Genomic DNA, 69,687 nt, shown 5'->3' with positions numbered 1-69,687 from the left:
ATGCCTGTAATCCCAGCTACTCCGGAGGCTGAGGCAGGAGGGTCCTTTGAACCCGGGAGGTGGAGGTTGCAATGAGCTGAGATTGCACTATTGCACTCCAGCCTGGGCAACAAGAGTGAAACAGTGTTTTGGGAGTTCAGAGGAGGGGGGCTAAAGATTGTGAGACTGGGCTGGGCATGGTTTCTCACTCCTGTAATCTCAGCACTTTGGGAGGCCGAGGCGGGAGGATCACTTGAGTCCAGGAGTTTGAGACCAGCCTCAGCAACATAGCGAAACCCTGCTTCTACAAAAAATACAAAAATTAGCTAGGCATGGTGGCGAGGGCCTGTGGTCCCAGCTACTCGGGAGGCTGAGGTGGGAGGATCACTTGAGCCCTGGAGGCAGAGGTTACAGTGAACTGAGATCACACCACTACACTGCAGCCTGGGCAACAGAGTGAGACTCTGTCTCAAAAACAAAGCAAAACAAACAACAAAAAAAGTGTTGGACTGAGAACAGGCTTTCAGCTCTGGGGTGGAGGAGGTGAAGTGCGTGTGCCGGGCCTTGGGAGACTAGGAGAAAGTGGAGATGGGGTCAAATGATGACATATTTGACTGGGGCTAGGAGGTGAGGAGGACAGGGTTAATCCAGGCCAGCCAGGTCTGGGCAGCGGCAGTGCTAGGGGAGGGCGGGAGGGGAGAAGCTTTGCTCAGCACCCAGCAGAAGTGAGGAGAAGAACTAACGGGCTTTATTTGGAACCAGGGAAGTCATGCAAATATATGCAAAAGATCATGCAAATGAGCCTGGCTGGGTGGCCGGTGGGAAGAGGACCCAGCTGGCGATTTTGTTCCTAAGTGTGGTCCAAGGCCACCTGTGACAGAATCACCCAGGAGCTCATCCTGGCCCCTGCCACCCACAGCCCCACTGCTTCCTCCCTTTGGGGCCGCAGCCCAGGCGTCCACATGCCCAGGGAGCTCCCGGGTGATGACTGACTTCCGCATTCATTGATGGACCTGTGCGTGGCGATGCATTATAATGATACCACATTAGAATATATAACACAGACATTTAAGCAGAAAAGTACGTCTCCCTCCCACCCCCATTCCCAGATGCAGCCCCCGGTGCCAATTCCTGTGTGTCCTTTTTTTTTTTTTTTTTGAGACAGTCTCACTCTGTTGCCCAGGCTGGAGTGCAGTGGCGTGATCTTGGCTCACTGCAGCCTCCGCCTCCCAGGTTCAAACAATTCTCCTGCCTCAGCCTCCTGAGTTAGCTGGGATTACAGGCACGCACCACCAAGCCCGGCTAATTTTTATATTTTTAGTGGAGACGGGTTTCACCATGTTGGCCAGGCTGGTCTCCAACTCCTGACCTCAGGTGATCTGCCTGCCTTGGCCTCCCAAAGTGCTGGGATTACAGGCGTGAGCCACCGTGCCTGGCCCTTTTATACATTCCCAGGTGATTCAGCCTCTGACTGTTCAGATCCACCGTGTCTTTTCATCTTAGGGAGATGCCTCTGGGTCACTCTGAAACTGAACTGTCAGCCATACAAGTCTTTATTCACTCACTCAAAATTCCTGAGGGGACTGCTGAATGCAGGGCCCACGCCAGGCACAGGGGAGACTCCGCTCTGCCTTCAGGAGCTCACAGGAGAGGGGAGCCATTCATTTACAAAAGGCAGTAGCCCAGTGGTTAGAGCCCCAGCTCTGCATTCGAGATGCTGGATTCAGCAAGACCTCTCCTTCCCTCAGGGTAGTAATGGTACTTGCATCTCAGGGCAGCAACATCACGGTCAAGAGGCTCATGCAAGCGTGAGAGCAGAGCAGTGTCTTCAATAAATGCTGGTTTCCTTCCAGAAAATAAGACTTTGTCTAGAGCAGACGCAATGGGGTCAGGGAGGCTTTTTGAACACTCGCTGGCCAGGATTGGGACCAATCGGTATGAGTTGCTGGTGGCAATCAGGGCTTGTTTTCTTTTCTTTCTTTTTTCTTTTTATTTTTTTTGTCGCCCAGGCTGGAGTGCAGTGGCCTGATCTCGGCTCACTGCAACCTCTGCCTCCCAGGTTCAAGCGATTCTCCTGCCTCAGCCTCCCAAGTAGCTGGGACTACAGGCATGCCCCACCACGCCCAGTTAATTTTTGTATTTTTAGTAGAGACAAGGTTTCACCATGTTGGCCAGGATGGTCTCGATCTCTTGATCTCGTGATCCGCCCGCCTTGGCCTCCCAAAGTGCTGGGATTACAGGCACAAGCCACCGCACCCGGCCAGGCTTGTTTTCTTGTCCCGCTCTCAGGCAGAGCTCTCTCAGGCTGTGGTTCCAGTGTTCTGGGGCCTGGATGGGCAGCTGTGACAACAGCAGAAGGTCCACAGCCCTTGGCCTGTGTTCGGGGCCCCAAGGGGTGAGGGAGCTCGGCAGTCTCTCCTGTGCTCACTCTGAGTCTCTCTGAATCAGCCCTTACCTTTAAGGCCTGCCTCCTCCAGGCAGCCTTCCTAACTGCTTCAACCAGAAGGGGAAGGAGAGGACACGCCCTGGGCTTACTAAGTACCTGCTGCTGGATCCAGCGCTATGACATTAAAAAAAAACAAAATCTAATTTAATCCTTCCAACCCTTATGGAAGGAGGCATTTCACACCCACAGGTGCGGCAGCTGAGCCTCAGAGAGGTGAACAGACTTGCCCAAGGCCGTCCAAAGCATCAGCCTCCATGCGGGCTCTGAGCCTGCCCTGTGCCTGTCTTTGGGACTCCTGCCCAGAGAGCCTGAGCCTCTCAGCAGCAAAGTCCCAGGGACTGTGGAGGGACCGGGATAGTTGGACTCCTGTCGGCAGGGATGCTTATCACTGGGTGACCTTAGTGATATAGCCTGCTCTCCTTCCTCCCTGGAACTCGATGATCTCATCTATCAAATAGTGCCTGACCTACAACCCAGGGAAGCTGGGAGCATGTCTTGTCTATACCTCCAGTCCCTCTAGGCCCCTCCCCCGGCCTCCACACACTTCTCCAGCTCATAGGGTGCCAAACAAGCTCAGTACTCCCCGCTCTGCCCCACCAGGCCCCTTCCAGTCCCACAGCCCCCATCTCCTGGGCCAGAGTCCTGAGCATGCCCTTGCAGTCTTCCTTTTCTTGCCCCCACATCCAGTCACCAGGTCCTTTAGCTTCTCCCAACAAAGGGCCCCAGCTGGCATCTGTCCCCACCAAGCTTTGGGCTCCCCACAGTCGGGCTCAGGTTGGCTGAGCTCAGAGAAAGTCAGCTGCAGGACAGGCGCACAGCTCAGCAGCAGGTGCTGGGGGAAGGTGCTGACCCTCCTAGTCGGCTCCGCCTGAGACACAGTGGGAGTCTTAGATCATTTTCAAATCCACACCAAGTGGAGATGCTGTGCTGGATGCACGGAGCGCAGGCTGGCTCCAGGCCTTCCTGTTCCTGGCCCTGCCACCACCGGGCACGCTCAATTTCTTCCCCTCACATTCACCCAGAATGGATCTATATCCAGCCTGGTGGGGACCCTGCCTGGGCTGGGGGCTTGTCTCCCCACCAAAGAGGAGACACAGCAGGTACAGGCTCCAGCACATGGCGGGGCTCAGAATATCCCGGCTGGATTGAGTATGTGACTTAAGTGCATAGAATGAGAGGCTCCTGGACAGGCGCGGTGGCTCACACCTGTAATCCCAGCACTTTGGGAGGCTGACGTGGGCAGATCATGAGATCAAGAGATCGAGACCATCCTGGCCAACATGGTGAAACCCTGTCTCTACTAAAAATACAAAAGTTAGCTGGGCGTGGTGGCACGTGCCTGTAGTCCCAGCTACTCGGGGGACTGAGGCAGGAGAATCACTTGAACCCAGGAGGCAGAGGTTGCAGTGACCCAAGATGGTGCCACTGCACTCCAGCCTGGGCGGCCTCACCTGCTGATTAGCGGGATGTAGAGGCTTTCTAGTGCTGGCTTCAGATCTTGTCACTCCACTGTCACCTTTGTTGTCTCCATTGTGAGCCTCTAAACTGTTTTATTAAAATTACAGAATAACAGGTTTAAAATCAACTTGCTTTTTAAAATTTGAACAATTTTATTATTTTATTTTTGAAACTGAGTCTCACTCTGTCACCCAGGCTGGAGTGCAGTGGCACAATCTCAGCTCATTGCAACCTCTGCCTCCCAGGTTCAAGCAATTCTCGTGCCTCCGCCTCCTAAGCAGCTGGGATTACAGGTGTGCGCCACTACGCCTATCTAATTTTTGTATTTTTAGTAGAGATGGGGTTTCACTGTGTTGGCCAGGCTGGTCTCAAAATCTTGACCTCAAGTGATCCGCCCGCCTCGGCCTCCCAAAGTGCTGGGATTACAGGCATGAGCCACTGTACCTGGCCTGAAAAATTCTATTTTAAAAGGAAACTTCCTATCCCTACATAAGTGGAAACCAGTATTATTAACTTGCCACATATGGAAGGTAAAAGTGAAAAGAAACACAGTGAAGTTAAACAAGGAGCTTCTATTCTAGCCAGGTGCTCCTGCTGGTCAGTGCTGGGCCCAAGGCCCAGAACCTGCCTCTCTGGCTTTTGTTTTGGTTGTGTGTGTGTGTTTTCTTTTTTTTTGAGGCGGAGTCTCGCTGTCTCCCAGGCTGGAGTGCAGTGACCGGATCTCGGCTCACTGCAAGCTCCGCCTCCCGGGTTTACGCCATTCTCCTGCCTCAGCCTCCCGAGTAGCTGGGACTACAGGTGCCCGCCACCTCGCCCGGCTAGTTTTTTGTATTTTTTAGTAGAGACGGGGTTTCACCGTGTTAGCCAGGATGGTCTCGATCTCCTGACCTCGTGATCCGCCCGTCTCGGCCTCCCAAAGTGCTGGGATTACAGGCTTGAGCCACCGCGCCCGGCCGGTTGTGTTTGTTTTTTTAGGAGGACAGGGTCTCACTCTGTTGCCCAGGCTGGAGTGCAGTGGTGCGATCTTGGCTCACTGAAACCTCAAACTCCCAGCTCAAGCAATCCTCCCACTTCAGCCTCCCAAGTAGCTGGGACCACAGGCACGCACCATCACTCCTGGCTAATTTTTGTATTTTTTGTAGAAAGGGTTTCACCATGTTGCCCAAGCTGGTCTGTAACTCCTGGGCTCTAGTGATCCGCCGCCTCAGCTTCCTGAAGTGCTGGGATTACAGGATCACAGCCCACCTCTGCCTCTCTGTTGAGGAGGTTGATGAGAAGTTGCTGTAGACCGCTAGCACTCGATGGAGACCTCCTGACCCCATCAAAGGGAAGGGGAGAACACAGGAAGCTCTCCCACTGTGTGGTCAGAGCTAGTTCCAACTCTGTTCCTGGGCCTTGGCAGGGCCTGGAGACACCTTTGGGAGGAGGAGTTCCAGCTCAAACTCCTGCAGTGGGGGGGATGGAGAGAGGGGAGGCTGAGCACATCCCACCTGCAACCCGAGGCTGGGCCCAATGCTTTGAATACCAACTTAATTAATCTTCACAACAGTCTGTGAAGGGTGTATGTGTGTGTGTGTGCACGTGTGTGTATACGTATACTCCAATTTCTTGCAGAGAAAAAGGAGGCTCAGAGAGATTAAGGCACTCGCTGGAGTCCACGGCAACCAAGCCCCTGGAACTTCTCTGCCAGGTTCCCAGGCCCTCGCTGTTCTCAGGCCAGCGCAGAATTCATCCCTGGGCTGAACTCCAGGTAGGGCGCCCAGAGCACTCCCGACCACCTGTTCCAAGGACACCGCCTCCCAGAAGGGTCCCTGGTTTCCCTTTGGAGGTGAACTCGTTCAGGGCACTTCTCGGGGTGGCAGGCTCAGGTGGCCAGGGCAAGACTTCTCCCTGTGGGTGCTCCCCACGTCCGCCCTGGGCTTGGCAACGAGAAGCAGCCCCGCCCCTCGTGACCAGGACCCGCCTGCAGCGCCCGTGGCGGCCACAAGGGGGCAGCAGGCAAGCGCCGCCCGAGTTCCCGGGTACCAGCCTGGGATGGACCGGAGGGCGCTGGCGGGTCGCCTAGCCTCAAGAGCCTCAGTTTCTCTGTCTGTATAATGGACTAGGCTGTCTGCCAGGGTCTTTTTGGTCCTAGCAATCTGACCCCAAGCGAGCTTTATTAACAAATAGAAAAAAGAAGACCTGAAAACAAACAGCCGGGCGCGGTGACTCACGCCTGTAATCCCAACATTTTGGGAGGCCAAGGCGGGTGGATCACCTGAGGTCGTGAGTTCGAGACCAGCCTGACTAACGTGGAGAAACCCCGTCTCCACTAAAAATACAAAATTAGCCGGGCGTGGTGGCACATGCCTGCAATCCCAGCTACTCGGGAGGCTGAGGCGGGAGAATCGTTTGAACCCAGGAGGTGAAGGTTGCAGTGAGCTGAGATCGTGCCATTGCACTCCAGCCCGGGCAACAAGAGCAAAACTCTGTCTCAAAAATAAATAAATAAATAAATAAATAAAACAAATTTAAAGGGCGTTTGCTGGGTGTCCCTGATGGCAGAGTGGGGTCCTACCTGGGTCCCACAGAAGAGTCCAGGCCCAGATGGAGACTAAGAGCCAGGAGTGGACCATGAGTCCCCTGAGGTCACACCTGACTCCCAGCCCAACTCTGGGCCAGTGGAAATCCCCATGTATAGATGGGGAAACTGAGGCCCAAATGGTACGGGGACTTGTCCAAGCCCTCACATGGAGGATAGGGCAGAGCCGAGCCTGGGACTGTGACCCACGTGGTCTCCGGGGGCCTCCCTCTAGGTCTAAGGACTTAGCAACCCCTTCGCTCATGTTTTTTGGATTTTTTATTTATTTACTTATTTTTATTTATTTATTTTTTGAGGCAGAGTCTCCCTGTCACCCAGGCTGTAGTGCGGTGGCACGATCTTGGCTCACTGCAATCTCCGCCTCCCAGGTTCAAGCGATTCTTCTGCCTCAGCCTCCCGAGTAGCTGGGACTACAGGCACCCACCACCATACCTGGCTAGTTTTTGAATTTTACTAGAGACGGGGTTTCACCATGTTGGTCAGGCTGGTCTCGAACTCCTGACCTCGTGATCTGCCTGCCTCGGCATCCCGAAGTGCTGGGATTACAGGCATGAATCACTGCCCCTGGCCTGTTTTTTGAATGTTTGGTGGAACCAGAACTGGCAGTCCATTCTGTTTATGGACCCATGCACACAGCAGGAGGGAGAGGCTCCAGTGGCCCTGGACTTGGGAACAACCCTCGCTTCGTCACTTCCTGAGGGTCCACCGCGGCCAGCCCTGGGCCTTCTGTCCCTTTCACTCCAAGATCTCTGGGCTGACCTTCACCACCCCCTTCCATCCCCCTCAGGAGGTAGGGACAAGGCTGGGGGTAGCCTTTGCAGCCCCTGAGAATGAATGCTGTCCTGCATACACAGCCCAGTGGCCACGAGAGGCAGACGAAGATACTGAAGGTCAAAGAGGGCCAGAGGCGGGGCCCGGACTTGAGCCTCCCTCTCTCCAGGCCTGTCTATACCATTGGGCTGCCCCCTTCAGACCTCCAGGCAGGAAAAGAAGAAAGAGGGGATATTCGCTGAGCTCCTGCCTTGAGCCTGGTCCTGACCTGGGGTGTTTGCCTTACTGGCCGTTCCAGCCAGTGTGAGAGGCTGCGCTATCATGCACGCCACTGACGGGTGAGGAAGGTGCTGTGGCCACCAGAGGAGTGAGCAGACTGGAATTTGAGCCAAGGTCTGCTCAGTTCCCACACCCGGCACTGAACTTCGGGTCTGACCTGGCTCTTGGGCAGGGGACCTGCAGGCCGCCTCTCTATGTGGCCCCAGAGTCCAGAGAGCAGCAAGGAGAGTGGCCTTCTAGGGTGACCTGGGCAAATGAAGACACTACCCGTGCCTCAGTTTCCCCAGCCCTCCCCACTCACAGCACAAAAAGAAACACTGAAGAGGGCCCTTCAGCCCACCTGAGTCCCATGTTCGTTCCAGTGCCATGTAGGAGACAGCCTGGGGCCCGGCCTCGGGCAGGCTGTGTGAACAGCTTTCCCAGCTGTGAAATGAGAACAAGACTGGGACGGCCATTCAGCCACTGGATCTGGGCCCCTGTTGGGGGCCAGTGAAGGAGGCACCCCAGGCTAGTCTTCCAGGAGCTCCCTGGTTGGGGGGACAAGGAAGGACATAGGCAGGGACAACCAGGGCCACATTCAGGGCCATTGTGAGGGACAGGGATGGGACTGTTGCCATCACAGTGACAGAGATGTGGTACACTCCTGCCACCCTACATTCCAACCCAGGCCGGTCCCACCTTTGGCAGAGGGTGGGAAAAGACATGATCCTGGCTTCCAGAGACTGCCCTGGTCAGAGAAGGACATCAGCAGGAGAGCCAGAGATTCCTCCTTCTCTCCATCATCACCATTACCATCATCCTCATCATCATCATCGCCATCATCACCATCATCACCACTGTCACCATCATCAGCATCATCACCATCATCATATCATCACCACCATCATCATCACCACCATCGTCACCACTGTCACCATCATCATCATCGTCACCATCATGGACTTCAAAGAAGTTCAAAGAATTTCCTCCTCTGGCCAGAGTGAATCCCATTCTGTGGAAGCAGGAGGCTGGGTGGGAAGCCCTGTGGAGGCTCCGCCCATGTTTGGGTTCTGGGCAGGGATCTGGGGACAGGCGAGGCCTAAGGCTTATTGCAGAAATTCTCTGCCTGGGAAGACAGGACCACTCCTTGGAGGAGGCAGCCTGTCCTCTGAGCTTTCAGGAAGGAGCTGGTTGTGTGGTTCCCTGTAAATTCTGGAGATGGGGCGGGCAGTGGGGGGAGTAGAACAGCAGCGTAGATGTATTAACACTTAGCGCCGGCCGGGTGCGGTGGCTCACTCCTGTAATTCCAGCACTTTAGGAGGCCGAGGCAGGCAGATCACCTGAGGTCAGGAGTTCGAGACCAGCTGAGGCAGGAGAATCGCTTGAACCCAGGAAGCAGAGGTTGCAGTGAGCCGAGATCGCGACATTGCACTCCAGTCCAGGCAGCAAGAGTGAAATTCTGTCCCACTCCCCGACAAAAGAATACTTAGTGCCACAGAACCTACACTTAAAACCAGTTAAAATGACAAATCTTTTTTTTTTTTTTTTTTTTTTTTGAGACGGAGTCTTGCTCTGTCGCCCAGGCTGGAGTGCAGTGGCCGGATCTCAGCTCACTGCAAGATCCGCCTCCCGGGTTCACGCCATTCTCCCGCCTCAGCCTCCGGAGTAGCTGGGACTACAGGCGCCCGCCACCTCGCCCGGCTAGTTTTTTTTTTTTTTTTTGTATTTTTAGTAGAGACGGGGTTTCACCGTGTTCGCCAGGATGGTCTCGATCTCCTGACCTCGTGATCCACCCGTCTCGGCCTCCCAAAGTGCTGGGATTACAGGCTTGAGCCACCGCGCCCGGCCGACAAATCTTATATGATAGGTATTTTACCGCAATTTTAAAAATTAATTATTTCCTGGCCAGGCACGGTGGCTCACATCTACAATCCCAGCACTTTGGAGGCCATGGCGGGAGGATCCCCTGAGGCTAGGAGTTTGAGACCAGACTGGGGAACATAGTGAGACTCCATCTCAACAAAAAATATTTTAAAAATTAGACAGGTGTAGTAACGTGCGCCTGTAGTCCCAGCTACACAGGAGGAGGTTGAGGCTGTAGTGAGCTGTGATTGCACCACCGCACTCCAGTCTGGGTGACAGAACAAGACCCTGTCTCCAGAGTAAATAAATAAATATTTTTTATTTAAAAAATTAAAAAGAGGCCAGGTGCAGTGGTTCATGCCTTCAATCCGAGCCCTTTGGGAGACTGAGATGGGTGAATTACTTGAGCCCAGGAGTGTGACACCAGCCTGGACAACAGAGTAAGACCCTGTCTCTACAAAAAATAAAAATATTAGCTGGGTGTGATGGTATGTGCCTGTGGTCCCAGCCACTTGGGAGCCTGATGTAAGAGGATTGCTTGAACCTGGGAGGATGAGGCTGCAGTGAGCTGTGACCGCACCACTGCACAGCCTGGGTGACAGAGCAAGACCCTGTCTTGAATACAACAACAACAACAACAACAACAAAAATGAGGTCTTTCTGCCCAGGGGTCCATTATCCTGCTATCTCCCAGTCTTCCCCACACAGAGTCATGCTGGACAAGATGCTACATGCTCACAAGGCCTCTTGGTCACTGTAACTCAGGGAGCCTTAGAGTCTTACCGTCCTCCCCACCCCTACCCCGGCTGTCACGCACATCCCTCCCATCTGGGAAGACCCTGAGCTCTGTCCTCTGCTAAAAACCTCCTAGGACCCCTATGGTCTACAAGACACAATCCAGAGGCTTTGGTCTAGCATTTAAGGCTCCTGGCACTCGACCCGCTGACCTCTCCCATCACTCCTTGCGCAGGTCGTGCCCTAGCCCTGTGGGCACCCGTACCCAGCTGAAGGAGCAGCTTCAGAGCAGCCTCCCAGCAGCCTCTGCTTCCATCTAGACCATGCCTTGCCCATCCCTGCTACCCCTTGGCCTTTGCCCTCCCTTCCTCTAGGAATGCCCTTTCCCAGCCTGGCAGGCTGACCCTGGTCTCTCCTCTGCCTCCTGGATGGCTCACAGGGGCATCCTCTGAAGGCCCTGTCTTGACAAATTCCAAGCCCTTCCTGGCGCCAACACAAAGTAGGGGCTCAGCTGGAATTGGTCAAGGGATTGGTTGATTGCAGCCTTTCTGTACAACCTCTGAACTCCATGGAGGAGGTGGGACTGGTAGGGACAACCCGACAGAGGTAGGAGTTCTGGGTTCCTGTCCTGCTCTAGCTTTGCTGTGTGACCTGAGGGAGGTGTCTCCCCTCTCTGGGCTTTGGGTACAACTTTCTAGGGAATGGGCCTTCTGGGCAGCCAATCCCACAGGATGTGCTCCATCAGAGAGCAAAGGCGGGGACAGGGAATTATCAAGACCATGACCTGAGGGTGGGGCATGGTCAGGTGCATCATCCCCATAGCAGAGTTAGCTGGGTGCTCACACTCACTCAGCGCCTCCCGCCCCCCAGAGCTATGCTCAGCACTTAGCCAAGCCTGTCCTGGCCTGCCTGAATGTCAGGGAGTGACCAGAACTTAGTCACCAGAATTACCCTCTTCATCACTGCCTTCATACTCATCCCCATTCTCCTCATCACCGCCGTCACCCCCATGCCGTCAGCATCTGGAGGTTCAAAGAATTTCCTTCTCTGGAGGGTGCCTCTGGCCAGTGATAAGCCTGCTGTCTGTATACAAGGTGGCCTGGACTAAGAGACCTTTCCAGACTGTGTCCCTGATCTCCCCAGGGGTGTGAGGGGGGACAGGAACCCACTTTCCTGAGCACCTGGTGTACACCAGGCATTGGGTTTTGTCTTCATAAGCTTCAAGGTGGGATAGCCCCATCTTACAGACTGGAAGACTGAGGCTTGGAGAGGTGGAGTTGCACAGTCAGAAGCTCCATGGTGGGGATTCAGCTGAGTCTGCTCACCTCCAGCTTGCTCCTCCCTCCGCTTCTAGGCAAAAAGCAAAAATGAGCAAAAAACCTGTCCTCCGAAAGCTGCCCGTTCCCAGCTCCATGGACTTGCCCTTGCTGTCCCCTGCCTGGGGGTCCTCTGTGCCCCGAGGCAGCTGGGGTCAAGAGCCGGGCCCTGGAGCCCCCCTGCCAGGGTTCAAGGCTAGCTATGTGACCTTGAGTGAGTCACTGACCTCTGCCATCAGGGTTCTCCAGCCATTGTTAAGTGGGGATGCTAATAGCGCCAGCCTCCCAGGGGCAGAGTGTGAAAAGCATTTAGGACAGAGAGGGGCACGGGTTGGCCAGGAGAATGATCATTTCCCCGCCAGGTCAACGCCACCTCCTCTGCGCAGCTTTCCTGGCCATCATCCCAGATAGAGCTGCCCTCCTCCTTCTCTGCAGCCTTTCTCATCCTGCAAAGCAAGGGTCAGTGGCCTCCCTGCCTCCTCCTCAATCCTGGCCCTGCGTCTCTTGAGGGCAGCAGTCTGGGGGGGCCGGCCGGGCTCCTGCTCATGCCCCTGGCAGGCCCTCGGATCTGCTGATGCTTGAGTGAGCAAGTCAGTCGCCTTCCATTTCCCCTCCCACTCCTGTGGCCACCTCTCACCTCCTAGGAGTGCCAGGCATCCTCTCTGACCTTTTACCGACCCCAGCTCAACTGAACCTCATGCTCCAAGAGCTGAGACCCTCCAGCCCTCATCCCTCCTTGCTTCTAGCACAGGATGAGTCCCCACTATGATCTCTGCACACCTCCTGGGCTCAGCCTGGAGTCCTGACATTCCCTGCCCACTGGCCATGTGACCTTAGGCAAGGCCTTGCCCCTCTGGGAGCCCTGGGCCGTTCAGCTGTAAAAGAGAGAAGCGACCCCCTTGCCCTCATGGGCTGCTCTGAGGATTACAGAGAGAAGGTGGGAGCTCTTTGTAAACTGTAAAGCCTGGTGCACTTTGGAGATCTGGCCTTGTGGGTGCTCAGTGCTGGCCGGAATGGGGTGGGGTGGTGGATGACTGGAGTCAACTGGGAAGCACCTGCCTTCTCTGAGAGATGAACTAAGCTCGATGTCCCATTGGGGCAGAAGCGTGAGTCCCTCAGCCTTGGAATCAGGAGGCCTGCGGTCAGTTCCACTGAATTCACTCCCACCCTGCCCAGCCCCTGCTCTGAGCTAAGACCTCTGCCCGGCGCCCAGACCCAGGTGAGCCCCACAGTCGCCGTCCCAAAAGAGCTGAGAGCCTGATAGGGAAGTCGTCCTAGAAACACCTCGCTAGCATCCAGTGTGGACCAGGAGGAAGGGGCTCTGAGGAGGAGTGGTCCAGGGCCCAGCTCGGAAGGAAGCAGTCTTTGGGATCAGCCGCTGAAGCTGCAGGACTCACCCACGGCCCCCAGGACTCCCTGGTAAGGTCCGCGGAAGCGTCGGGGAAGAGGCAAGTGAAGTCTTCCAAGAAACTGCCGTAATTGGCTCAAAAAAAGAACTCTGTCAATTTAGTCAAAGAACCAGTTAATTGAATTTCTTTCCAAATCCGGGACCATTCAGAAAGCCAGTGAATTCAATGCCTACTAAATTTAAAGTCAACTCCCCAAGTAAACTAATGAATGGCATGGCTAGCCGAGTCAAGTCCCCAATAAATCTGCCTTGAAATTGTCCAGTCCCGTGACCATTCATTCCATCAGCTTAGCCTTTTTTTTTTTTTTTTTTTTAATAAAGTGTAATTTGGGGAAACGATTGTCCACTTTGGTCAAAAGACCAGAAAGTTCACACTGGGCCGGGCGCGGTGGCTCAAGCCTGTAATCCCAGCACTTTGGGAGGCCGAGACGGGTGGATCACGAGGTCAGGAGATCGAAACTGTCCTGGCTAACACGGTGAAACCCCGTCTCTACTAAAAAGTACAAAAAACTAGCCGGGCGAGGTGGTGGGCGCCTGTAGTCCCAGCTACTCGGGAGGCTGAGGCAGGAGAATGGCGTAAACCCGGGAGGCGGAGCTTGCAGTGAGCCAAGATTGCGCCACTGCACTCCAGCCTGGGCGACAGAGCGAGACTCCGTCTCAAAAAAAAAAAAAAAAAAAAAAAAGAAAGTTCACACTGAAGAAGGCCGGCTCCAGTAAAATGAGAAATCGGTCATGCCTCGCTGGGGGTGGCATTGTGTGGTGACGGGGCTCAGGGAGGGTGTTGGATCCCCACTGTACCCCAGCCAGTGAGCCTGGGGTGTCCTTCTCCCACTCTGTGCCTCCGTTTCCACATCTGCAAACTGGAGAGGCAGCTGAGCATTAAATCAGGACACCAAGGGGAGCACCCTCCCGAGGACGCCTGGTGGCAGGTCCTCTTCCCTCACCATTCTGCCGTCACCCTGGGCCTTGTGGAGAGGAGCCTGCAGATGCTGTTGACCCACAGTTTCCTTCTCTGTAAAATGGGAAAATTGGTCATTTAATTTAATTCAATTTATGGAATGGAAAATGTTTTCACATAGATCAAAATTCAAAAGTTGGCCGGGCATGGTGGCTCTCACCTGTAATCCCAGCACTTTGAGAAGCTGAGGCAGGCAGATTACCTGAAGTTAGGAGTTCGAGACCAGCCTGGCCAACATGGTGAAACCCCGTCTCTACTAAAATACAAAAGGTTAGCCGGGCATGGTGGTTCACACCTGTAATCCCAGCTACTTGGGAGGCTGAGGTAGGAGAATTGCTTGAACCTGGGAGGCAGAGGTTGTAGTGAGCCAAGATCTCACTACTGCACTCCAGCCTGGGCCACAGAGCAAGACCCTGTCTCAAAAAAAAAAAAAAGTTCACACTGAAGAAGGCCGGCTCCAGTAAAATGAGAAATCGGTCATGCCTCGCTGGGGGTGGCATTGTGTGGTGACGGGGCTCAGGGAGGGTGTTGGATCCCCACTGTACCCCAGCCAGTGAGCCTGGGGTGTCCTTCTCCCACTCTGTGCCTCCGTTTCCACATCTGCAAACTGGAGAGGCAGCTGAGCATTAAATCAGGACACCAAGGGGAGCACCCTCCCGAGGACGCCTGGTGGCAGGTCCTCTTCCCTCACCATTCTGCCGTCACCCTGGGCCTTGTGGGAGAGGAGCCTGCAGATGCTGTTGACCCACAGTTTCCTTCTCTGTAAAATGGGAAAATTGGTCATTTAATTTAATTCAATTTATGGAATGGAAAATGTTTTCACATAGATCAAAATTCAAAAGTTGGCCGGGCATGGTGGCTCTCACCTGTAATCCCAGCACTTTGAGAAGCTGAGGCAGGCAGATTACCTGAAGTTAGGAGTTCGAGACCAGCCTGGCCAACATGGTGAAACCCCGTCTCTACTAAAATACAAAAGGTTAGCCGGGCATGGTGGTTCACACCTGTAATCCCAGCTACTTGGGAGGCTGAGGTAGGAGAATTGCTTGAACCTGGGAGGCAGAGGTTGTAGTGAGCCAAGATCTCACTACTGCACTCCAGCCTGGGCCACAGAGCAAGACCCTGTCTCAAAAAAAAAAAAAGTTACCAAAGAGGGTACAGTACAATCTCCTTCCCTCTCAGTTTCCCTTCCTCCCTGTCCCCAACCTTTGTATTTTCTTTCCTAGGAACAGTCTCTTACTATTCGTAGTCATTTTTATATTATATTGTTGGTATTTTTCTTATTGATTTGTAGCTGTTTTTTATATATTAAAGAAAGCATGACTTGCAAATATTTTTCTTCTGGGCCCATCCAGAGATACTGTATGTACGTAGAAGCAAATACACACATATTGCAAGGGGCACTTTGAATCCGGGTTTGCTGGGGCTCTTTTCAAGTCAATGGTTCCGGCAACTGAGGTGAATCTCTCTGGTCCGAATCTTGAAGCTGGAGCTAGGACGAGAGCTGGGTGACCTCTCCCCCTTCTGGGCTAGGGACAACTCACCCCCAGTTCCATAGCCATCCGTTTATGTTAGGCCTTTGAGGACAGGGTCTGCACGTGAGTACAGCACCCAGGCGTCTTCCACAGCCCACAGAAGGTTCATCTTCAGGGCTGGGCACAGTGGCTCACACCTGTAATCCCAGCACTTTGGGAGGCCGAGGCAGGCAGATCATCTGAGGTCAGGAGTTCGAGACCAGCCTGACCAACATGGAGAAACTCCATCTCTACTAAAAACACACAAAAATTAGCCGGGCGTGGTGGCGCATGCCTGTAATCCCAGCTACTCGGGAGGCTGAGGCAGGAGAATCACTTGAACCCAGGAAGAGGAGGTTGAGGTGAGCCAAGATTGCACCATTGCACTCCAATCTGGGTAACAAGAGTGAAACTCTGTCTCAAAAATAAGTACATAAATAAATAAAAACAGAAGAAGAAGAAGAAGAAGGTTCATCTTCAGACTTGGTCCAGTGCCCTCAGCAATCCTCATCTTGTAATGCTGTCTACAGACTCCAAGTATGCAATGGGCCAAGTCACACCCTCTCCCTCTTCCTCCTGCCCAAGGGCAGACATTCACGGGAGGTTGTCTCTGATAAGGAATGGAGTCGTTACCCCGTTGCCCCCACTCAAATCACACCTCAGGCCTGACTCAGATGGTGGGCCTCTGCCTTTACTGCCATGGCAAACTCCTACACATACTTGAAGGTCCAGCTGCAGTGAAGCTCCTCTGGGAAAACTTCCATGACTCCCATCCCTTCTCTCTATGGCTCTGATCACCTTGTCCATGTCTACGCTTAACAGAGCAAGAACTGTGTGTTCTGGTTTCTCGGTCCTCCAGGATCTCTCGACGTGAATTAGCAAACGATGCATCAAAGGTGGCACCTCTACCACTTTGGGGTCTCCTCAGTCTCCTCATTTGAAAAGGAGAAGCATAACATAAGGCCAACCGCAGGGGGTTGTTGAGAGGATTCAATGAGTCAGCCCATGAAAAGCCCTTAGAACAGTCCCAGGCGCAGAGCAAGGGCCCAGTGTGTAGTTGCTGTCAATTATGACTTGAGCAAATCCCTTCTCTTCTTCTTGACCTCTGTTTTTTGGTTTTTGTTTTTTGTTTGAGATGGAGTCTTGCTCTGTCGCCCAGGCTGGAGTGCAGTGGCGCCATCTTGGCTCACTGCAACCTCCGCCTCCTGGGTTCAAGCTATTCTCCTGTCTCAGCCTCCCAAGTGGATAGGACTACAGGCGCCCGCCACCACGCCCGGCTAATTTTTGTATTTTTTAGTAGAGACGGGGTTTCACCATGTTGGCCAGGCTGGTCTTGAACTCCTGACCTCGAGTGATCTGCCTGCTTCGGCCTCCCAAAGTGCTGGGATTACAGGTGTGAGCCACCGCTCCTGGCTAGTTTTTGAGGGTTTTTTGTTGTTGTTGTCTTTTTATTTTTTTTTGTTTGAGATGGAGTCTTGCTCTGTCACCCAGGCTGGAGTGCAATGGCAAGATCTTGGCTCACTGCAACCTCTGCCTCCCGGGTTTAAGTGATTCTCCAGCCTGAGCCTCCTGAGTAGCTGGGATTACAGGTGTCCACCACCACTCCCAGCTAATTTTTGTATTATTTAGTAGAGACGGGGTTTCACCATGTTGAACAGGCTGATCTCGAACTCCTGACTCTGGTGATCCACCTGCCTCGGCCTCCCAAAGTGCTGGGCTTACAGGCGTGAGCCACCATGCCCATCTTGGCCAGTTTTTTAATCTACAACTGAAGGGTAAAATTGCAGGCCTGGTCAATGATTACCAATGGATGCTACATCCACTGGGTAAAAGATTGATGAGAAACTTTGCAGAAGGATGAGGCTAACAATACCTAAAGCCATTGATTAACCTTAAGGTCACTAAAAGGTAGGGCAGCCCGCACCTATGGGTCTCCTGCTCTTTTTTTTTTTTTTGAGAAGGAGTCTTGCTCTGTTGACCAGGCTGGGGTGCAGTGGTGCAATCTCTGCTCACTGCAACCTCCCTCTCCTGGGATCAAGTGATTCTCCTATCTCAGCCTCCCAAGCAGCTGGGATAACAGGCACCCACCACCATGCCCTGCTAATTTTTGTATTTTTAGTGGAGACAGAGCTTCACCATGTTGGCCAGGCTGGTCTGGATCTCCTGACCTCAGGCAATCCACACTCCTTGGCCTCCCAAAGTGCTGGGGTTACAGGCGTGAGCCACTGTGCTTGGCCAAAATATTCTTGATAAAATCATTGAATTCAAAAGAAATCAAGCTACCAGCCTCTAGGGTCTACACTTGATTACCAGCTTAAGGGAAATATGGGGGTAGTGGAGCATGTTTTAAAAAAAACCTGAGGGCTGGGGGCGGTGGCTCATGCCTGTAATCCTAGCACTTTGGGAAGCTGAGGGGGGCAGATCACCTGAAGTCAAGAGTTCAAGACCAGCCTGGCGGTTGGTGAAACCCTGTCCCTACTAAAAATGCAAAAATTAGCTAGGTGTGGTGGTGAATGCCTGTAATACTAGTTACTTGGGAGCGTGAAGCAGGAGAATCTCTTGAACCCAAGAGGGAGAGGTTGCAGTGAGCTGAGATTGCACCACTGCACTTCAGCCTAGGCAACAGAGCAAGACTCCTTTAGAAAAAAAAAAAAAAAAAAATGAGGGCTGGGTGTGGTGGCCTGTAATCCTAGCACTTTGGGAGGCCGAGGTGGGCAGACCACTTGAGGTCAGGAGTTCAAGACCAGTCTGGCCAACATGGTGAAACCCTGTCTCTACTAAAGCTACAAAAATTAGCCAGGCATGGTGGCAGGTGCCTGTCCCAGCTACTTGGGAGGCTGAGGCAGAAGAGTCACTTCAACCCAGGAGGCAGAGTTTGCAGTGAGCTGAGATCGCACCACTGCACTCCAGTGCGGATGACAGAGTGAGACTCCATCTCAAAACAAACAAACAAAACAAAACAAAACAAAACAAACCCCACAAGGATGCAGTCGACTAATCCAGACTGTGGGGCTCAGTCTAGAATCTTACTTGGTCATGAAAAGGACGGAGGACCTGACACACATTACAACATGGATGAACCTTGAAAACATGATGCTGAGTGAAAGAAGTCAGACGTAAGAGGCCACACGCTGATTCCATTGACACGAGATGTCCAGAAGAGGCAAATCCAGAGACAAAAGTCCATTAGTGGTCCCCAGAGGCTGGGGGGAGGGCTGAAGTGGGGAGCGACTGCGAGTGGGGATGGGGTTTCTTTTTTTTTTTTGAGACGGAGTCTCGCTCTGTCGCCCAGGCTGGAGTGCAATGGCGTGATCTCGGCTCACTGCAAGCTCCACCTCCTGGGTTCACTCCATTCTCTTGCCTCAGCCTCCCGAGTAGCTGGGACTACAGGCGCCCGCCACCCCGCCCGGCTAATTTTTTACATTTTTAGTGGAGACGGGGTTTCACCGTGTTAGCCAGGATGGTCTCAATCTCCTGACCTCGTGATCCACCTGCCTCGGCCTCCCAAAGTGCTGGGATTACAGGCGTGAGCCACCACACCCGGCTGGGGTTTCTTTTTAGGTCAATAAAAATATTGGGGAATTAGGCTGAGCATGATGCCTTACGCCTATAGTCCCACCGCCTTGGGAGGCCGAAGTGGGCATATTGCTTGAGGTCAAGAGTTCAAGACCAGCCTGGCCTACGTGGTAAAGCCCCATCCCTACTGAAACTACAAAATTTAGCCAGGTGTGGTGGCACGTGCCTGTCCCAGCTACCCGGGAGGCTGAGACAGGAGAATTGCTTGAACCTGGGAGGTAGAGGTCGCAGTGAGCCAAGATGGCGCCACTACACTCCAGTCTGGGTGACAGAGTGAGACTCTATCTCAAAAAGAAAAGAAAAAAATTGGGGAATTAGATAGTATTAGTGGTTGCAAAACCTTGTGAATATACTAAAAACTACTGACGTTTTTCTTTTCTTTTTTTTTTTTTTTGAGACGGAGTTTTGCTCTTGTTGCCCATGCTGGAGTGAAGCGGTGCGATCTCAGCTCACTGCAACCTCTGCCTCCGTTTCAAGCGATTCACCTGCCTCAGCCTCCTGAGTAGCTGGGATTACAGGTTCCTGCCACCGTGTCCATCTAATTTTTGTATTTTTAGTAGAGACGGGGTTTCACCATGTTGGCCAGGCTGGTCTCAAACTCCAGAACCTCAGGTGATCCACCCGTCTCGGCCTCCCAAAGTGCTGGGATTACAGGCTTGAGCCACCGCGCCCGGCTGAAACTGGGAACTTTTTAAGGAATGAAGAAACTTGGCTGGGCGCAATGGCTCACGTCTGTAATCCCTGCACTTTGAGAGGCCAAGGCAGGTGGATCATCTGAGTTCAGGAGTTCGAGACCAGCCTGACCAATGTGGTGAAACCCCACCTCTACTAAAAATACAAAGATTAGCTGGCATGGTGGCATGTGCCTGTAATCCCAGCTACTCGGAAGGCTGAGGCAGGAGAATCGCTTGAACTCAGGAGGCAGAGGTTGCAGTGAGCCAAGATTGTGCCATTACCCTCTAGCCTGGGTGACAGAGCAAGATTCCGTATCAAAAAAAAAAAAAAAAATTAAAAAAAAGATGAAGGAACTTTATAAAAGTGATATAAGCTTATAAGATGTTGAAAAAGCAGGAAAACAGAAGGATAATAAAGAAGCCTCATAGTGCCACCTCCCAGAAATAGTTCCAGTGAACATTTTCCTTCCAGACTCTTCCTTGTGCATAAATTGTTTTGCTTTTAAGTACAGCTATGACCCTGCTGTCACCACACATTGACATCCTGCTTTTATTCTCTTAATTTTATAACATATTTCCTCATATCATTATAAGCTGTTTGTAAACATAACAATGCTTGCATAATAGTCCATTGTGTGTTTGCTCTTTTAAAGAACCCCCTTCTCTGGACACTTAGACCAGCCCCAACCCTCCCCATTAAAAAGAACTCCACAATGCCTGGGTGCAGGGGCTCATGCCTCTAACCCTAGCACTTTGGGAGGCCAAGGTAGGTGTATCACTTGAGCCCAGGAGTTCAAGACCAGCCTGGGCAACATGGTGAGATTCCATCTCTTTTTTTTTTTTTGAGACAGGATCTCACTCTGTTGCCAGGCTGGAGTGCCGTGGTGTGATCTCTGCTCACTGCAACCTCCGCCTCCCAGGTTCAAGCTATCCTCCTGTCTCAGCCTCCCAAGTAGCTGGGACTACAGGCATGCACCACCACACCCAGCTAATTTTTGTATTTTTAGAACAGACGAGGTTTCACCATGGCCTCACGTGATCCACCCACCTCTGCCTCCCAAAGTACTGGAATTACAGACATGAGCCACCACGCCTGGCCAGAGACCCCATCTCTACAAAAGATAGAAAAATTAGAAGGGTGTGGCGCTCGCCTGCAGTCCCAGCTACTCAGGAGACTGAGGTGGAGAGATGGCTTGAGCCCAGGAGTTCGAGGCTGCAGTGAGGCGTGATCACACCACTGCACTTCAGCCTGGGCAACAGAGCAACACCCTGTCTCTGTTGGAAGGGAATAAAGGAAATAAAAAGATTTCCATAATGAACAGGTATTCTGCATGACTTCCTTGGAAGAGAGTTCCAGAAATGGAATTGCTGCTCTAAGGCAAACGCTAATTTAAGACTCTTGGGCAGCTGGAACCTGTCCGACAGAGCGGAGACCCTTATCTCTGCCACCACCAGCAGGCTGATATTTTCAAGAAAAAAAATTGCCAAATACGAACAGTCTCAGATAATACAAAGAAGATCGATACAGTTTCCCAAGCACAGGTGTCAGAGCCAAAGATAACTTGACCCAAACGCTCTGATCTCCATGTGCCCATCTCTCCCTTAGGGGTTGGAGCAGGCCAGAGATGTACAGAGCGTGGGCTGCGAGGAGAAGGAAACAGGGATTTGAGAGGTTCCTCATCCCTCCGAGGTCATCCCTTACTCCAGGTGATCTGAACCTGAAGTCCGAGGCCCCAATGAGTTCTAAGTAACCCAGGGGTGGAGGTGGGGTGGGGGATCCCAGCTCTTTCTGATCTGCGAGATCAGAAAGATGCTCATCTGGGAGAGTGGGACTTCCCCTTTCAGTCCGCCCAACCCCGAGGGCCGCACTAGAAGGCTCCCTCCAAGGCAGGCGCGGCTGATGCCCGGGGCCCAGGCCATGTGGGGCGTGCTTGCCGGGAGAAGCGTCCCAGCGCCTCACCCCACAAGAACGAGAACCACAAAACCCCCGGGGCCGGAAAGCCGGGGCGGGGCGGGGCGGGGCGGGGCGGGGCCGGGAAGCGGCGCGGGGCGGGGCCGGTGACGTCACGCCCCCGCCCCCCCGGCCGGCTCCCTCCTCCCGGCGCACTCCCCAGCGGAGTGCTCACCTGCAGGCACAGGTGTGCGCACCTCGCATCTAGGAGGCCGGCCAACAAGCTTCAGGTGAGCGCCAGCAGGAGCTGGGGGTAGGTGCTGGGAGGAGGGCCCGGGGCGGGGGTCCTCACTCGAGGAAGAGGAGAGCCGGGTCAAAGGAGAGGAGGAGGAGGTGGGCATGGGTCTGTGGAGATGTTGCCTGCTCTCCTAAATCCTCGCTTGTCTCTGGGTTATAGTCACATTGTCCTGAAAAGGTAGACTTTGGAGGGAATTGAAGGAGAGGAAGTTGAAGAGGAAGCAGCAGGTTTCCAAATATTTCAACCACGAATGTATTATTATCATTCTTCTTATTCTTTGTTTGTTTTGTTTTTTTGAGACGGAGTCTCACTCTGTTGCTGGCACTATCTCGGCTCACTGCAACCTCTGCCTCCTGGGTTCAAGCAATTCTCCTGCCTCAGCCTCCCTAGTAGCTGGGATTACAGGCATGCGCCACCACGCCCAGCTAATTTTTGTGTGTTTTTAGTACAGACAGGGTTTCGCCATGTTAGCCAGGCTGGTCTCGAAACTCTGACCTCAGGTGATCCGCCCTCCTCGGCCTCTCAAAGTGCTGTGATTACAGGCATGAGCCACCGCATCCGGCCCTATCATTCTTTTTATTATTATTGTTATTTTCATTGATGCTTTTCTTTGTTGTAAAACTGTATGCCGATTGACTATTTGGCAAATGTAGAAAAGTAGAAAAGTAGGAAAGAAATGATCCATAGTACCAGGACACAAACAACCACTCTGGATATTTTGGTGCGTTTCCCTTCAGTCTTTTTTCCATGCACAACCATTTTCGTATAATTTTATCATACTGTATCTGCAACTTTTATGTCATGCTTTTCTCCTGAATATTGTGTCATAAGCATTTTCTTGTTGTTGTGAGTCATTTATGTATGTGTAATCGTTGTTTTAATGGCTGCATAATGTAACATTTGAGAGACTGGCCATGGTTGGGTACCATTCTGAACACTCCGTGGAAGATTATGAAGGGAGACAGGGACATGTAACAGAGAAAAACAGGCCAAGACCTCCACCCCCAACACTGGGATCTGGAGAAAGACCTTTGCTCCCTGTAACCATGAGTTTCCACATCTGGAAAGGGAGTACATAGAGCTACCTTCCCAGGGTGTTGTGAAGATTAAATGAGCTAAATTGTGTAGGCCCTGTCCCCACAAACACCTGAAGGACCAGAGAATGGGAAGCGCTGGGGAGAGAAGGACGGGGATGAGCTCTTGGGAAAACCCCCAGAATGGAGACATCTCTGAGTCTGGGCCAGGTGGACATGAACCACTAGGTCGGTCCATATCCACTCTGTGTGGGCCGGACACAGACAGGATCCCTGAGGCAGGGCCAGTGACCTCCAGGCCTCCAGATGGGTTCATCCCCTTGGAATGAGCTTCTGGGCGAGCTTCAGAGTGAGGGGACTGGAAGATAAATAGGAGGGGGTGGAGGTGGGGCATAGTAACCAACCCCTTGTACAGATGAGGAAACTGAGGCTCAGAAGACAGGTGATTTGTTCAAGTTCCACAGGGGAAACAGTAACCGAGTCGATTTGGCCCCCAGGGCTCCTAACTCCCCTAGGGGTGTCTACACCAAATGCCTGGATGGGGGAGTTGGGGAGAGGAGGATGTCAGGGCTGGGTCATCAGCTGTACTTCTACCAGGCTAATCTTCGTTTAGAGAAAACGAAGTCTCTGTGCTTTGGTTGTGCGTTTCCTCAACTGTGAAATGGGAATAATAACCCCCAGCTACCTACTTAAGAGGCCCTCCTCCCACTTTGAGAGGCTTTCTCAATCTCTGACTGTACACCCCCACCCTGGCCCCTCATCTTCTTCTTCTTCTTCTTTTTTTTTTTTTTTTTTGAGACGGAGTCTCGCTTTGTCGCCCAGGCTGGAGTGCAATGGCCGGATCTCAGCTCACTGCAAACTCTGCCCCCCGGGTTTACACCATTCTCCTGCCTCAGCTTCCCAAGTAGCTGGGACTACAGGCGCCCACCACCTCGCCCGGCTAGTTTTTTTGTATTTTTTAGTAGAGACAGGGTTTCACCGTATTAGCCAGGATGGTCTCGATCTCCTGACCTTGTGATCCACCTGTCTCGGCCTCCCAAAGTGCTGGGATTACAGGCTTGAGCCACCGCGCCTGGCCTTTTTTTTTTTTTTTTTAAGACAGAGTCTTGCTCTGTTGCCCAGGCCGGAGTGCAGTGGCGCGTTCTCGGCTCACTGCAAGCTCCGCCTTCCCGGGTTCATGCTATTCTCCTGCCTCAGCCTCCCAAGTAGCTGGGACTACAGGTGCCCGCCACCAGGCCCAGCTAATTTTTTGTATTTTTAGTAGAGACGGCATTTCACCATGTTAGCCAGGATGGTCTCAATCTCCTGACCTCGTGATCCACCTGCCTCAGACTCCCAAGGTGCTGGGATTACAGGTGTGAGCCTCCGCACCTGATCCTGGCCCCTCATCTTCTTAACCCCCTGGCCATCTTCAGAGGGGGTCTGGGTACTGGGAATCTGTGGCTACACCTCAGTGGGATGGGAAATCTCCATTTCCCAGAGCCATCCATTTCTAGACCCTGGAGGGCTTCCTGTACTTCTGTAACTGGGCTTTTTTGTAATGTGCACCCACAACATGCTCTCACCGGATGAGAGAAAAAGGGCTCTGAGCCCTGTTGGGAGTGTCTGAGCATTAGGATAATCTTATAGAAAGGGTCTGTGATCTCCCTCAAGGTCATCCCTTTCTGCCTGGCTTGCCACTCCAGGACAGGAATCTGGTTAGCAGGCTCCCCTAACAATTGGGTATCCAAGGGTCTCTGATGTTCTAAAACAGAATTAGGACAGTCACCTTCCAATTCACAGAAAATTGGAGGTGGTTCATTACATAGTCACCATGTTAGTCATTTGGAATGATAGCACCGGGACCCAGAAGCAATTCACTGCCTTGGGCCTGGGAAATGACACTTTTTGAAACTGTCGCAGCTCCACATGTCTGTTCAAAAATCTGATAGCTAATACTTCTTTTTTTTTGTTTGTTTTGAGACAGAGTCTCGCTCTGTCGCCCAGACTGGAGTGAAGTGGCGCAATCTCGGCTCACTGCAACCTCTGCCTCCCGGGTTCACGCCATTCTCCTGCCTCAGCCTCCCGAGTAGCTGGGACTACAGGCGCCCGCCACCATGCCCGGCTAATTTTTTGTATTTTAGTAGAGACAGTGTTTCACTTTGTCACCCAGGCTGGAGTGCAGTGGCACCATCCCGGCTTATTGGAACCTCCACCTCCTGGGTTCAAGCGATTCTCCTGCCTCAGCCTCCCAAGTAGCTGTGATTCATTGTGTTAGCCAGGATGGTCTGTGATTACAGGCACTTGCCATCATGCCCAGCTAATTTTTGTATTTTTGTAGAGATGGGGTTTCACCATGTTGGCCAGGCTGGTCTTGAAATCCTGACCTCAGGTGATCCAGCCGTCTCAGCCTCCCAAAGTGCTGGGGTTACAGGCATGAGCCACCGCGCCCGGCCATAGCAACTCTTTTAATCCCCACTGAGGTGGGTGCTATTGCCACCCCCATTTCTGAGATGAGGAAACTGAGGCTTAGGAAGGTTCTATAAACTCATCCAACCACATAGCCTGGAGCTTAAAGTAGCCAATTAAGGATTTGAATCCAGCCTCTTGAAAATGAGTCTTTTTTTTTTTTTTTTTCTTTTTTTGAGACAGGGTCTCGCTCTGTTGCCCAGGCAGGAGTGTGGTGACGCAGTCATGGTTCACTGCAGCGGGGTCATGGCTCACTGCAACCTTGACCTCCTGGGCCCAGGCAAGTCTTCCACCTCAGCCTCCCAAGTAGCTGAGGCCATAGGCATGCACCACCATGCCTGACTAATTTTTTTTTATTTTTGTAGAGACAGAGTCCCCCTATGTTGCCCAAGGCTGATCTCGAACTCCTGGGCTCAAGTGATTCTCCTGCCTCAGCCTCCCAAAGTGTTGGGATTACAGGCGTGAGCCACTGCACCAGCCTGAAGCGGTCTTTACCCGTGCTGCCCCTCAAGTGAGAACTCGTTCCAGGGGTCTCCAACACTAATGCAAACTGTGGTTGCACACCCCATCTGGGAAAATATTTTTGATCAGCAGGACTACATATGAAAAGAAACAACATAAAGACCAAAAAAACCCCACAAAAATATTTTTGAGCATTCATTTTGTATTTAATTGTATATTTACTATTTATAACCTAGGTATATATGTTCTGCTATGTTCATAAGTGCATTATAAAACATACATTAGGGGCCAGGTGCAGTGGCTCGTGCCTGTAATCCCTGCACTTTGGGAGGCTGAGGCGGGCCGTTCACTAGAGGCCGGAAGTTTGAGACCAGCCTGGCCTACACGGCAAATACCCATCTCTACCGAAAATACAAAAATTGGCCGGGCGCGGTGGCTCATGCCTGTAATCCCAGCACTTTGGGAGGCTGAGGTGGGTGGATCACCTGAAGTCAGGACTTTGAGACCAGTCTGGCCAACATGGCAAAACCCCATCTCTACTAAAAATACAAAAATTAGCCGGGCGTGGTGGCTTGCGTCTGTAGTCCCAGCTGCTCTGGAGGCTGAGGCAGGAGAATTGCTTGAACCCGGGAGGCACAGGTTGCAGTGAGCTGAGATGGCACCATTGCACTCCAGCCTGGGAGACAGAGCCAGACTCCATCTCAAAAAAAAAAAAAAAATTGCCAGGTGTGTTGGCACAGGCCTACAGTCCCAGCTACTGGGGAGGCTGAGGCATGAGAATCTCTTGAACCTAGGAGGCAGAGGTTACAGTGAGCAGAGATAGAGCCACTGCACTCTAGCCTGGGCAACAGAGCAAGACGCTTCTCAAAAAATAAATTTTAAAAAACATACATTGAAGTAGAGTATTTAGCAGGCTCAGATTAAAAACTAAAGAATACAAATTCTGATTTTGTTTCTTCTCACACCCCGCTGGGTTAGTTAGTGAACCTACTGGGGTGCAGACGTCTGCTTTGGAGTCAGCTACCTTCATGGTCACCAGAATCCCTGTGCTTCTGGAGTGGTGATTGAACTTGTGGTGTCCTGAGAGGAGAGCCCAGTTACTACGCATTGAGGGAGATAAAGGCAGAAGGTGCCCAGTCCCCAAGGCAGGGTGAGGCTCCAAGTTAGGTCTGGAAAGGTAAACAGAAGTCCTTCCTAAGCGATTTTTTTTTTTTTTTTTTTTTTTGAGACGAAGTCTTACTCTGTCACCCAGGCAGCTAGAGTTCAGTGATGTGATCTTGGCTCACTAACCTCTGCCTCCTGGGTTCAAGTGATTCTCCTGGCTCAGCCTCTCCAGTAGCTGGGGCTACAGGCACATGCCACCACGCCTGGCTAATTTTTTGTATTTTTTAGTAGAGACAGGGTTTTACCGTGTTGTCCAGGCTGATCTCGAACTTCTGAGCTCAGGCAATCTGCCCGCCTTGGCCTCCCAAAGTGCTGCGATTACAGGCATGAGCCACTGTGCCTGGCCAATTTTTTTTTTTTTTTAGATGGAGTCTCGCTCTGTCACCCAGGCTGGAGTGCAGTGGCACGATTTTGGCTCACTGCAGTCTCCACCTCCGGGGTTCAACTGATTCTCCTGCCTCAGCCTCCTGAGTAGCTGGGACTACAGGTGCATGCCACCACACCCAGCTAATTTTTTGTATTTTTAGTAGAGACAGGGTTTCACCATGTTAGCTAGATGGTCTTGATCTCCTGACCTTGTGATCCACCCACCCCAGCCTCCCAAAGTGCTGGGATTACAGTCGTGAGCCACTGCACCCAGCCCTTCCTAACTTTTATGCATTATTTGGTCAGATTCTCTTAAACTCTCTGAGCCTCAGGTTTCCTCCTTTTTTTTTTTTTTTTCTTTTTTTTTTTTTTGAGACAGGATCTTATTCTGTTGCTCAGGCTGTAGTGCAGTGGCATGATCTTGGCTCACTGCGGCCTCGATCTCCTGGCCTCAAGCGATCCCCTCTCTTCAGCCTCCTGAGTAGCTGGGACCATAGGCATGTGCCACCATGCCCAGCTAATTTTTTTATTTTTTGAATAGAGACAGGGTCTCCCTTGTTGCCTGGACTGATCTTGAACTCCTGGTGAACCTCAGGTTTCTACCTGCAAAATGGGTGGGGTGATCTCCAGCTCACAAGATTCCTGTGGCATGAAACCAGATTCCGTGCTGAGTACCCAGTGTGGAGCCTGCATGCTGTCTATCCAATAAATCCTAGTTTTTTTCTCTCTTCCTGTCCATGGGCAAAACTCTAAGCTGTTCTGAGCAAAGCCATTGGATAAATCTCCTAGTCAACTCCTAGGATTAGAGATCCTCTTACCTCTCCCTTCCTCTTCAGCCTTCTCCCCTGAGGGAGGCCTGGGTGCCATTTGACTGGTCCCCCCACAGTGGGCCCCTCCCACCCCCAAATATCTGAGGTTCCTACCATTCAGCTATTGCTCAGGGCTGTTCCTTCCCCAGCCAACCAGCATCCAAATCCCACCTACTTTTATTTATTTATTTATTTATTTTTTATTGAGACTGAGTCTTGCTCTGTCGCCCAGGCTAGAGTGCAGTGGCACAATCTTGGCTCACTGCAACCTCTGCCTCCCTGGTTCAAGTGATTCTCCTGCCTCAGCCTCCCAAGTGGCTGGGACTACAGGCACATGCCACCACGCCTGGCTAATTTTTTGTATTTTTAGTACAGATGGGGTCTCACCACGTTAGCCAGGATGGTCTCCATCACCTGACCTCATGATCTGGCTGCCTTGGCCTCCCAAAGTGCTGGGATTGCAGGCGTGAGCCACCACGCCTGGCCTATTTTCTTTTTTTCTTTTTTTTTTTTTTGAGCCAGAGTCTCACTCTGTCACCCAGGCTGGAGTGCAGTGGCGTGATCATGGCTCACTACAACCTCAGGCTTCCAGATTCAAGTGATTCTTGTGCCTCAGCCTCCTAAGTAGCTGAGATTACAGGCATGCACCACCACGCCTGGTTAATTTTTCTGTATTTTTAGTAGAGATAGGGTTTCACCATGTTAGCCAGGCTGGACTTGAACTCCTGGCCTCAAGCAATCTGCTTGCCTTGGCCTCCCAAATTGTTGGGATTACAGGCGTGAGCCATCACGCCTGGCACCCATCTACCTTTTTTTTTTTTTTTTTCTGAGATGGAGTTTCTCTCTTGTTGTCCATGCTGGAGTACAATGGTGTGATCTCAGCTTACTGCAACCTCAGGCTGGAGTGCAATGGCGTGATCTCGACTCATTGCAACCTCCACCTCCCAGGTTCAAGCGATTCTTCAGCCTCAGTCTCCCAAGTAACTGGGATTACAGGCACCCGCCACCATGCCTGGCTAATTTTTTGTATTTTTAGTAGAGACGGGGTTTCTCCATGTTGATCAGGCTGGTCTCGAACTCCCGACCTCAGGTGATCTGCATGCCTTAGCCTCCCAAAGTGCTGGGATTACAGGCGTGAGCCACCATGCCTGACATCCCACCTACTTTCAAGTCCTGCCTCCTCCCTTCCACCCCAGTGTCAACTCTAGAATTTCTCTATAGACAGGGTTTAGGGGGACAGTCTGATGGCAGGGGAAGGAGGGGTCGGAGATTTGTCTCAATGCTGTATTTGTGTAGCACTTCAGATAAAATTACAAGAATAACAACTGCCCACATCACAAAATGCCCAGGGCGAAGGGGAGAGGGCTGCTCACCAGCCATTGGTACCACTGCTGCCCCCAGACACTGACTTTCCTGTGGCAGTCACTGTCTAGTGTATTCTCTCAATACTGTAGGTCCCTCTTTTTTCTTGTGTCTATTCAGCCTCTCCTGTCGGATCGTCAGCTCCTGGCAAGCTGGGGCCAGCGTAGACCTCTGAGGCCCTACAAGGAGCTGGCATCGGGAAATGCTTGTGGGTGAACATGTGATGTGGCAGGATGATGCGTCGCACCAACTATGCCGAGTGAGGAGCGCTGCTGTGGGCATCGGGATTATTAGTTGCAGCAATCATCCTCATTCCTGGAACCCAGCTAATGAGTGGTTGTGTGACCTGGGAACGGGAAGCCCTGGCTTCTCAGAGGACAGAAGGAGCAGGTTTGGGCGCTGGTTGACTGCAGCACAAACAAGGGATGTTGTGCTGAGCAGAGGGGTCAGAGGAGCCCATAGGGCCGGGGGTGACAGGCCAAGCTGGAGGAGGGAAGCAGGCAGGGGTGAGCTGGAGGCCGGGCACGGGTGGCCCTTTGGGGGTGCCAAGGATTCGTGTAGTGCTCCCTGCTCCTGGGGACATGTGACAGGCACTCCTGGCTCCTCTGGGAGTTACAGCAGCACAGGGAATGCTGAGTGGAGCAGGAGGACAGGCAGCCACCATGAGAAGTGGTGGGTGGGGTGAGGTGGCCCTGAGGGAGGGCTGTTAGGGACCATCTGGCTCAGGATGGAAAGTGTTAGGCAGAGGGCTGTTAGGGACCGTCTGGCTCAGGATGGAAAGTGTTAGGCTCTGCCTTCATCCCCGAGATCACACACAACATCACCATTGCACAAGTATTTACGGGGCACCCATGACCAGTGGGGTACCCACAGGAGCACCTATGAGAGATTTCTTTGTCTTGGAGAGACTCTAAGAACATTAAAAATAAACAAGTTAATAAACAAGCCAGTCATACGTACCATGAAGAAGATAAAGCAGCTGGCCGGGTGCGGTGGCTCACACCTGTAATCCCAGCACTTTGGGAGGCTGAGGCAGGCGGATCACGAGGTCAGGAGATTGAGACCAGCCTGACCAATATGGTGAAACCCCGTCTCCACTAAAAATACAGACATTAGCCGGGCGTGGTGGTGGTGGGCGCCTATAATCCCAGCTACTCAGGAGGCTGAGGCAGGAGAATCGCTTGAACCCGGGAGGCGGAGGTTGCAGTGAGCCAAGATCGCGCCACTGCGCTCCAGCCTGGCGGCAGACTGAGACACCATATCAAAAAAAAAAAAAAAAAAAAAAAAAGCAGGGTATCCCCAGTACAGGAAGGACAGAGGGGAAGAAAGCCCACTGAAGACAGATAAAGGAGGGCTTCTGTGCACAGGTGACTTTCGAGTTGTGATCTGAGCCTTGAGTAGGAGGCAGTCATGGAGGATTGGGGGAGATCATTGTAGGCAGAGGAACAGCCAGGCAAAGGCCCTGAGGCATGGTGAGATGACAGACAGTGAGGGAGGGAGAGTGAGGTTTGAAATGGGTCTGAGGCAGGCAGGGACTAGATCATAGCAGGCCTGGGAAAGAATGTGAATTTCATGCTAAGGGAAGAAGGAGCCACTGGTGTATTTTCAGTAGCCAAGGTCAGATCTCAGTGGTTAACAGGCCATGTAGTATCCAAGTGGAAGACACACGTGGTGAGAGTGGCTGGGTTCAGAATCCAGTTGGGAGGTAGGGCTCATGGGAGCTGCTCAGGTTTTGAATATGGGGATAAGGGGTGCAGGGAGAGCCGTTTCCCACTGAGCCCAGATTTGTCACCTCAGGGTCTGTCTCACCTTTGTGCCTGGGATGTGGAGTGTAGGGGCCGTGCCCATCCAGCCCTGCCCTTAGCTTCAGCTGGGGAGACTGAGAGCTTTAGAGCTCACTTTGTCCAGCCCCTCAGAGAGGAGCTGTGGATTCTCCAAGGTCGCGCTAAAATTCCTACTGACCAGGGACCAAACCCAGGCCTTGCTACCCTGCCCTGCTGCCTCTCCGCTGAAGATGGAGGAGGAGGGAGGAAGCCCTAGCAGGAGTGACCTGACCGGGCACGGCCCAGTGCTGAAGTTCTCTGGGAGAAATGCCTGAAAAGAGAGCCTGGGGCCAAAGCTGTGTCCTGGGAATAGTCAGGGGTGGGTGGGACATCATGGAAGGGTCTGAGGACGAAGAGCCAAGGCCTAGCTGGGTGAGGAGAGGAGAGTGCCCCAGGTCAGCATCTTCAGGCTGGCAGGGTTGGGGGCGGGGGGACTTCTGGAGCCTGTGGGCCATGGGCCCTCCATGAGCAGGGCCTGAGAAGGCGAGGACCCTGAGAAGCTTCCCACAGGGGGCCTTCAAGAGCCAAGACCAAGATGAGCAAGGCTAGCAGCTCCCCTGGACCCAACTAGGTTTCCATATCTCCAACTCACTCCCACCTTAGAAGGGGCTGGCACTGGCCCCTCCGGAGGAAGGGTGACAAAAGGAGAGCCGGGGGATACAGCCTGCAGGGCTCAGGTGTCCAGAGGAGCCCAAGTCAGGAGCCCTGCATTGGACTCTGCTCCACTTCTAAGAATGGCAACATTGTAATACAAGTATCTCCCTCTTATTCAGGACTGCTTCTGGGCTACATTGTTTCTGTGATTTATATTATCCTCATTTTACATATGAGACTCAGAGTTTCAGGAACTTGCTTAGTGTCACACTGTTACAAAGTGGCAGAATACTATCTGTTTTTTTGTTTTGCAGACAGAAGAGTCTCACTCTCCTCCGCTGGAGTGCAGTGGTGGGATCGCAGCTCACTGCAACCTCCACATCCTGGGTTTAAGAAATTCTCCTGCCTCCCAAGTAGCTGGGACTATAGTCACCTGCCACCATGCCAGGCTAGTTTTTTTGTTTTGTTTTGTTTTGTATTTTTAGTAGAGATGGGGTTTCACCACGTTGGCCAGGCTGGTCTTGAACTCCTGAGCTCAGGCAATCCGCCCAGCTTGGCCTCACAAAGTGCTGGGATTACAGGCATGAGTCACCCACCGTGCCTAGCCGCAGAATACTATTTGAAGTTAGCTTCTTTTTTTTCCTTTTTTTCTTTTTTTTTTGAGACAGAGTCTTGCTCTGTCGCCCAGGTTGCAGTGCAATGGCGGGATCTTGGCTCACCGTAACCTCCATCTCCCAGGTTCAAGTGATTCTCCTGCCTCAGCCTCCCGAGTAGCTGGGATGACAGGCGCATGCCACCATGCTCAGCTAATTTTTGTATTTTCAGTAGAGACAGGGTTTCTCTTTGTTGGCCAGGCTGGTCGCGAACTCCTGACCTCAGGTGATCTGTCTGCCTCAGCCTCCTAAAGTGCTGGGATTACAGGTGTGAACCACCGTGCGTCACAGAATACTGTTTGAAGCTAGCTTCTTAACAATGGGGGGCTGCCATCACATGCTGCCTGGGACTTGGTACAAGGCTCATTCCCTCATTGGGCCTCAGTCTCTCTATCTGTAAAACAGTGGAGGGGGGCCAGGTGTGGTGGCTCACCCCTTTAATCCTAGCACTTTGGGAGGCTGATGGGGGAGGATCACTTGAGGGCAGGAGTTCGAGACCAGCCCAGACAACATAGTGACCCCCATTTAGGCAACATAGAAACTCTGTCTCTAGGGCTGGGCGCAGTGGCTCAAGCCTGTAATCCCAGCACTTTGGGAGGCCGAGACGGGTGGATCACGAGATCAAGAGATCGAGACCATCCTGGCTAACCCGATGAAACCCCGTCTCTACTAAAAAAAATACAAAAAACTAGCTGGGTGAGGTGGCGGGCGCCTGTAGTCCCAGTTACTCGGGAGGTTGAGGCAGGAGAATGGCGTGAACCTGGGAGGTGGAGCTTGCAGTGAGCTGAGAACCGGCCACTGCACTCCAGCCTGAGCGACACAGCAAGACTCCGCCTCAAAAAAAAAAAAAAAAGAAAGAAACTCTGTCTCTATAAAACAACAAACAAAATTAGCCTGTGATGGTGGTGTACGCCTATAGTCCCAGCTACTCAGGAGGCTAAGGTGGGAGGATCGCCTGAGTCCAGGATTTCGAGGCTGCAGTGAGCTATGATCATGCCACTAAATTCCAGCCTTGGTGAGAGAGGAAGACCCTGTCTCTAAAAAACAAAGAAACAAACAAAAAATGAAAAAAACAGTAGAGTGGAATAAATGAAGCTTGTAGCTCTCCCAACTAGAATCCACAGTTCCTTCTGTAGTGGATGGGTTCAGGGGCAGGAGCCTGATGGGGGATGGGGGACACCCAGGACTTTTCTTTTTTTTTTTTTGAGATGGAGTCTCGCTCCATCACCCAGGCTGGAGTGCAGTGGCACAATCTCAGCTCACTGCAAGCTCTGCCTCCTGGGTTCACGACATTCTCCTGCCTCAGCCTCCCGAGTAGCTGGGACTACAGGTGCCCACCGCCACACCCAGCTAATTTTTTGTATCTTTAGTAGAGACAGGGTTTCACCGTGTTAGCCAGGATGGTCTCGATCTCCTGACTTCGTGATCCGCCTGCCTCGGCCTCCCAGAGTGCTGGGATTACAGGCGTGAGCCACCGCGCCCAGCCAACTTTTCTTGAAATTATGTCCACAGCGGGGCATGGTGGCTCACGTCTGTAATCCCAGCACTTTGGGAGGCCGAGGCAGGTGGATCACTTGAGATCTGGAGTTCGAGACCCGCCTGACAAACATACTGAAACCCAGTCTCTACTAAAAATACAAAATTAGCTGGACGTGATGGCACATGCCTGTAATTCCAGCTACTCGGGAGGCTGAGGCAGGAGAATCACTTGAACCCGGGAGGTGGAGGTTGTAGTAAGTTGAGATCACACCATTGCACTCCAGCCCTGGCAACAAAAGTGAAACTCCATCTCAAAAGAAAAAAAGAAACTATTTCTTCTACTAACCTGGGAGAGTAGTTAAGGGCACAGACACTGGCAGGCCACCCCCAGCCCCAGCCCCAGCCCCAGCCCCCGAGGGTGGAGTGAGTGCTGACCGCGTCAGTATAGGCCACATGTGTCTAAAGAGTCTGGCGCGCGGTGGGCGACAGCACTTGGAGTTGGTCAGAGATCAGGAGGCTGTCTCTTCACGATCCATTCATTCACTCATCCAGCAAATCTTTGTTAAATATCTCCTATGTGCCAGAATAGATCCTAGATATTGGTGACACAGTGGTGCCCAAAATAGCATTAACTCCTTCCCTTTATGCAGCTTAGACCCCAAAGTAAGGAATGCAGACAAAAAAATAAAAATTCCCTACACAGCATGTTAGAGAGTGATACAGGCCAGGAGAAAAAGAAACAGGCCACAGAGGCTAGGCACAGTAGCTCACGCCTGTAATCCCAGCACTTTGGGAGGCTAAGGTGGGTGGATCACCTGAGGTCGGGAGTTCAAGATCAGTGGGACCAACATGGAGAAACCTTGTCTCTATTAAAAATACAAAATTAGCTGGGCGTGGTGCCGCACGCCTGTAATCCCAGCTACTCGGGAGGCTGAGGCAGGAGAATCGCTTGAACCCGAGAGGCGGAGGTTGCAGTGAGCCAAGATTGCAGTGAGCCGAGATCACGCCATTGCACTCTAGCCTGGGCAACAAGAGCAAAACTCCATCTCAAAAAAGAAAAAAAAAAAAAAAAAAGAAACAGATAGCAGAGAAGGGGAAGGCAGTGACCCATGGGGATGGGGTTTTATTATTTTTTTAATTTTATTTTTAGTAGAGACGGGGTTTTCCATGTTGTCCAGGTTGGTCTCGAACTCCTAACCTCGTGATCTGTCTGCCTTGGCCTCCCAAAGTGGTGGGATTACAGGCATGAGCCACCGAGCTTGGCCAACTTTTTTTTTAAATGGAATCTTGCGGCTGGGCGCAGTGGCTCAAGCCTGTAATCCCAGCACTTTGGGAGGCCGAGACGGGCGAATCACGAGGTCAGGAGATCGAGACCATTCTGGCTAACACGGTGAAACCCTGTCTCTACTAAAAAATACAAAAAACTAGCCGGGCAAGGTGGCAGGTGCCTGTAGTTCCAGCTACTCAAGAGGCTGAGGCAGGAGAATGGCGTAAACCCAGGAGGCGGAGCTTGCAGTGAGCTGAGATCCGGCCACTGCACTCCAGCCTGGGTGACAGAGCGAGACTCCGTCTCAAAAAAAAAAAAAGGAATCTTGCTGTGTCATCCAGGCGGGAGTGCAGTGGCACGATCTCAGCTCACTGCAACCTCTTCCTCCCAGGCTGAAGCAATTCTCCTGCCTCAACCTCCCAAGTAGCTGGGATTACAGGCGCACATCACCATGCCCAGCTAATTTTTGTATTTTAGTAGAGATGGGGTTTTACCATGTTGGCCAGGCTGGTCCCAAACTCCTGACCTCAAGTGATCCACCTGCCTTGGCCTCCTAACCAAAGTGCTGGGATTACAGGTGTGAGCCACTGCGCCTGGCCTTTATTATTATTATTATTATTATTTTTGAGATAGAGTCTTGTTCTGTCACCCAGGCTGGAGTGCAGTGGCGCCATCTCGGCTCACTGCAAGCTCCGCCTCCCAGATTCACGTCATTCTCCCGCCTCAGCCTCCCGAGTAGCTGAGACCACAGGCGCCCACCACTGTGCCCGGATAATTTTTTGTATTTTTAGTAGAGACGGGGTTTCACCATGGTCTTGATCTCCTGACCTCGTGATCTGCCCACCTTGACCTCCCAAAGTGCTGGGATTACAGGCGTGAGCCACCACGCCCGGCCAATTATCATTATTTTTTAATTATTTATTTATTTTTATTTTTTGAGACATGGTCTCACTGTTTTGTTTTGTTTTGTTTTGTTTTGTTTTTTCGAGACAGGGTCTCACTCTGTTGTCCAGGCTGGAGTACAGTGTTGTGATCAAGGCTCACTGCAGCCTCAACCTCCTTGGGCTCCGGTGATTCTCCCACCTCAACCTCCCAAGTAGCTAAGACTACAGGCATGCACCACCCACCCAGCCACCACGCTCAGCTAATTTTTGTATTTTTTGTAGAGATAGCATTTCGCGATGTTGTCCAGGCTGGTCTTGAACTCCTGGGCTCAAGCAACGCCTGCCTTTACCTCTCAAAGTGCTGGGATTACAGGCGTGAGGCACAGCCTGTGGCCCAGCGCCAGGATTTTAAATTGGGAGATTGGGCCCAGACGTGGTGGCTCACACCTGTAATCCCAGCTTTTTGGGAGGCTGAGGCGGATGGATTGCCTGAGGTCAGGAGTTCAAGACCAGCCTGGCTAACATGGTGACACCTCCATCTCTACTAAAAATATGAAAATTAGCCAAGTATGGTGGTGGGCGCCTGTAATCCCAGCTACTCTGGGGGCTGAAACAGGAGAATTGCTTGAACCCGGGAGGTGGAGGTTGCAGTGAGCCGAGACCGGGCCACTGCACTCCAGCCTGGGAGACAGAGCAAGACTCTGTCTCTAAACAAACAAACAAACAAACAAACTGGGAGACCAGGAAGGCCTACCTGTGAAGGGGATTTGAGGAAGGTGTGAGGGGGGTGGCGCTCTATGGGAAGAGCGCACCAGGCAGTGGAAACAGCGCCCGCTAAGGCCCTGAGGCCAGAGGCTCATTCCGAGGGAGGCCAGTGAGGTTACATGGCTGTGAGCAAGAAGAAAACTTATGGGAGCTGAGGTCAGGAGAGCCAGGTGCGGGGAGTGGAGGACAGATCCTGGAGGGCCATTTTCAGGCCAGCCCTCGATGGTTAGTAAATCTACATGTCCTTAGTCAAGACTGAGATTCCTGCGGGAGGTACTGAAATCTTTCTGGGTTTATCTGCAGCCATATCTTCACTATCTGGGAATTCCAGGGCTGTCCTTGGGATGCCAGCCCAGTGTTCCTGCAGGCCAAGTGATCCTGAAGGGTCTGAAATAGGGAGCAGGTACGAAATATCAGTTTGGGAACACAGTGGCCCACACTTGTAATCACGGCACTTTGGGAGGATGAGGCAGAAGGATCACTTGAGCCCAGGAGTCTGAGACCAGTATGGGCAACACAGTAAGTACCTATCTCTATAAAAAATTTGGGCCTGGCACGGTGGCTCAAGCCTGTAATCCCAGCACTTTGGGAGGCCAAGACGGGCGGATCACGAGGCCAGGAGATCGAGACCATCCTGGCTAACATTGTGAAACCCTGTCTCTACTAAAAAATACAAAAAAACTACCCGGGCGAGGTGGCGGGCGCCTGTAGTCCCAGCTACTTGGGAGGCTGAGGCAGGAGAATGGCGTGAACCCGGGAGGCGGAGCTTGCAGTGAGCTGAGATCCGGCCACTGCACTCCAGCCCGGGCGACAGAGTGAGACGCCGTCTCAAAAAAAAAAAAAAAATTTGGCCGGGCACGGTGGCTCAAGCCTGTAATCCCAGCACTTTGGGAGGCCGAGATGGGCGGATCACGAGGTCAGGAGATTGAGACCATCCTGGCTAACACGGTGAAACCCCATAAAAAAATACAAAAAACTAGCCGGGCGTGGTGGCGGGCGCCTGTAGTCCCAGCTACCCGGAGGCTGAGGCAGGAGAATGGCGTAAACCTGGGAGGCGGAGCTTGCAGTGAGCTGAGATCCGGCCACTGCACTCCAGCCTGGGTGACAGTGAGACTCCGTCTCAAAAAAAAAAAAAAAAAAAAAAAAAAATTTAAGAAGTAGCTGGGCCGGGCGCGGTGGCTCAAGCCTGTAATCCCAGCACTTTGGGAGGCCGAGACGGGTGGATCGCGAGGTCAGGAGATCGAGACCAACCTAGCTAACACGGCGAAACCCCGTCTCTACTAAAAAAAATACAAAAAACTAGCCGGGCGAGTTGGCGGGCGCCTGTAGTCCCACCTACTTGGGAGGCTGAGGCAGGAGAATGGCGTAAACCCGGGAGGCGGAGCTTGCAGTGAGCTGAGATCCGGCCACTGCACTCCAGCCTGGGCTACAGAGCGAGACTCCGTCTCAAAAAAAAAAAAAAAGAAGTAGCTGGGTATGGTAATGCATGCCTGTAGTCCCAGATGCTTGGAAGGCTGAGGCAGGAGGATCGCTTGAGCCCAGGAATTTGAGGCTACAGCGAGGTATGATCCTGCCACTGCACTCCAGCCTGGGTGACAGAGTGAGCCTCTAAAAAACAACGACAAAAATCAGTTTGGAAAGGTGTGAGAGCCTCTATTCCTGAACCAATGCAGAGCAGCTGAAACCCAGGGTGGGCCCATTGGGAGCGGGGAATTCACCCCACACCTATTCTATCCTGATTTCATCTTCTTGTTGGCTTGCAGAGAAGGTGGCTAGGGGACTTTGCCACACCCTTGGTTTTTGTTTTGTTTTGTTTTGTTTTTTGAGACGGAGTCTTGCTGTGTCACCCAAGCTGGAGTGCAATGGTATGATCTCGGCTCACTGCAACCCCTGCCTATTGGGTTCAAGCGATTCTCCTGCCTCAGCCTTCCGAGTAGCTGGGATTACAGCCCAGCTAATTTTTTGTATTTTTAGTAGAAACGGGGTTTCACCGTGTTGGCCAGGCTGATCTTGAACTCCCGGCCTCAGGTGATCGCCTGCCTTGGCCTCTGAAAGTGCTGGGATTACAGGGGCGTGCCCAGCCCCACCCTTGGGTTTTAAAGTTAGGAGTTAAATCTGAGAGGAATCACTGAGAACCAAGTCGGAGAGAGAAATCAGGCTGTAGGGCTGCTGGAACAGGTAATATTTTTTTTACTTTAGACCAGTCTCCTCTCCTCAGCTGGGTTTTGTGTCATGGTTTGCCTTCCCTTATAGCTTCGCTGCAAAGCTCTTTGGGAGGGCCCACAGACAGGTCTTCCAGGGATAGGAAGGACAGGGACTTAGGCCCACAACTCAGGCAGTGGACAATAGCGGGTCCTTCAAATGGTAAGGCAGGGAGGCTCTCTAGCAGGCCTGGGGATGAGCCGGGCTCCTCAGCCTGGCTGGCCCAGGGAACCCAGCAGGATCTTAATTGGGGCAGGGGGTGGGGGGGTGGTGCTGGAGTGGGAGGTGTGGTTACAAGTCCTGAATGCAGAGGGGAGAACGTGAACAGGTGGAGGGAACCTGGGACATTGTGCTGCAGTCACACCTGGGGGTCTGGCTGTGTTAGGAAGGGGCAGGGGTTCTGTTCCAGCCAGGCCCAGTTTAAAGGAGAGGTTGATCTGTGCCCTTAGGCAAGCACTGCGAGGAGCCTGACTCCTTCTCTGAAAGAATACAGTGTAATCTGTTTGAGAGGATTAAGTGAGATAACCAATAACCTCCTCTCCCAGGGCTGGGTGCTTAGAAAGTGCTGAAGAAGAGGAGGGCTTGGGAAGCAGGGCCCAGGTTGGAAGGTTAGGGGTGGTGAGGACTGGAGGACACTGGGGCAGACTTCACCCATGCTCAGTTGTGCCCAGGCCCCCTCTGCCTGGGCTCATGTGAGGAAAGAAACAAAATGGGCAGCGGGGGTGGGGGGAAGTGGTGGTCCTGGAACTCCCACCAAGGCAGGTGGCTGGTGCTCAGGTCCGCTGAGAACTTGGGACCAGAGTTACCGGATCTCCTAATGCCTCAAGAGAAACAGGGAATCTGGATCTGAAATATGAAATCTTCCAGTTTTAAAACTTTGGGGATTGGCCAAGCGTGGTGGCTCACGCCTGTAATCCCAGCACTTTGGGAGGCTGAGGCGGGCGGATCACTTGAGGTCAGGAGTTCCAGACCAGCCTGGCCAACATGGTGAAACCCCATCTCTACTAAAAATACTGTGTGGTCCTGGGCAAAAAGTATCCAGGTGTGGTGGTGCACATCTGTAATTCCAGCTACTCAGGAAGGAGGCTGAGGCTGGAGAATCACTTGAACCCAGGAGAGAGGTTGCAGTGAGCCGAGATTGGGCCACTGCAGTCCAGCCTGGGCAACAGAGTGAGACTCTATCTCAAAACAAACAAAAAAAGCAAAAAAAAAAACAAAAAAAAAAACAAAAAAAATCCTTTGGGGATTAATTAACAATACAACAACAGAAAGCACCACGCAGGCAAAGCACCACTGCCTGGCTGGTGACCCCCTGCTCTAGCAAAGGTGTCACTGAAGGCAGGCCCTCCTGGGAGGAGGCTTCTCACTCTTGGAAATGGGCTCTTGATAGACCCAGTTTCCTGGTGATTGCTGGGAGAACAGAGCTGTCCTTTTGGGTTTGTGGTCCTGGGCACATCCCTTCCCCTCTCTGGGCCAGTTTCCTGGTCGGTGAAAGGACCTAGTCTGTGGGATTCCTGCCCGTTTGGACAAGTGTGTGACTCAGTCCCTCAGCCTCGGGGAGGGAAGATACGGCCATTATAGAAGTGACTCCTCCCAGGAACTGTGCTTCCGGGATTGGACGCAGGGCCTCAGGCATTTTGCGTGTCCACAGTCACAACTGTGTGAATATAGGTGTGTCATAATTGGAAGCTTTGCATGGCACAGTGTAAATATCATCGCTTTAATGACTTTGTTCTGCAACCTTTCATCGGCGGCTCTGGATGCCAGAAGCTTTTATTAATTCTCCCTGTGACCTGGGGAGGACAGGGTACTTCCTCCCATTTGCTGTTTAAGGAAACCCAAGCTCAGAGCTGGGAGGTGACTTGGCTAAACGTGCACCACTCGGAGCCCTGACTCAGGGGTCGGTGCTTTGGTACTGTGGCACCCCTCCTTCAACAGGGGAGAATGAGGTTGGGATCTGAGGGTCCTCTCTGTGCCCATCACAGTGTGAGCTGCAGGGAGGAGAAGAAGAAGGAAAAAAGGTCTTTGCCCTTGATTTTTCCACGGGAGGAGAATGTATGAGCCCAGGCTACCTTTCTGGGCCTTGTGTCGAAATCCCTAGCTGTCTCCTCAAATCTCTTGCCCTGAATCAACGTGGCCTGTGTTCTCCGCGGCACTCTGAACCTGGACGCGGACTGAGCCCCCAGCAGTCTAACATCTTTTGCAGTGTCGTGAATAGCGCCTGTTTTCGCAGGGGCCCAGTGCTCTGCCTGGAGAGGAGACAGAACCCGGCAGGCGGGGAGAGGAGACTTTGGGTCTAGACCCTCCCCTCCCATCCCTTCACCCCCGCTTTTGGCGCGCCCTCCTCTTCCCCTCTTCCCTGTGTCCCCTCACCCCGTCTTTTCCACCTGTGCCCTGGACTGCATTAGGGTGTCAGTATCTGTGCGCTCCCCTACCCCCACGCGTAAGCCCGCGCCCCTGCACTGAGGCTGGGGGACTGCGTGTCACGGCTGCGGCCCCCAGCGCGGAGGGCGCGGGCCCTTTAAATCCTCCGGGGCGGCGGCGGCGGCGGGCCGGGGATGACATCAGCGGGCGGGCCCGGGGCTCAATGGGAGCCGGCGGGCGCGCGCGGTGCGGGAGCGCGCGAGCCGGCGGCGGGGGCGGGCGGGCAGGAGGCCGGGAGGAGGGAGGCGGCGGCGGCGGCGGCGAGAGCCCAGAGCCAGAGCCCGGCCGGGGCCGAGCGGAGCGCGGCGGCGGCGGCGGCGGCGGCGGCGGCGGCGGCGGCTGGGCCAGGAGAGGCTGGCGCGCCGGGCGGCTCCGCGAATCCTCCGGCATCCGCCCCGGCGGGCCGCCCCCGCCCGCGGCAGCCCCCCGAGCAGCGGCCCGGCACCGGCGCCTTCCCAGAGGGGTAAATATTGGGGAGCCGTGGGCCCGCCGAGGGGCACAAACCTGGGGGGAATCGGGGCTCCCTCAGCCTCTTTGTTTTTGCTGGAGAGGGAGGGAGGGGAGGGCGGACACACGCGCGTTCGCGCTGGGGTGTGGGGGGGGCAGCCCGGGCGCCGCCCGCTCGGCCCGGCGAGGACAAAGGCGCGGCTGGGGACGAGGAGGAGGGGGCCTGTTATTTTGCTGGCTCGCGGGGGAGGCCCCCTCCGGCCGGCCTGCCTCCGCCTCCCCCCGCTGGACCCTCCGAGGCCCCGGCTGGCCAGGCGGCCACCCCGGCTGTGATTTGGGGACGCTGAGGGAGGCGGCCTGGGGTGCTGGGCGCCGGATACTGTTGATTCGGGCCCGCATAGGTTTCATCGGACAATCGGCGGCGCCCCCTGCTCTCCCGGCCCCGGCGCCCGGACCTGGGGGTCCGCAAGGCTACTCCCGCTCGTTGGATGGCGGGCGTTTGGGGGTCCTAAGGTGAAGATGTGTGTGGTCACCAGGCCACCGATTTGTTTTTCTTTGTGGAGAGAAAGAAAGGGGTGGGGGTTATTTATCGGATCGGATTCTCCCATTTTTGTGTGTGAGAGATTCGTGTCTTGCAAGTCTCTAAGGAACGTAAAACTGTGTCTGGGTATCGTTAGAGAGAGGATTCCCAAGCCCTTCTTAATACCCAAACTCGAAATGGGGTGAACCCCCTCCCCAACTTTCCCCTTAGTTTTCTTGCATATTTTCTTCTTGGCATAGTCTCCTTCCTGGGGAAGGATTTGGGGAGAGGAGAAGGGGACACAGTGTCTCAAGTTGCTTCCAAGCAATGCCTGTGTTTGGGTCTCCTTTGCCTTCCTTTCTATGATGTCCCTTCAATTTTTATTTTAATCATCCAGGGGACAAGGGCCCTGGCTCAGGGGTAGGTGATGGTGGTCGGGGAGTAAGAAGCACTGCCCTTGTGCCATGCTGGTTGGTAGTTTGTCTAATTTTTTTAACCTGCTGAAACTCTTGAACCTTCATATCCACTTTTCCCCCCCACTTTGTTTATCTCCCCCCTCCCCCATGGGAGAAGCAGCAAAACGGAAAAGCCTCTCCATTTCTGAATGAAGCCTTTCTGCTCTCCTCTGGGAGGCTTTTTGGGGATTGGTGCTGGGACAGTCTAGGCTCCCCCAGAGACCTTGAACCCCTGGGGTGTTGGGGAGGGCACTGGGGGTCTGGGTGGCTGGCACAGAGCAGTCGGGGTCCTGAAGGCCTTGCCCCTCCCCTCTCCCATTTTCTGCAGACAGCCGGTGAGTGGGGAGAGACTGGGGGGTCATGTGCAGTATATTTATGTAAGACACCCAGACAGAGGGCATGGGTATTTATATAACCCGGCGTGGGTATTTATGTAATATAGGATGCGGGTATATTTATGTTCCTTTCCTAACCTGCGGGTTTCCTGGCTGCCATGTGTGGTCTCTGAATTGGTGTTGGCGGAAAATGGACTGGGGTGTGGGGGGGTTGCGTGCACACCTCCCCCCCACCCCCCGCGCCCCCCGCAACAGGGCTCACTGTGCGTGCCTGCTTTTCTTTCTTCCCTTGGAGTGTACACACTCGGGAAGCCGGACGTGTGTGTACGTGGGGTGTGTGGCGTGTGGGTTTCTTGCAAACGTGGACTGCGTTCCCCTGGCAGCGTGGCACCTCAGCTGAGACAGGCCAAGCATGTGGGCAGTGGCCCTTGATTGAGAGTCCAGAGTTTGGCCAGCTCGGGCGGAGGTCCCTGCCTCATGGTTATTGGTGGAGGGCTGGTGAGCGCCTGGGGAGCCAGGTTGCTGGGGTTGGCCTGTCTCTCCTGGGCTCTGTCCACTGTCCCTGCAATCCATCTCCCTCCCAGGCTGGCCTGGTTGTTGGGGGCAGCACTTGGCACGGGCAAGGGGCTGATTTTCTCTGCCAGCACAGCTGCTCTGCAGTCTTCTGTTTTGCCCGGTTCGTGAGTGTGGGAGACCAGCAGGTGGGATGGCCGGAGCCCTGTCCTAGGCGAGGCTGCTACCGTCTACAGGGTGGTGTGGGGCAGGTGGCGTGGCCTCTGTGGGCCTGAGTACCCTGTCTGCAAAAGGAGTTCCCTCTTGCTAGTCCTTGATGCTGGTTCTCTTGTAATCACCCTTCCCCCTGCTTACTGCAGTCCCTGGTCCCTGTGCCCACGGCAGCACTGCCTCCAGGCCTTCAGTTTCCTACTCTGCTGACCAGGAACAGGGTGTCCAGACTTTTGCCCCAGGCCAGAGCAGAGGGGTCCCTCCTAGGGTGGCCCTGAGGAAGGAGAGAAGCTGCTCACATCACAACTCCTCCTGCCACCCCTCGGGGCCTGGCGGCTAAAACCCTGGCTCAGTGCCCTCTGTTCTATGAGGGCCCTCTTGGGAGACCCTCCTAGTCTTGAAGGACGCCAGCTCCAAACAGTTATCCAAGAGGCTACGGGCCTCCATGTGAGGTTCCTGGTGTCATGACGTAGAGATGGGGAGGCGACTGGAAGGTGGGTGGTCTGGGGTGTTTCTTTCCTGCCTTCCCCCCAGTAGGGGATATGACCTTCTCCTGCGAGGCACGCTGGGCACCGGTGAGGTCTGGCCTCTGGGCAGGGGCAGTACTTGGGAAGACCAGGCCAGGCTGTGGGAGCCTGGGGATAGGAGTGGAGAGGCCCTGTCGTTTCAGAGGTGTAAGAGGGCTGATGCCCGTTGTGATCCTTTGAGAAGCTTCTATTGAGGGGTCCCTGAATGAGTATCCCCCAAAGACATGCTTGCTTGGCCGCTTCCTCTCTGGTCATACTGAAACCTGACCTCAGCCTGCCTTAGCTGTTCCCCAGGTATGTGGAGTGCAGGCTGTGGGCCACCTGACACCTGCAGAATGTGGTCTTCGAGAATATGGGTGGGTCTTTGAGTTCCTGGTGGTTCTGCCTGGCCTTGGGCTGGACCCCTTTCCTGGCTCCCCACTTCACTGACCCTCGTGTTCCTGCTTCCTCTGCAGCAAGAGTGAGCCATGGAGCTGCGTGTGGGGAACAAGTACCGCCTGGGACGGAAGATTGGGAGCGGGTCCTTCGGAGATATCTACTTGGGTATGTGTTCCTGACTCCAGCTGGAGCCCCTGGGGCCAGCCTGTGGTACCAAGAGGAAGAGAGACTCCAGGATTTGGGGCTCTGAAATTGGAATGTGGCTCCAGGGGCATGATTTGCCCCAGGGCCATTCCAGGTCAGGAAGGAAGCAGCAAGTAGTCAGTCGGGAGGCAGGCCAGGGGGCTCCTCCTCTCACAGGCCAAGCTGGGCACTGGAGGGTATTTTTAGCTCCAGTTTCTGTAGGAGTCATGCGGTTCCTCTGTGCCTCAGTGTCCCGGGTCAGCTGGGTCCCCAGCTTTTTGTGGGAAAACCCAGGCGGGGTTTACATCCTTTCCCTTGCTTCCTGGGAGGATACGGGTAGATAAAAGAGACCTGGGTTGCTGCTAGACCCCTAGCCAGGCCCTCTTTCTATGTCCTGGTCTCCTGGAACCCAGCCCTGGCAGGCTTTAGGATGACGCAGGCTCCCCTGTAACCTCGGGGGCGGGGTGAGGTGGTCTCCTCATTAGGGAGTTCTCTCTCTTTTTCTCTCCAGATGTGCTCCCTGTTGAAAGTATGAGTTTGCTGTGATATTGCATTTTAAACAAGTCACTGACCTCTCAGTCCTCCCCTTGGCCTGGGAGAAATGAGGCTTGCGCCTTTCAGTGCCACTTTTGGGGGGCACAGTCGTGAGTTCTGGCCCTTCCTTTGTGATTATTGGTCCAAATATTGGAAGATATTTAGTGTTGGTGATTGTGGATTAGGGGTGGAGGCTTGGAGTTGCTGGAGTGAGGTAGCCAGTCCCTCTAGGATTTATCCTCATTCCTGTCCCTGCGCCCTCAGAAGCAGGTTAGACACATCTCTGTGCCTTGGTTACCCTCCTTGGAAAATGAAAATCAGCTCTGTGCAGTGCGGAGATCACCAAGTCTGTGTGCCGTGTCCATCAGTTCAGAACTTCGGGGTTTCTGTTACCCCATGATTAGGGTCCCTTGGAGTGTGAAATGTGTTAAGGAAGCCTCAGTGGAGACAGGGTCGGAGACTGGGAGTTCCCTGAGCACTTCCTTGCAGGGTACTTTCTGCAGCCCCTAGAGATAGTACCAGATTCTTTGGCACATCAGGAAACTGAGGCACAGATGGTCAAGTTGGTCTCCCAAGACCACTCTAGAAAACTGGCAGAAGCAGCCTGTATACCCACAGCCCTCCACATGAGTGAGAGCGTGGAAGACAGAACATGCTGAGGGAGATGTTAGACGTCTAGTTCTGCGTTCTAGACATGGCTTTGTGTGGCTGTGGGAAGGTCATGCGGCTCCTCTGTGCCTCAGTCTCCCCATCTGTAAAGTTTGTGATAATTCTGCCTGACTGATCAAGAATGGTTCCAAGGCACAGATGAAATGACAGATGGGAAAGTATTTTGTAAACTCTAAAGTACCAGCCAGATGTGCAGTTCATTGCTGAGTGTTTAGTGGATGACCCTCCCCTGTGGACACCCAGGAGCTCAGAGGGAGGGAGAGCGTGCGGCGCAGCTGATTCATAGGTTTTCTCTGCGACCCCAAGCTACTCCCGGGGAGGCAGGGATTAGGTAGTATCTGCTAGTGGTCAGCACAGTGGGTGTTCACTGAAGGCTAGTCAAGCAAACCAGTGAGAAAATGGGGACTGTGACATGCACAGGCATGCACAGCAGCCTCACAGCAGAATAGAAAAAGGCTGGGATGGCCAGGTGCGGTGGCTCACACTTGTAATACCAGCATTTTGGGAAGCCAAGGCAGACGGATTGCTTGAGTCCAGGAGTTCGAGACCAACCTGGGCAACATGGTGAGACCCCATCTCTACAAGAAAAATACTAAAATTAGCTGGGTGTGGTGGCACGTGCATGTAATCCCGGCTACTCAGGAGGCTAAGGTGGGAGAATCACCTGAACCGTGGAGGTTGAGGCTACGGTGAGCTGAGATTGCACCACTGCACTCCAGCATGGGTGTCAGAGTGAGACCATGTCTCAAAAAAAAGGGGCCAGGAGCTGTGGCTCACGCTTGTAATCCCAGCACTTTGGGAGGCCAAGACGGGCAGATCATTTGAGGTCAGGAGTTCGAGACCAGCCTGGCCAACATGGTGAAACCCTGTCGCTACTAAAGATACAAAAATTAGCTTGGTGTGGTGGCACATGCCTGTAGCCCCAGTCTCTGCACTGGACGGAGCTGATTTTCATTTACCAAGGAGGGTAACCAAGACACAGAGGTGTGTCTAGCCTGCTTCTGAGGGCGCAGGGACAGGAATGAGGATAAATCTTAGAGGGGCTGGCTCTGGGACTACAGGAGGCTGAGGCAGAAGAATGGCTTGAACCTGGGAGGCAGAGGTTGCAGTGATCTGAGATCGTGTCATTGCACTTCAGCGTGAAAAAGAAGGAAAGAAAAAGGCTGAGATTTGGGGGTCAGTCCAGGTTCAGGTCCCTAGTCTGTTCCTCATTTGTTGTGTGACCTGGAGTAAGTCGCTGTATCATTCTGAGCCTCAGTCTTCACATCTGAAATGAGTGTACCCAGCTCCTTACTGTTTGTGAAATTGGAGTGGGTGTAAAGGACCCTCGTATTATTGAAGCTGTTGGGCTCAGCACTGAAGCCTGGAGCCACTGGCTGGAGGTCAAAGGGCATGGAGACAGCTCTTGGCACAGCCTTGTTCCTAGACAGTGCCCATCCCAGGTCCCGTCTTGTCTTTTTGCAGACAGGAGACTGAGGCCCATGGCTGGGGGTCGGGCAGCCCAAGATCACTCAGAAAATCCAGAATCTCGTGTGGTGGCACCTCCCTGGGGATGGGACTTCCTGTTTATCTGCATAGTCGTCTCATTCATTTTAAAAACTAAGTCCAGACTTACTCCTCTTTGTACTGGCTCTGGAGTAAGTTCAGCCTAGGTTTGGGTGCTGGTGCTCCCTTTTAAGTGAGCTGTATGCACTTGGGCAGGTGATGACCTTGTCCATCCTCGGCTTCCCCATCTGCAAAATGGGGTCATGAGAAGTAATGAGGTCGTGGTGTGTAAAGTACCTGCATGTGCTGAACCCAGCAGTAGGTGCTGTACGCTGTGCCCCCACCATTGCCCCCACCATTGAAACTGTTTTTGAAGGGTCTGCGTCCTCTGGGTCTGAGTCTGGGGAAGCGAGTCAGACTCCTGACTCTCCCGTCTTCCCTGGTGCAAGGGCCTCAGGGGACCCTGCCCCGACTCACCATCCTGCCAGCACCCTCCTGGGCCCCTGTCTTGTTGGTTTGGGGACAGTGTGATTGTAGGGCGTCCCTGGCCAGCCTCCCCGGCTCCGTTTATTCAACGCTCTGGCCACATTCTTATCCCCAGTGCCGTGCCAGGGCCTGACTCCAGATGGCCTCTGCAGGTGGGGCTGGATGCGTCCTCCAAGCCCTGCTTTCCAGGGTCACCTGAGGGCCAGCACACTGTAGATGTGGCCTCTGTCCTTCCTCCCTTTGCATTATAAGGGGTCAGCCAAGAGAGTGGGACCTGCTTTGTTAAGGCCCTGCTGTTGCCCATCCAGGGTCCAGAGGTGGCCAAATCTGGGCCCATTCGCTATACTTGCATCCTGGGGAACTCTCTAGACCTCCTAGAGTCTCTGGTCCTCAGCTCTGAAAGGGGTGGAGAACAGTGTTATCCACTGACAGGTGATTCCAGGGGTGAGAGTTAATGCAGGGAATACTCCAAGTCTCTGATGGGTGGGAACTGAGGTTGTCGCCGCCGCTGCTGCTGCTGCCGCCGCTGGGACGTTTGGGCTTCATCCCCTGTCCTCCAGTCTACCCAGGTCCCCGATTGTGTCCATGTGTCTGTGTAGGTGTCAAGTAGGCCCCCATGTGAGGCTGGCCATGCCTGTGGCCACTTGGAACTTGCCAAGTTCCCAGCCCCTCTAGGGCCAGCCAAGTCCAAGCCCTTTTCTGTGTCCAAGTTTGTTTTGGGAACTGGCAGTCCCCCCACTGTGTCTAACTCATGGGACATCTTCTGCTTCTGAAATCGGGCAGTTCTTCCAGCTTCTAGGCCTTCGCATGTGGGGCAGCCCTGCATCTATGCTCAGCTGGCTGCCAGACACAGCCTTTGCCAGGAAGCCTCACCTGGAGTTAGAGTGGAAAAAAAACACAGGGACTTTGGGGACTAAGACTGAAATTCTGGCTGTGCCCCAACCAGTTCTGTCAGACCTCAGGCCAGTTACCTAACCTCTCTGAACCTCAGCTTAGTGGTTGTAAGAATTAAGGGAGCTCAGAGAAAAGCCTGGCAGCTTCCTGATAGAATTTAGAGGCCACCAAGGAACTCATTGGTGGCAGGACCTGCTGCAGGGGAAGGCAGCTCTGGCAGGTTTCCAGCACTTGCGGGAGTCAGAGGCTTTGCCTAGCGGCTTGGATCCCTGTCCCTGGGACGTGTGTGGCATATGATCATTTGACCTTTGGTGTCTGCTTTTCCGCATGTCAAACAAATGCAAACAGTAGGCCGGGTGCAGTGGCTCGTGCCTGTAGTCTCAGCACTTTGGGAGACCAAAGCGGGCGGATCATTTGAGGTCAGGAGTTTGAGACCAGCCTGGCCAACATGCAAAAACCCGTCTCTACTAAATGATACGAAAATTAGCCGGGCGTGGTGGTGTCTGCCTGTAGTCCCAGCTACTCGGGAGGCTGAGGCATGAGAATTGCTTGAACCCAGGAGGCAGAAGTTGCAGTGAGCTGAGATCATGCCACTGCACTCCAGCCCGGGTGACAAAGTGAAGCTATGTCTCAAAAAAAAAAAGAAAAAAGAAATACAAACAGTACTACTCAAAGGGTGGGATAAGGGCTCGATGGGAGGAGGGCCCTGTCTACCCACTACCTCCCCGGCACCTCCCCAGCACCCCCCAGCACCTCCCCAGCACCTCTCCTCCCTGCACACATCTGCCGAATCACCAAGTACTGCAGGCCCTGCCTCCAAAGTGTCACTCATTCTCTGCACCCTGCCCGGGCAGGGCCACTGTCAGCTCATGCCTGGTCTCTATAGTGGCCTTCCTAGGCCTTCCACTACCCCTCTAGCCTCCTCCAGCCCTTTCTTATCCACCAGGTAGCCTCAACAGGGTGATTTTTGTCCCCCAGGAGACATACGTCAAGATCTGGAGAACTTTTGGTTGTTACAATTCAGGGGGAAGGGGGTGCCCTGGCATCTAGTGGGTAGGAGTCATGGGTGCTGTTAGGTGCCCTGCAGTGCCCAGGGCAGCCCCACAGCCAGGAGTTCTCCAGCTCCAGCATCAGGAGTGCCAAGGCTGAGAGATCCTGTGATCACACACCTGAACATGGCCCTTGGTGCCTCGGGCTGAAGGCCAGGATCTTAGCCGGCCATTCAAGACCAAATCTCTCCCCTGCCCACCTCTTCCACTGTGTTTTTCTGCCACTCCAGGGTTCCCCCTGCACCCGCTCCTCTTGGGCCTCTGCCTGTGCCGTGACCTGTCTTGTCTGTCCAGTACAGTCCTGTTTGGGAGCCAGGAGCCCTTGCAGCCTGCCTTCCTGGAGGCTTTCCTTTCCTCCATAGCGTGACTTACTCCCTCTTCCCCTCCTCCCACTGGCTGGACACCGGCTCATCTCTAGCCTAGGGGCTGCACTTCCCATCAAGCCGGACATCGTAGAGCATTGACTGTGTGTCAGGCACTCTCCTAAGCATGTTTGTCCCTCAGAACATCCTAATGAGCCAGATAGTGTCATTGGTTTACACATGAGGTACCTGGGGCTCTGAGGGGTCAAGTGCCTTGTCTGAGGACCCCTGGCCAGGGGATGTCCCAGTCAGGATTTGGGCTCTAGCAGGTTAACTCTGAAACTCACACTTTAACCGCTGCACTCTCCTGCCTCTCTGCTCATGGGGAAATGGAGCACGACCAGGGGACTCTAAGGAGCTCAGCGCCCCTCCCGTGCCATATTCTCACTGCCCCCTGGAAACCTGTGTGGCTTATCCCAGTGACGAGCATTGATGTGTCAAAAGCTCTTTACAGTTTGCAAAGTACTTTCTTTCCCATTGCTGGCTAGATTGAGTTATTCATTCTATTTTTCTTTTTCTTTTATTAAAAATCCAAATACACACATAAAACTAAAAATCAAAACACAGAAATGTGTTAAGTGAAAGAAGCCAGTCACAAAAAATCACATGTATGATTCTGTTTGATTCTATTTCTCTATTTCTGTGAAATGTCTAGAAAAGACAAATCCATAGAGACAGAATGTAGATTAGTTGGGGAGCAGGGGATGGAGCGAGGAGATAGGGCCTGACCCCACTAAAGGCTACAGGTGTTTTCAGGGTGATGAAAATACAGCCCTCCTGGGCCAGGCACGATGGCTCACGCCTGTAATTCCTCCACATTGGGAGGCTGAGGCAGGTGAATCACTTGAGCCCAGAAGTTGGAGACCAGCCTAGGCAAGATGACAAACCCTGTCTCTACAAAAAATATAAAAATTAGCCGGGTGTGGTGGCTGGCGCCTGTAGTCCCAGCTACTCGGGAGGCTGAAGTGGGAGGCTCACTTGCACCCCAGAGGTTGAGGCTGCAGTGAGCTGTGTTAGTGCCACTGCAGTCCAGCATGGGTGACAGATTGAGACCCTGTCTCAAAAAGAAAATACAGCCCCCCACCCTCGGTACCTGTGGGGAATAGGTTCCAGGATCCCCCTCAGATAACAAAATCCTCTGATTCTCAAGTTCCTAATATAAAAAACTATAGTATTTGTGTATAACCTATCCGCATCCTCTATATACTTTTTTTTTTTGAGACGGAGTCTCGCTCTGTCGCCAGGCTGGAGTGCAGTTGTGTGATCTCAGCTTACTGCAACCTCCTCCTCCCAGTTTCAAGAGATTCTCCTGCCTCAGCCTCCTAAATAGCTGGGATTACAGACACTTGCCACCACGCCTGGCTAATTTTTGTATTTTTAGTAGAGATGGGGTTTCATCATGTTGGTCAGGCTGTTCTGGAACTCCTTACCTCGTGATCCGCCTGCCTGGTCTCCCATAGTGCTGGGATTACAGGTGTGAGCCACTGCGCCCGGCCTTTTCCATATACTTTAAATCATCTCTAGATTATTTATAATACCTGATACAATGTAAATGCTATGTAAATAGTTATTGTACTGTATTTTTAATTTTTATATTATTTACCTATTTACTTTTGAGACATGGTGTTGCTCTGTCACCCAGGCTGGAATGTGGTGGCGTGATCATAGCTCACTGCAGCCTTGACTTCCTAGGCTCAAGCAATCCTCCCGCCTCGGCCTCCCAGGTAGCTGGGACCACAGGCACGTGCTACCATGCCTGGCTAACTTTTATATTTTTTGTAGAGATAGGGTCTCACTATGTTGCTTAGGCTGGTCTCGAACTGCTGGACTCAAGTAATCCTCCTCAGCCTCCCAAAGTGCTAGGACTACAGATGTGGATCACTGCACCCAACCTATTTCTTTTTTTGTTTTTGAGACGAGCCTTGCACTGTTGCCCAGGCTGGAGTGCAGTGGTGCGATCTTGGCTCACTGCAAGCTCCGCCTCCTGAATTCTTGCCATTCTCCTGCCTCAACCTCCTGAGTGGCTGGGACTACAGGCGCCTGCCACCACGCCCGGCTAATTTTTTGTACTTTTAGTAGAGACGGGGTTTCACCATGTTAGTCAGAATGGTCTAGATCTCCTGACCTCGTGATCCACCCGCCTCAGCCTCCCAAAGTGCTGGGATTACAGGCGTGAGCCACCGCGCCCGGCCCAACCTGTTTCTTATTGTTGTATTGTTATTTTTTTCCCCACGTATTTTTGATCTATGGTTGAATCGGCAGATGCGGAACCCACGGCAGATGCTGATACGAATGGGCTGTGTTCTAAAATTGATTGTGGTAATGGCTGCGCAAGCTTGTGAATATACTAAAAACAGTGAGTCGCACACTTTGAGTGAGTCAATTGAGGAGTTATCTGAATTACATCTCAATAAAGGTGTTGAAAGAAATTGCAACTTATAACACAGTATCCAGTGAAGCGTCCCCCCTTCCTCCCTGACCCACTTAGCCCTGTATAGTCATGTTTCTGTTCAGTGTTTCTTTATGTAGCTAGAGCCAAACACAGATACTTAGTTCCCCACCTTTTTAAAGATGACTGAAATGAGAGCGTGGAATATACACTGTTCTGTGCTTTGCTTTTTCACTTCCTGTATCTTGGAGATCTTTCTACTTCTGTGCAGAGAGAGCTTCCTCATTCTTTTTCCATTGTATTCTGTTTTGTGGATGGGTTATTCTTTATTTAATCAGCACCCGCCGCCCCCCTCCCCCCATGAGGGACATTTGGGTTGTTTCCAAGCTTCTGCTGTTGCAAACAGCCTGCAGCCGACAGCCTTGTCCCCGCCTGGTTTTGCACCATGCTAGGATGTCGGGTAAACTCCCAGAAGCGGGGTTGCTGGTCAGGGCTGAGTGGTGTCAAATCCCCCTCCAGTGGCGACTCAGCAGTTCACGCCTGGAACACCTGAGAGGAGTGCTCAGCCACCCCACAGTCTTGCCGACAGACGGGTGTGTTATCTCGTGAGACTTTTGACAATCCTAGGTGAAACGTGGTCTTTCACGATCATATTAATTTGCATTTCTCTTGCAAGGAGGTTGGGCATCTTTCCCTATGAGTAAGGCTTTTCTATTAATGATTTCTTTCTCTGTGAAGTGTGTGTTCAAATTCTTTGGCCTATTTTCTGTTGAGTCTCTTTCCGACTGATTTGTAGGAGCTCATTACATATTAGCTCTTCGCCTGTGATAAGAATTCCAAGTGAGTATGTTTCTTACCACTTTATTTCTGGTGTTTTTGCCATGCAGAAGGGATTCTTTTTTCTTTTTTTGGAGAGGAAGGAGCTTTTTTTTTCTTTTTCTTTTTCTTTATTTTTTTAATGGCTTCAGGACTTTGAATCAGGGATGAAAATAAGAGCCTTGCCTAACCCCGAGGCCATAAGGCAATTCTCCCTTCTTCTAACATTTCATTGTTATTTCCTATTACACGCTGAGTGGATACAAAGAATACATATAGAATACCTGCATGGCATAAGGTATCCCTCCCTAGGAGCCACCGTCTGACATTTCATCTTTTCCTTTCTTTCATGTTTAAGTCTGTATTGTCTTGTTGCCTGCTTTGATATGGAAACAAGTAGAGCTGTGCTCACACTCTTCTTTCTTTCTTTTTTTTTTTTTTTTTTGTTGAGACGGAGTCTCACTCTGTCGCCCCAGGCTGGAGTGCAGTGGCACCATCCGGCTCACTGCAAGCTCCGCCTCCCCAGTTCATGCCATTCTCCTGCCTCAGCTTCCCAAGTAGCCAGGGCTACAGGCGCCCGCCACCACGCCCAGCTAATTTTTTGTGTTTTTAGTAGAGATGGGGTTTCACTGTGTTAACCAGGATGGTCTCAATCTCCTGAACTTGTGATCCGTCCGCCTCGGCCTCCCAAAGTGCCGGGATTACAGGCGTGAGCCACCATGCCTGGCCTCGGGTAGAATGTTTTCAAGGTAGGTGCGCTTGTGTCATAGTGTGTATCGGTGCTTTATTCTTCTTTATTGCTGAATAACATTCCACCACATGGAGTCACCGCATTCTGTTCATCCTTTCATCTGTGACAGATGTTCTTTGTTTTCACCCTCTGGCTGCTGTGAGGAATGCACCCCTGGGACTGGGGTCCTTGTGTGAAGCAGGCATCCTTTCCTCTTCACTGCCGCCTGGGATTCCCGAGTGCCTGCACCACTGTTCCCATTCTTCTGCTGCCAGGCACTTGGGCTGTTTGTTCCTGTATCCATCCTTGTCCTGTCCCCCTGGTGCACACATGTTTCTGAAGGACGTACACTCAGGACTGGGGTTGCTTGGGCAAGCGTTTGTTTATGTTCAGCTTCACTCAAGAGGTGCACAGGGGCTGTGCCAACTCACACCCCCGCCTTTATTTCTTACATGCAAACATTTCCTCTACTTGAGATTTCTCCTGGTTGTGGTGTGAGCCATGGTGTCTTTTCTCAGATCGCCGACCGGTTGTTCCAGGGGCATTATTAGTGAATAGTCTCGTCTTTTCCTCTGATGTGAGGTCCTGCTTTTCTTCTGTCTTGAACTCCTCCTGGGGCTGTGTCCCTGGGGGCTGTTCTGGCCTGTTTGTGTGCAACAGTGTCCTACTCCTGCTACTGGGCTTGCTGCTGGCCCCAAGAAGGAGACACCCTGTCACCTAGCCTAGCCCCAGCCCTTCATCTCATCCACCCCATACAGCTAGGGAAAGTGAGGCAAGGTACACTTTGGGTTTGGTCTTTCTTGTGACTTCTTGAGTTGGGCTGTGGGTCCAGGCAGAGAGCGGGACCTTAGTGTGTATGAGGGTATTTTCTTAGAGCCCCTTAAGAAGCCAGGAGTGCATTGGGGGAGAGGCGGAGGTGCAGGCAGGACCTCTGACCTAGGCTGGAGGCCAGCAGAGCCGGGGTTGACACTCAAGGCCGCCATTTACAGGTCATGTGACCTTGAGCTGGGTCTCAGTTTTCTCATCTCTACAACTAGGGAGTGAGAATCGAATGAGGCACTGGATTAGAATGTGCGGGGCTGCCTCTGAAGGCACCAGCGTTGACTGAGGGGTTCTGTGGCTGTCCTGTCTTCATTCTGCAGGCCAGGGTGGTCCTGGCTTGTTCTGGTGTGTTCAGCAGCCCAGCCCCATTGGGCCCCTTCTCTGCACGTGCCACCACCTCAAACCTACAGACCCTGCTGCCCAAATTAGCTCCAGGACTCAGTCCCCTCCCTTAGGTTGTCTGTGAGCCTTTTGCATCCCTGTCCCTTGCCCCACTCACATTGGGCCTCCTTGTTCCCCCAGCCTGTGGCCCTGGGTAGCTCTTGTGTGTCACCTCTGTCCCTCACAGCGCTGACCTTCTTTCCTCTCAGGAAACCTTTGCCTGGGCTCCTTTGCCCACTTCCCAGCCTCCTCCAAGAGCTCCTCAAGGGCAGATGGCCCCAGGCCCAGCGCACGCCAGATCTCAGAAATGCTTAGTGGGGTGCCTGGGACTGCCTGGCCTTTGAGGGTGACCCTGGTCCCTTGCCTCCCCACCCCGGGCAGGTGCCAACATCGCCTCTGGTGAGGAAGTTGCCATCAAGCTGGAGTGTGTGAAGACGAAGCACCCCCAGCTGCACATTGAGAGCAAGTTCTACAAGATGATGCAGGGCGGCGGTGAGCACAGGGTGGGCGGCAGCGGGCGCCGGGGTGGGGGTTGGTGGCCATGAGTGCAGGGCGGGCTGGGCGTGGCTGGCTGCCTCTGACCCCTGACAGAGGCCCTCCGCTTGACCCCCAGTGGGGATCCCTTCCATCAAGTGGTGCGGAGCTGAGGGCGACTACAACGTGATGGTCATGGAGTTGCTGGGGCCCAGCCTCGAGGACCTGTTCAACTTCTGTTCCCGCAAGTTCAGCCTCAAGACGGTGCTGCTCCTGGCCGACCAGATGGTGAGTCCCCATCCCCTCCATCCCCAGCCGGATGCCTGTGGGCCCAGGATACCAGCCCTACCTCCTGCCCCCAGAGGATGCCAGAGGATGGGCCTGTGCCAGGAGACCTTGGCCACTGGCTATAGAATTCTAGGTGTTTATTTATTTTATTTATTTTTTGAGGCAAAGTCTCACTGTGTCGCCCAGGCTGAAGCGCAGTGGTGCGATCTCGGCTCATTGCAACATCCGCTTCCTAGGTTCAAGCAATTCTCATGCTTCAGCCTCATGAGTAGCTGGGATTATAGGCCTTTGCCACCACGCTGGGCTAATTTATATATTTTTAGTAGAGACAGAGTTTTACCAAGTGATCCACCCATCTTAGCCTCCCCAGGTGCTGGGATTACAGGCGTGAGCCACTGCGCCCAGCCAAGGTGTTTATTTAAAATGTGGATTTCAGGCCCAACTCCAGACCTGCCAAGTCAGGTTCCTGGGGTAGGGCCTGGGACTCTGCCTGGGGTAGTTTTATTTATTTATTTCAAAAATATTGTTTAATTATAAGAAATAGAGATGGGGGTCTCACTGTGTTGACCAGGTTGGTCTCAAACTCCTGGCCTCGATCAGTCTTCCCATCTTGTCCTCCCAAGATGGTAATTACATGGGATTACAGGCATGATCACCGCGTCTGGTCTGCCCTGGGTAATTTATAAAGCCTGCGGTCTGTCACACAGACCTGGGTCCTATTCCAGACCAGTGACTGTAGGTGAACGCCGAACGTCTCTGAGCCTCAGTGGCCTCATGTGAGAGTCTCTCATTTGTCAGTTGTTGAAGGGATCGAGTGGATTAGGTGAGATGCCATTCAGCGCCTTGCCAAACCAGACCCCTCTAACAGGCCGTTAAGTACCAAGCCCTTCATCAGCATAGGGAGGAAAGCCTCTTAAAGACACAAAACTGTAGAATTTTGAACTTGGAATGGAACGTGGAGATCTTGTACAGGGGTTTTAGTCTTGGTCTGCATTAAGTCCTGCAACGTAGGCTGAAGGTGTGTGAGCAGAGGGTCGCCAGAGCCTCTCGTGGTGTGAAACCCAAGAAGGGTGCAGGAGATGTTGAGCTGTGCTGAACCTGGGACCAGAGCCAGAAGCCATGGCATGTGCATGGATATGACTTTGAGTTTTAAAAACTCGACTGAAAAGGTGGCTCAAGTCTGTAATCCCAGCACTTCGGGAGGCCGAGGCGGGCAGCTCATCTGAGGTCAGGAGTTTGAGACCAGTCTGACCATCATGGTGAAACCCCGTTTTTTCTAAAAATACAAAAAATTAGCTGGATGTGGTGGTGTGCGCCTATAGTCCCAGCTACTTGGGAGGCTGAGGCAGGAGAATCACTTGAATCCCGGAGGCAGAGGTTGCAGTGAGCCGAGATTTTGCCACTGCATTCTAGCCTATACAACAGACCGAGACTCCATCTTAAAAAAAAAAAAAAAATCAAAGAAAAGAGGGCCCTGTGCCTGTCTGAGTTTGGCATCCTTCAGAAGCCCTGTCTTTTGTGCTCTGCCTCTGTCACCTCTGCCTGGTTTAGGCTTCCCCCATGTTCCCTCCCTGCCCCTCCCCCACATCTGTTGCCTCTCTGGCTCCCTGAGTCCTATGAGTGTGGGGCCGGGCAGGCAAGCCTTCCATGAGGAACCAGTTGCCTTTCTAGCAGACTCTTCATTTCTGGATCAGGAGTTCTGGATTAGCTTTCCTGCAGTACTCTCTTTGTCTCACAACCAACTTGGTGAACTCCCCCTTCAGAGTTCATCCTGATGTCACATTTTCCAGGAGGCCTTCTCTGGCCTGCCCCTTAATCATCCTTCATGGTCGAAGGCAGACCTTTCTCCCTTTCCAGGGCAGGGACCATGTGTGCCTTTTCCACCTCTGTGGCCCCAGCCCCTGCCTGGCCCAGAGCACTGGGCGAGGGCCCCTCTGTTGAACAAATGGCCCCCTCCTCCCCAGATCAGCCGCATCGAGTATATCCACTCCAAGAACTTCATCCACCGGGACGTCAAGCCCGACAACTTCCTCATGGGGCTGGGGAAGAAGGGTAACCTGGTCTACATCATCGACTTCGGCCTGGCCAAGAAGTACCGGGACGCCCGCACCCACCAGCACATTCCCTACCGGGAAAACAAGAACCTGACCGGCACAGCTCGCTATGCTTCCATCAACACGCACCTGGGCATTGGTGAGGGAGCCAGGCCTGGAGCAGTGTGCACCCGGGGCCACTGGCTAGGGCCTGGCTCTCTGGAGCCCTCTCACCCTCTACCTTGATGGAGGCCCCCAGGCTCTTTTCTAGTGAGAAAGTCCCCACCCCATCTACTCCCAAGCTCGGACTTAATCCCTGTCCTTGCACAGTCGGGTCTTCCCCTTTGTAAGCCAAGCTGTGTGTGCAGGGTGCCTTCCCTGGCCCTGCTTCCTCCTCTGCCCTGTTGGTGCAGGCTGGGAAATACAGGCTCAGAGGTTTAACACGGGTTGCTTAAGGTCATGCAGCTTAGCGAATGCCAAAGCTGGATTTGACCCTGGCCCCGTCTGATGCTGAAGCTTGTGACCTCTCCACGGGGTGGGCCAGGCAAGGGGGCAGTAGGTGACCTGTCATGGGCATTGAATGATTAAGTGCCTGAGCTGGAAAAACTAGGCCCAAATTAAGTTGAGAAGGCCCTGCCTTAGGCTTCTTCTCTGTAGGAGGAAGATAATAGCAGTGCCTGTTTAAAATGTGTGCAGTGAGCAACATCTGATGAGGGGGGCAGGAGGGTCCTGGTTTGCATGGTGAGGAGCATGACCCAGAGGATGACTTAGGGGCCTGAGTGGACCCCTGTCCCTCACCTAGTGTTTGACTCTCTATGCAGAGCAAAGCCGTCGAGATGACCTGGAGAGCCTGGGCTACGTGCTCATGTACTTCAACCTGGGCTCCCTGCCCTGGCAGGGACTCAAAGCAGCCACCAAGCGCCAGAAGTATGAGCGGATCAGCGAGAAGAAGATGTCAACGCCCATTGAGGTCCTCTGCAAAGGCTATCCCTGTGAGTAGCCCAGTGGGAGGGCATATGCCTGGGGGTCCCTGAGGCACTGTCTAAGGGAAAGGTGAGGCCATACAAAGCCCACACTGGGGCCAGACGCAGTGGCTGAACGCCTGCAATCCCAGCACTTTGGGAGGCTGAGGCAGGCAGATCACGAGGTCAGGAGTTCGAGACCAGCCTGACCAACATGGTGAAATCCCGTCTCTACTAAAAATACAAAAATTAGTCCCACCTGTAATCCCAGCTACTCAGGAGGCTGAGGAAGGAGAATTGCTTGAACCCGGGAGGTGGAGGTTGCTGTGAGCTGAGATTGCGCCATTGCACTCCAACCTGGATGATAGCGAGATGTCTCAAAAACAACAACAACAGGGCCGGGCGCAGTGGCTCAAGCCTGTAATCCCAGCACTGTGGGAGGCCGAGACGGGCGGATCACAAGGTCAGGAGATCGAGACCATCCTGGCTAACACGGTGAAACCCCGTCTCTACTAAAAAATACAAAAAACTAGCCGGGCGAGGTGGCGGGCGCCTGTAGTCCCAGCTACTCGGGAGGCTGAGGCAGGAGAATGGCATGAACCCGGGAGGCGGAGCTTGCAGTGAGCTGAGATCCGGCCACTACACTCCAGACCGGGCGTCAGAGCGAGACTCCGTCTCAAAAACACAACAACAACAACAACAACAAAGCCCATACTGGACTGCCCCACAGCCCTTGGCACCTGAGCGGTAACCCTGGCTCTTTGCCATCCCTTGGCACAGCCAGAAGGCCCGGTTTCCCTGGCCTGGCTGTTACACCTGTTGCTTCCCAGCCCACATTCCTGCCTCATCTCCCAAGGGCCCTGTCCCTAGTTTTTTTGAGGAGGAAATGGAAGTTTTTCTCCTCTTGTTTAGGTTGTGTTGGAAGGTCCGTCAGGCTCTTGCAGTCCTTTGAGTTTATGGCAGCAGTTGATCTGCGGGTCCCCGGGTGCTTGGTGAGGGCAGCGGAAGAGGTGTGGGCGTGGCTCCTGGAACCGGCTACCTGGCAGGAGCTCCTGGCCACAGTTCACAGGTCTTCCCTTGCTCTGAAAGTGGCAGAGGCTCTGCTCACAGGCAGGCCAGGGAAGGCCGTGGTTCTGTTGCCTCCTTTTCTTGCCTCTCTCAGATTGGAAGTATCTGTGGGGCAGTGGGTGGCTAGGTCAGTGCTGGCTGCAGGGGATCTGGGAGCGTGGGCCTCACGGTTGCGTTCTGTGTCCCCTGCAACCCCTCCTCAGCCGAATTCTCAACATACCTCAACTTCTGCCGCTCCCTGCGGTTTGACGACAAGCCTGACTACTCTTACCTACGTCAGCTCTTCCGCAACCTCTTCCACCGGCAGGGCTTCTCCTATGACTATGTCTTCGACTGGAACATGCTGAAATTCGTGAGTCACCTGGAGGCCAAGGCGGGCTTAGGGGACTGGATGGGGAAGGCCCTGACTCAGAGGGCCAGAGTGAGCCAGTGGCGGGTGGGGCTCCCGACAGACGGGAGGTATGAGCTGGACGGTGTGGTTGACCTCACTGGGGTCCTGGAGCCCTCCTGCCTCATCTGTGCTGACAACTTGTGCTGCCGTGGGCAGCAGGGCCCAGGCAGGGCGCTGCCTCCTGCTGGAACAAGAAGGACCTGGCTTCACCTGGGGTCCCTCCTGGGTACCCGCGGCAGGGCGTGGGTGGTGCTGGCGGTGCCCCCCGCCGCCCTGATCACTGCCTACGCCGTCCTGCTCCTGTTCTGCACATCCCAGGCGGCTACCTGCACTGTGGCCCCTCTGGCCAGCCTGGACCCAGTCATGGTGCTTTCTTTCTTCTTGGTCATGGGACACTGGGTCTGGCTAGGCAGTTGTTCTGTTTCCCTCTTTTAAGAGTCCAGGGGGTGGGGCCGTGCCCAGGGCTCTGGAATCTGTGAAATTGTATGTCTTGTTTCACATCTCTTCTGGAAAAGGGGGCTTCCTCTAGCCAGGCTCAGCCCCGTGACAGCCCTGTGACAGCGAAGGGACCGTTCTGTCCCCGCCCCTGTCCCTGTGCCGGGCCCACGTACTCACCCACGTACTGGTAAGGATCCTCTGAGGCCTGGCTTTTCCAAAATTTGCCACTTGACCAGCGAGCGCAAGAGGCTGAGCCTCAGCTGTGCTCTTTTTGTCCCTTCCAGGTGCCCGGCGCCCCTGGGCACCCAGAGCCCCCCAGATAGGCCCATGGAGGAGGTGGAGGAGGTGGAGGAGCTGCCCCAAAACTACTGGCCTGTGGTCTGGACTCCAGGGCCCCATTTCTGATGTCGCCAGGTGTGCCTGAGCCCATCGGGGCCAGGCCTGAGGAAGTGTTTCTTGGGAGGATGGGATGACTCCCGTTCCCAAGAGATAGCAGCACAGTGGAGGGCATGGTGGAAAAGGCCCTGCCATGGGATCCTAGGGAAGTAGCCAGCCACCTGAGGGCCAGGACAGCCTGAAGGAAGGATGGTGGCCACTGCCCACAAGGGACCTGGTGGGAATGGGTCCCAGGACAGACTCACGGCCAGACCCCGTCAGCGGCCTGTGTTGAACCTGAACTCATTAAACACCTCCTCTTGCTTCATCCTGGTGTGCCTCTTTCGTGGCAGGGCCCTCAGCTGCCCTGCTAGATGATTAGGACCAAGGCTCTGTTCTGGAAGCCAAGGTTGGCACGTTGGTCGGCTTTTCTTCTCTCTGGGTTTCTTGTTCACTAAGGAGTGAGACAGAGATCAGGCAGAGAGGGAGAGGCCTCCGTTGCCCTTTTCAGCAGGGGTGGAAATGGGATATGGGCAGGGGGCGTCTTCTCTGATTTCACCCTAGACCTTCTGGCTCCAAATGGGGCCTATGGCCTTGGGCACCAGGGACCAGCTCTTTTCACCACAGGGCTTTGGGCACTGGGCACTTTCTCATCGAGATAGTCACTCCCAAGTCTGGTTCGTGATGGGCTTGGCCCTCCAGCTCAGCACAACTCCAAGAATGGATTTTGTATTCTCTAGACTGACACTGTCCAAGATGGTAGCCACTGGCTACCCACGACACATTTTTAATGAATTAAAATTAATCAAGACTGGAAATGTCAGCCAGGCACGATGGCTCATGCCTGTAATCCCAGCATTTTGGGAGGCCAAAGAGGGCGGATCACTTGAGGTCAGGAGTTTAAGACCAGCCTGGCCAACATGGTGAAACCCATTTCTACTAAAAACACAAAAATTAGCTGGGCATGGTGGTGTGTTCCTGTAATCCCAGCTACTGGGGAGGCTGAGGCAAGAGAATCGCTTGAACCCAGGAGGCAGAGGTTGGAGTGAGCCGAGATCACGCCCCTGCACTCCAGTGGCCACCACATCCAGCAAGGCAGACGGGACCATTTCCTTCATCCAGAACGTTCTGTGGACATCACTGCTCTAGGTGCCTCCCTTATGGAGTCTCGCAAGACTGTCTAGCCAGCAAGATCTCTTCTCCAAGCAGGCCAGGAGCACCTCTCCATCCACTGCTGCTGCTCTGACCGCCTTCCTGGAGTCCCTCTTGAGGCAGGCCCTGAAGTTAGAAGCTGGGCAGAGGCGCGCACAGCCTTATCCTTTGCCAGTCACTGACTCATTGCCACGGCCACCGTAGTGAGCTGAACCACCTCCAGCAGTCCTCTGGCAGAAGCACCTGGAAAACATGCAATGGGAACTTTCACCCTGAGGCTGGGCCCTTCCCATGCCAACCTGACAGTAGACAGGACACCCTGTGGTGTTCTGCACCGGCGTGCTGGGATCTGTGGATCCCTGGAGCCTGGAAGCCACTCGCAGCACATATAGCCAGTGTTCCGAGGTCCAGTCCACCGGCCAGGAAGGAATTCAACACAGCCAAGGACAGAGGTCCATATGATGACAGGTGGATGCTCCTGTGACTTTGCTGATCTTTTGCATTTTCTGTGGGCAATAAAGGCCAAGAGAGCTCCCTGCTGTGTGTTTCTTGCGTCCTATGGGTTGGATGGGACCATGGAGAGTCGCCTACTTCCTGCCTCCAGGCTGGCGATGGCCTGAGCCTTTTGGGCTCACAAAGGGCAGGGGCTCCAGCGCTCTGCTTGGCTGCTGGCTGCAGGGCTCCACACCGTGGAGTGAGTCACTCAGCCTCTGCATCCCAACCATGGAAATGAGATTGACCTGCCTCGCAGGGTTGACGTGGCCCTGCCCGCAGAAGGTTCAGCACGGAGGTGCCACAGCTCGTGTTCCTCCCCAGGCTTTGCTGGGGCTCTGGCTGAGTCACTGTTTGCCAGCCTGCAACTGAATGGGAGCCCAGGGTGAGAACCAGAGGTCAGGAGTTAGAGCCTTGGTGGTCCCAGGCCTGCCTGAGAGGCTTCTGGGTGGGAGGATGGGAAGATGCGTCTTCTAGAGTGTTCTAAAGCAAGGCTCTGAACAGTGACCTCTTGGGGTGCAGAGAGCAGAGTGGGACTGGGTGGCAAAGGCCTGAGTTCAGACCCTAGCTCTGCCCTGAGCTGTGCGACCCCAGGCAGGTCACAAGGCCTCTCTGGGCCTTGGTGCCTCACTAAGATTCAGGGATCATTCTAGTCTTAGCCACTACTTCCTGGAGTTGCTTAAAGACAGGGCCCACCGCCACCTCTTGGCTAGTCTCCTGGGAGAGACATGGGTTGCAGGAACCACACCCTGTGGCCCATGAGCAGGCCCCCCACTCAGCCCGCAGCTCTCTCCTCCACAGATGCGGCCCCCTTCCTGCCAGCCCCCTGCCCTTCCCTGCGGACGGCCCCAGGATGAACTAGGTAACGCAGTCGGGCACTGCCCCCACACACGCTCTTCTCTGGCCCCTTCTCACTTCCTCCTATACAAGGGGCAGCAGTGGCTGTAAAGCAGGGCACCTGGGGGCTTAGGGCACCCCTTCTGCTCCAGCCGTGCCTGTTGGGCCCCTTCTTCCTCCATGGGCCACATGGCCCCGTTTTCTTCTCCAGCTCCCCTTGAGCGCCCATCCCAAGGCAAGCGGTGTCTGTGTGGGTTCCCAGGGCCTCCTGGCTGTGGCCTCCACGGCACCTGCCAGAAGCCATTGCTAGGTCCCAGCAGGGGAAGGACAGCTCCCTGGTGAAAAGAGCCCCTGGCTGGGTACCAGGAGACCTGGTCTGAGTCCTGGCCCACTTCCACTAGTTTTGTGACTCTGGGCCTGTCCTTTTCCCACTCTGGACACCCCTAGCCAGTCTGCTAGAGGCCTCTAAACAGCTTCCCTGCCCGATTTGGCAACCTTGAGTAGTTAAGGGCTCTTGGTACACCGAGGGGGGCCAGGGCAGGCCCAGCCCCAGGCCAGGAGGGCCAAGAGGTGCTCTTGATCATCCTGGGGGCATTAGTTGTCCTGGCTCTGGCTCCATCCCGGGAGAGCAGGGCAGACTGACCTCCCTCTGCCCCCAGACTCCTGCTTTCTCCTTCCTTCGGTGATTGTGTGGCTTCGTGTCTCTGTGCTGTGTGATTGGGGGTCATGGCTTCCCGCGCTTGTAGGGGAGGCTGGAGCAGAGGGTTTCTGAGATACCTACCCGGCCTCCCTCCCCTGCTGTGCCCTGCAGGGCTGCTGGGCCCAGAACACCCTGGCCTCTGGGGCTGACCGGTATCTTTTCTTGCATCCCTGCAGGGTGCAGCCCGGAACCCCGAGGACGTGGACCGGGAGCGGCGAGAACACGAGCGCGAGGAGAGGATGGGGCAGCTACGGGGGTCCGCGACCCGAGCCCTGCCCCCTGGCCCACCCACGGGGGCCACTGCCAACCGGCTCCGCAGTGCCGCCGAGCCCGTGGCTTCCACGCCAGCCTCCCGCATCCAGCCAGCTGGTGAGCAGGGACTCAGGCAGTGGGCTGGGCTCAGGGTGGGTGGGAGGCTCTGTGCCCACTCTGAGGGTGGCTTTCCATGCCTCTTTCTCCAGGCAATACTTCTCCCAGAGCGATCTCACGGGTCGACCGGGAGAGGAAGGTGAGTATGAGGCTGCACAGGGGCGCACCCGCCAACGTCTCCTCCTCAGACCTCACTGGGCGGCAAGAGGTCTCCCGGATCCCAGCCTCACAGGTGAGTTGCCCCCCTGCCAGTCCCTCTGGGCCTCACAACTGAGCTGGAGACCCCCCAGTGTGAGGTCAGGCCTCGGCTCTGTTCTTCGCTCCCCGTCGACGCTGCTTGCCTTAGAGTGAACCCCTTCTGTTGAGCCGGGACTTGGCCTCATTTAATCCTCTGAGGTCTAATGAGCCCTCTTGAGCAAAGTCATTCACCGAGGCTCAGGGCAGTAACATTCCCTGGCAAGTGTCACGGCTGGGCTCCAGCCTTCACTGCCAGCGGCCCAGCCGGGGTGGGCAGCAGGGGCTCAGAGATGAGGTGTTCCTGCTCCCTGACATCAGGGAGCACCCAGGAACCCCCGTGAGCATTGGCAAAAGCATGGGGTGTAGGGGCGGTGAGGTCCCATCCACTTTGGGGCCATGTTTGGATGGGGACACTTGGGAAGGGGGAATCTGTAGTTGCCCACGGAAGGTGGCCTGGCAGAGATGGATGGGAGCCCTGCCCTCGTCCTCCTGCCTGTGGACAAGGAGGGAGTCCTGCGAGAGAACCCTCCTTGGCCATCTACTTAGGTAGCAGGTTTGCCTCCCAGGGCAATGTTCTTACCTACAGACAGGGACATCTTAGAGTCATTGGAACCACACAGGCTTTCCCTCGGCTTGAAGGGCTGCATGGAGGTGGAGGTGGGGGTAGAACTCCTCAGTGGGGAGAGACTCACCAAATCTCCATCGCCAGCAGCTGAGGGACTTGACTTGAAGCTTGTCCCTCCCTCTCTCTCCCTTCTCTCCCTCAAAAGACAAGTGTGCCATTTGACCATCTTGGGAAGTGAGGAGAGCCCCCATTGGACCAGTGTTTGCTTAGGTGAGTCCATGACTGCTGCAGATGCAACCAGCCCAGCCGGCCTAGAAGCTCCCAGGCCCCAGAAAGAGACTAATGTGTTGTGAGGAGTGGGTGGCAGTGGCAGTGGCAGATGGTACCAGGTGCCCCAGAACTCTAAGGGGCCTCAAGGAGTTTAAAACCTTGGAGCCTGCCTGGCTCGGGGCCAAGGGTTTCTCTGCTCAGGCCTGACCCCACATGAATTAATTTCTGCTGGAAAAACTTTTTCTGCCTTCGGCCAGCCCTCTGTCTCCTTCTGCCTTAACATATTCTGGAGGCCGGGTGCGGTGGCTCATGCCTGTAATCCCAGCACTTTGGAAGGCCGAGGCGGGCAGATCACAAGGTCAGGAGATCGAGACCATCCTGGCCAACACCCCGTCTCTACTAAAAAAAAAACAAAAAACAAAAAATTAGCCAGGTGTGGCGGGCGTGTGTAGTCCCAGCTACTCAGGAGGCTGAGGCAGGAGAATGGCATGAACCCGGGAGGCGGAGCTTGCAGCGAGCTGAGATTGCACCACTGCACTCTAGCCTGGGCGGCAGAGTGAGACTCTGTCTCAACAACAACAACAACAAAAAAGAGCGAGAGAAAAAAAACATGCTGAAAGGTTGGTTCCCAGCAGAGATGGGGCCATGGGCTCACACTCTGACCTCTCCCACGGCATTAGCCCTGTCTCAGCCTCTGGGCTGTTACGCAAGTTAATTCCTGCACAAGACTCACAACAGGACTGTGGAGGAAGCAAGGGATCCCTTTTTCGGCCTCTGTAGTAGGACTGGGAGAGGCCCTCTGGCCAGTGTGAGCTTCCCGGTTCTTTCCTGACTGCACGAGGCCTTGAAGCGGGGCATGGAAACGCTCCACTCTGGGACCTGGCTTGGGAAAGGGGAGGTGGCAGGGGCTCTTTGGGCTTGTCAAGGGTGTAATCTTAGCTGTCCGGGGAACGTGTGTCCATTTGTAGGCAGTAGCAGTAGGCCCGACACGTCAGGGGACTCGACTTCACACTGGGACAATCTGTGTGTCGTCTGTGTTGTAGGAGTTCATCCATACAGAGAGGAGGCATGAACAGGACAGGCCTTCCTCAGATCTCAGGCCCAGGAACCAGGCTGTCCATGGCTGGCTGGACAGATATCTGGGGGTGGGGTAGGGTGGGGAGATGCTCACCAGGAGGGCAGAGGAGGGAGATAATCTGTTTCTGTCACATGAAGGTGGATCTCCTAGCATGCTGGGCCTTGAGCCAGGCTCTGGGGTTCAGAGGGAGATAGACCAAAGGACAAGAAGACAGGAGTTTGGGGGACCAGGTGCAGTGGCTCGCACCTGTAATCCCAGCACTTTGGGAGGCCCAGATGGGCAGGTCACTTGAGGTCAGGAGTTCAAGACCAGTCTGGCCAACATGGTGAAAACCCATCCCTACTAAAAGCACAAAAATTAGCTGGGTGTGGTGGTGGGCACCTGTAACCCCAGCTACTTGGGAGGCTGAGACAGGAGAATCGCTTGAACCCGGGAGGTGGAGGTTGCAGTGAGTCGAGATTGTGCCACTGCCCTCCAGCCTGGGGGACAGAGCAAGATTCCATCTCAAAAAAAAAAAAAGAGTAGCCAGAGACAGCTGTGCACCTCACCTGTCTTCTCCCTTCTCCCTTCTAGTGTCTTCACTGTATTTTCTTTTAAAAAAACAAAAAAAGATGGCAAAAATAAACCACTCAAAAGAACAACAAAAAAAACCCAGCACAAAACCGACGATGGAGTTTGTTTCTTTGATTTCTTTGCCAATGGCAAGAAGATGAGATGCCCTCAGCACTGAGGATTCTTGTCCCTTTGTGGTGCCCGCTACCCCCAACCTTCAGGCTGCCAGATGCTCCCCCTGACAACACCAGGCTACAGGAGCCAGACGCCACGGCCCTGCCCAGCCTCCTGTTCCTGCCCCCACCCGTCACCTGCCCGGAGAGGGACGGGTCGGCTCCGGGTCGGAGAAGTGCCAGGTCCCAGAGCCAAAGCCGGCCCTCGAGCATCAGCAGGCAGTGGTGTGGTCAGTCGAAGGCAGTTCCCACCGAGTTTCCCGAGCCTCGCAATCCAGGAGATACGCACAGCCCCACCCACTGAGATGACAGTGGCTGACTTCCCGTGCTGGGCTTTTCCAGTGTCCCCCTGGGGTGTCCCCCTGGCCTCCAGGCTCCCCTCTGCCTCTCCATGGAGTGGATGGGGAGGTTGTGGGGGTCGGCGTCCCTTGTGTGCGTGTGTGGATGTATTGACCTGTGTTTCCCAGGACAGCAGGTGCCACGGCCTGCCCCACCTGCCAGCCCAAATTCCCGTTCTCCTGTGTCTACTAACAAGGACATGGGGGTGGGCAGTGACCGCCGCATCCCTCAGAGTTCAGAGGGTCCTCACTGCCACCGATCCCCCCTCAACCCGTCATCAGCCGGTGGCAGCTCCATCTTCCGTTCCTGGTTTTAGGGCAGAATCCATGGAGACTACTTCCAGAAGGCATCTGACTCTGAGTTATAAATTACTTCCTTGGTCCTGACAGTCACCTGGGGTCCCCCCTCTCCCTGGGTTCCACCTTTCTGAGGAGGAGCCTGGGGTCAGGGCTGGGTTTTGGATTAACTCATCCTTCCTAGTTAACACCTCTTTTTGTTTTTATTTTATTTTATTTTTGTTTGTTTTCTCCGTGTGTGTGTTTTCCTAATTTATTTACCTCTGTTTCCCCTTTTTCCTTTTTTTTTTTTTTTTAATTAAAGAGCAAAGCTTTTTATTACTTTGTAATTTAAAAAACTGAAAAAAAATACTGAAGAACTTTGGGGGGAATTTTGTACTTTTTTCCTGTGTAAATATTGGACTTTTTTGAGCTTTATTGTGGTTGTTAATTTGAAGTAATAAAGTAGAAAAGATAAAGTGATGGAGGCAGCCCTTTGTCCACCTCTGTGCCCTTGGGACTCTCCCCGCAGAACCAGAAGTGGGTCTTGCTGGGATCAGCACAGTCAGTGAGGAACAAGCCCTTGCCCTGGAGGCAGGTGTGACTGGGGCCACTTTCACAACACTTGGGCTGTGGTTGGGATGTCCAGGGGGCTTTGAAAACATGAGTGCACACAGACGCCACGCGGGAGTCTTGTAAAGAGGGTGGGGTGGGGCTGAGAGCTTCTCACTGCACACTCCAGCTGTGCTGATGGCCTGGGACCCCTCTTTGAGAAGCAAGGCCTAAAAGCTCTTCACACATGATTTTATCCACACAAGGATTCTGAGTTAGGTCCTGTTAATAGCTCTACCTTCGGACAAGAAACTGGTCCTGCTGTAAAATATCTTGCCCACAGTCACAGCTCTGGTGGCAGAGGCAAGACTTGAGCCCAGGCCATCTCACTGTGGGGGTTGTGGAGGTGCTGTGACCCTCTCC

General features: G+C 53.7%; 1 protein-coding gene across 14 annotated transcripts; it reads left to right on the top strand.

Annotated features, from left to right (window-relative positions):
- The first annotated feature begins 21,655 nt into the window (after positions 1-21,655).
- On the top strand, positions 21,656-69,195 carry LOC117070385 (casein kinase I). Of its 14 annotated transcripts, none has more exons than XM_033189471.1 (12): positions 41,611-41,922; positions 44,922-45,009; positions 56,026-56,136; positions 56,258-56,406; positions 58,371-58,599; positions 59,261-59,431; positions 60,673-60,821; positions 64,119-64,179; positions 65,031-65,223; positions 65,316-65,455; positions 66,231-66,295; positions 68,147-69,195. In XM_033189471.1, the coding sequence occupies exons 2-11, from the start codon at positions 44,934-44,936 to the stop codon at positions 66,245-66,247; spliced, it is 1,296 nt and encodes a 431-aa protein (XP_033045362.1). In that variant the 5' UTR covers positions 41,611-41,922; positions 44,922-44,933; the 3' UTR covers positions 66,248-66,295; positions 68,147-69,195. The 14 variants fall into 14 exon arrangements, with proteins under 14 accessions (XP_033045327.1, XP_033045381.1, XP_033045412.1 ...); XM_033189463.1 differs by having other exon boundaries at positions 67,947-69,195; XM_033189510.1 differs by lacking the exon at positions 64,119-64,179.
- Positions 69,196-69,687: the final 492 nt, after the last annotated feature.

This window comes from Trachypithecus francoisi, unplaced genomic scaffold, assembly GCF_009764315.1.
Source record: "Trachypithecus francoisi isolate TF-2019V2 unplaced genomic scaffold, Tfra_2.0 Contig01580, whole genome shotgun sequence".
NCBI classification, from domain to species: domain Eukaryota; kingdom Metazoa; phylum Chordata; class Mammalia; order Primates; family Cercopithecidae; genus Trachypithecus; species Trachypithecus francoisi.
The sequence above is the reverse complement of the archived record's forward strand: the minus strand, read 5'-3'. Positions and strand labels throughout refer to the sequence as shown.

Bases quoted from the DNA above. Each gene is read 5' to 3' on its own strand.
- LOC117070385 (XM_033189436.1), top strand. From the start codon at position 44,934: ATGGAGCTGCGTGTGGGGAACAAGTACCGCCTGGGACGGAAGATTGGG. The intron at 56,137-56,257 runs GTGAGCACAGGG...CTTGACCCCCAG, and splicing joins CAAGATGATGCAGGGCGGCG to TGGGGATCCCTTCCATCAAG. The intron at 56,407-58,370 runs GTGAGTCCCCAT...CCTCCTCCCCAG, and splicing joins TGCTCCTGGCCGACCAGATG to ATCAGCCGCATCGAGTATAT.